Source organism: Monomorium pharaonis, chromosome 8, assembly GCF_013373865.1.
Source record: "Monomorium pharaonis isolate MP-MQ-018 chromosome 8, ASM1337386v2, whole genome shotgun sequence".
Classification (NCBI taxonomy): domain Eukaryota; kingdom Metazoa; phylum Arthropoda; class Insecta; order Hymenoptera; family Formicidae; genus Monomorium; species Monomorium pharaonis.
Window position 1 is genome coordinate 2,562,334 of NC_050474.1, and position 72,089 is coordinate 2,634,422.

General features: G+C 41.6%; 1 protein-coding gene and 1 non-coding gene across 3 annotated transcripts; both read right to left on the reverse strand.

Annotated features, from left to right (window-relative positions):
• Positions 1–577: 577 nt before the first annotated feature.
• Positions 578–51,036, reverse strand: LOC105833195 (E3 ubiquitin-protein ligase TRIM9). Of its 2 annotated transcripts, XM_036290823.1 has the most exons (8): positions 48,761–51,036; positions 21,500–21,595; positions 20,428–20,821; positions 18,734–18,766; positions 10,447–10,619; positions 5,726–5,864; positions 4,410–4,640; positions 578–3,642 (listed from the first exon to the last, which is right to left on the reverse strand). In XM_036290823.1, the coding sequence occupies exons 1-8, from the start codon at positions 48,776–48,778 to the stop codon at positions 3,314–3,316; spliced, it is 1,413 nt and encodes a 470-aa protein (XP_036146716.1). In that variant the 5' UTR covers positions 48,779–51,036; the 3' UTR covers positions 578–3,313. The 2 variants fall into 2 exon arrangements, with proteins under 2 accessions (XP_036146716.1, XP_036146717.1); XM_036290824.1 differs by lacking the exon at positions 18,734–18,766.
• Positions 29,917–30,057, reverse strand: LOC118647201. Its single transcript, XR_004964515.1, has one exon. It is a non-coding gene; the product is annotated as a U4 spliceosomal RNA (small nuclear RNA).
• Positions 51,037–72,089: the final 21,053 nt, after the last annotated feature.

A 72,089-nucleotide genomic window follows, 5' to 3' on the forward strand; every position in this document is an offset into this window, starting at 1 on the left:
AGGCCCACCCAGACCGCGTTAGGTGCTTTCTTCGCCGAGCAGGGCACTCTCTTCCTCTCGGACCACTCGTCGCCCTCATCCTGCTTCTTTTCTTCTTCCATCCTCAGACTGTAGCGCACTGCGCTGCTCTCCGCCGGTCTTTTCCTCCGCCGTTCGGCCACTCGTCGCAATTTGCGGGAGCCAGCGAAACGGCGAGAGAACTTCCTGAAGAGGTGTTGCGAAAGTTTCAGATCAAATGAATGAAAAACGGCGAAGAGAAGAAGGGAGGAAAAGAGGCAGGAGAACAGTGGTGGATTATCGCACAAGGGCATCAATTCGCGAGTCTCTCTTTTCAAAACTTAAAAAGTACGAACTTTTGTTTCAAAAAACTGAACAATCGCATATCAAATATATATAGACATTAATATTAGAGATATTAATATTTAAAACATTAAAAAAATACTTAACGTTTGTCACGAAATATTTTTGACTCTAATATTCCGAAAAAAAATCACCGAATATCTTAATCCATCGCCGGAAGGGAAGAGCGAATCGAAGGGGAGAATCGAGGGGTCACACGAGCATGGCACGTCGCACGGGCGTTTTCGTTGCGTTTTATTGATCCGATACAGTCGTAAATGGTACAATCGGCAAATTCATCGGCGGTACAGTCGATATATAATCGATATAGTATATATGTATATATACACTTATGTACATGGCACCGAAAGGCGCGCGCTCGCAGGAACGACGCCCGGCGCAGAATAATGCTCCCGGGCTATCGTTACATCGAAATATAACGGCGAGCACAAGGAGACCGAGTGTGTCCTGTGACTCCTGACTGTCAAGATATAAAGTCGTAAAAAAAGAATCAGAGGGATTGGATCAGCGGACGCGAAGAGGGAAGGGAAGAAACGGCGGAGTGAAGATTGGAGCAATGGAGAGATGTGGTCGATTGGGTCTCTATTGAAGACTAGAAAAACGTATACTCATTATTGTACACTAAAGCCGCGGCAGCATTGTTTTATACGCCTTACCTATCTATACGCTTTAATGGAGCTTAACGCCTACAACGCGATTACACTTATACGTGTGTCGATATGGATAATGGGTGGACGATCGAGCGATCTGTCGATCGCGCGAGCAGGACGAAGAATCCGTCCGGTCAGCGTGGTTTCGGTTCTCCGTCCTATAGGATAATTATCGGCCTTACCGTGGTTTCGATCCTTCGTCTCCTTTCTCATCGTCGATCGCGCCTCATCAGCATTCGATGCTGACGGAAGCTCGACGCTCGCGATTTCGCACGGTCATTAACCGTCTCAGCACCAAATCGAATTGAACTGCTAAACAATGATTTCAACAAGAAGGCTCACTCAATTGCTAGGCAATAGAAATAAATAAAAAGTAGTGTAGAGTCTAGGCAAATAAATTTTAAAAAAAGATAAACAAATATAATTTCTGAGGTAACTTGTCAAATGTTACAAATTTTTTTAATGCATTTTCCGAGAAAAAAACGTTTCTCGAAACAATACAGTATTTTTTTACTTACAAAAGTTTTATTTTTGCAATATAAAAAAAACATTGTCATTATGGAAAATGTAAAAAAAATTCTCAGAAATTGTCCTATATCTTACCTTCAAGGTGAATAAAAGCAAACTCACGCTATGTAGCTGGTGCTGAAAGAGTTAATTACACGATCGGCAAAAACTGCGGTAGATGCCGCCCGGTGGGACTGATCATCGACTTTCTTAACTGGCTACCCGGGACACGCTGCGGGAAAGGCTACTCGAGGTCCTCTCCGCGATACCGTATGTCCTTCTTCACGCGCACCCCGACTCAACCTCTACTCTCCCCGGAGTAAGAAGTTACCAAGAACCACTGCCCCGTCGAGGATATTGAGAAAGGTTGCCGTCAGACGAGATGCTATTTCTCGCTCGTGCATCTCTCTCTCTCTCTCTCTTTCTATCGAGTGATGTATTCCTAAGATGTAGGAGTGTCCTCTCTCTTATTCCTCGGCTCCCTCGATACGATCTTTCGAACGAAGCGATTGATCGTTTCTACTCCGACACGGTCTTCAACAAAGTTTGTTCGCCGACGATACTTGGCTATTTGCTAATGGACGTCTCCTTGCTTCCGAGGACCGGTCATTTCCACCTTCGGTTAAGTGTTCGGTAATTTCTCCCACGTCTTCTTCTGTGGATCACAGCAGCATCGGCGTGGAACTCGAGTTAATTGACCGAAGGTCTGGAAGTAACCGATCCTCGGAAGTGCGTTAAGTCTTCGTCGAGATACTTCTTCGAAAAGCGAATTTAGGAAACGTGTAGGAAAAAATATTCTCTTTTTCTCCGCTTTTAATATAGAGTGCGGTATTAATAGAAAATGGACTGATTTCCGACGGAGGGAGTTTTAGCTTGGCTTTCGTGACCCTCCTAACGGGAAATATTATTCATGGATTGCGTGACGTTGGCGTGAGTGTTATGTCAGTCTCATTAATTCCTGGATAAAGCAGCTTTTTCACTCTACGAGTGATTTCGAAACGTATGCGCTTCGATTGACATTATTGGTGATTTCGTTTAACACGATAATTGCTCGTGCGGACGCAATAGGAAAGTACAAATCTCGATTTCCTAACTAGAGTTTGGATTCTAAGTTCAGTTTCTCAAACAAGGCGGATCCAAAAGGGTTCACGGTTAGCGCCACCCTCGGAAACCTTCTTGCCAAAGTTTCTGAACCTGTTGAATCGTTATTCCTCGTAAAGCCCGCTTGTATTCAGACAAACAACGCGAGGCTGAATTAGCCTCTCCAGGGACCATCGGGTTTCTCAGTAATAAATAGAAAATCACACTTATTTATAATATTATTATTATTATTATTATTATTATTTATATCAAAGTTAGGGCACAAAATATGTGCCACAGTTACGTGAAAAATACTTCATAAAAATATGTACCTCTAAATAAATAAAACAAAATATTTTGAAAGAAAATATTGTGTCCCTGGAGAGATCGAACCGTTTTCGTTTCGCCGCACAATTTTGCGCGGGAGTGCCCTTAACATTATGATACCTCGGAGCGATTTCAGGCAGAGCGCTTTTACATATTATTTCATAACGCTTTGTATAAAGCGGAATCATAGAAAACGGACTACGATCGGTTGATCTAAACGTATTCGAAAGATCTACCCATCAGTTAACGTCGACCGGGCTCTCCTCGACAATTTTTTCCAGCAGCTGGCTCGACTCAAAGTCCCTACACCTGTCCGTGGCGCACATTGTCGGGCCTAAAGGCGAGCCGATCTCCTGCGGCAGACCTTTCTTGAGGACGTTAAGGTACCCCTAGCTCTGAACCATATCGCTGACATACTCCTCGTGAAGTGCGAGAAGATGACGCGGCACATCGAGAGCGGTGTGAAGGGTGACGGTTACGCCGCGGTTCAGACTGATCGCCGGATAAAAGACGCCGTAGAGATCGCGGAAGGCGATGCCGCCCTGTGGCTGATCGTTGACGAAGAAGCGTAGCGTGTGCGTGGTGTCCAGGTCGAGGAGGACCCCGACGGTCGAGCCCTGCTGTACCCCACCTTCTGTACGCTGTGCGTGACCACCCCCGTGCATGAACCACGACCGCTGTCGGTCTATGTACATGCTCCAGCCTTTGTCGTCTTTACCTGTGGACAAAATGATTCGCAAGATTGCACGTGGGCCTGGCCGCTTTCAAAGCGGACGATCTGACTGGAAAAAAATAGATTGGATGATTCAGCAAACCTACAGCTTGCTATTATGTTTTAAAAATTATATTAAACTTTATCAGTAGTAGCAGAAGTATTATAATAGCGGAGATGATCTTTTAGATACCCAGGTTAATGTATTTTTTCGTGCAAAATAATTAGGACAGGTGAAACAAGTAATTGTCACTAAAAGCATCATTAATATGATGAATAATGAATTCTAAAACGATTGCAAGAAGAAAAAGCACGTGACACTGTTATAGACTCTATTCCATAAATTCTCGCCGTGTTTATTAGACAGCATGCGATCGATTGTCGTATTTCATCAGTTCTAAGGACATTGACCCGGTTTCCAAAGGTTAAAAGTATCCTCCTCTTCCAGCATGTTGCACAACCGCGATCGCGCACCTTGCGATCTCTCGGAATCTCTTGATCGTCGTTTTCTCTCGCCCGAAGCGATGTATAAAAACAAAGGCAAAGAGACAGAGAAAAAAGGGACAGAAAGAAAGAAAGAAAAAAGAGAAAGAATATGCGGGGAAAACGGTACAGACGTCTCTCGCTTCCGAATTTCCGTACAAACCGGGGATCTCCGGGGGGGGTGTACCGGGTGGCACATGAATATTTCATCAGGGCAGGATAAACCGCACGATATTTTTCGCGGAGGACAAGTGGAGGCGGCAAGAGGCCCGATAGGTGGTGAAACTTACCCAGCATTTGATCGCGCGATACGTCGGCCCGAGCGATACCGAAGGCCGGATCGGTGTCACTGTGGTATCGATCTATGGTCAGCTCCCAGTAGTGCACGCCCCGCGAAAAGCCGACGCTCGAGAGGACGACGCGGTGCTCGTAGCCCTCGCAGGACGCGCTCATCGCGTCCTCGGATACGGACACCTCCTGCGGTATGCCGGCCGCGCCGGTGGCCCACGAAAACCACGCCACTGCGAGAGAGACCAGATAGGACATATATCGCTTCGCTGTACAGCTTCAATTAATATTCCGCGGACCTGGATCCGCAAGCATGCTTAACGAACTACACGTTCAGGCACGGGCGTTGGGTTATCGAGTGCCGGGTTATTGGGAATTCGACGTCGCCGCCGCACTCGATGTTAATAACGACGTGACGGGATTGTGGAATCTTAATATGGGAAGGAGAAATGGGAGGGGAGGATCTGATTTTCTGTGCGGGCTAAATAATTTAAGAATTTGATATGAAAAGTCGACGTGACGCGACTGCGAAGGCCGAGTGTAAAAAAAAAAAAAACGGGACGTTTTTATCTTTCGCCGCGTCCATTAAATAATTTAAAACTTTGATATGGAATTTCTTACATAACGCGATTTTCGAAGCTTTAGCACTGAGCTCGCACCCAACGAATATTAAGTTCCGATTCGACAATATAAAGAAGAAAGAAGTTTCTCTCTCAATCTTTATATATTAATATTACATTTAGAAAAGTATAAAAAGATATCGAAAAGAGATTAAAATTCAGCAATAAAAAATTAGTTTAAAAATATAAGCAACACTTTTTAGATTAAATTACACATTTCAAATAATTTGCTCTGTCGAAACTAGTTCGATTCAAGAATTATAAATAGATTTAATCTATACGATTTAATCTATACAAGAAGATTTAATTCTATACGGTGCTAAATAATTTAACCATTTCCGTTCGTCAAATTAGTGATAACGAAATTTGAGGAAAATACGTTTCCTCTCGAAACTGACGCGGAGGTAAAAATATCTCCTCGGAGTCATTTGTAATTGTCGCCCGTATTATTCCGCAAACGCCACACGGATGGGCATTCTATCGCGGCAATTTCTGTGCGACTATCGTCTATCTCATCGATCACGCGATCGTGCCGCGGAAAAAAAAAGAAATACGCATGGCTGGAAAATCGACATCGCTTACGATCGTTCGTCTTCCACGCGACACCGACGCCGATTTTCCAGCCGAGGCCTCCGCGCGCTTCTCGCCCAGAAAACCGAGAAGGAAAAAAAAAAGAAAGAAAAGGAGAAAGCTCTCACCCTCGGCGGTCTGAAGGCCGATCAGCTCCGAGTATTCGCCCTCACCGGCGCTATTAAAGGCCCGCACCCTGGCGTTGTAGAGTGAGTTGAAGTGTAGCCCGTCTACCGTGCAAATGGTCTCGCGGCCACAGTACACCTCCTGCGAATCAGATTTCAAACGAGACACCAATGAATTTGCGGGTTGCAATTGTAGCCGTATAACCTATCCTATTAGTCTAGAGAAAATAATTTTCGTGGAAGTAAAAAGATAACATTAAAAATATTTTAAAGAAATTTTTTTACCGCTAAATCGAATTAAAACTATTTTTAATTAATAATCTTATTACTGTCGAGCAGAATTTTGATATATAAATCATAAAAAGACTTCTCTATATAAGAAAAATAATATTGATTATATCCTACGAAGTTACATTAAATATGATTCAAATCTCTAAGAAATTCAAATCCATATTAAATTAAATTTCATCTGATCCGATCCGTTATTCAAATAGTTCGTACATCTTGAGAATATTAACTTTTCATAATCCCTACTTTTCAGGAAACTCAAAGTATACTTGATAGAATAAAATTCTGTAATAATATTTCATGTTTCTATATCATAATAGTTATAGTTAAATTCTTTCTATGCAATAAATTATCTAATAATAAATAAAAAATCCTTAAAAATAGAGCAAATAATTTATCGAAATATGAAAATCTCAAATATTCTTTTTATACATTGAACTTTCATACATTGACTGAAGTGACTGAAACAAGTTGAAACGTCGAATCCAACTTGGTTCGAGAATTCTCGTTTACTGTGTGGCAAGCGAATATTGACATTGTCCATACAACTGGTAGATAAACGAGAATTGTGGATAAAGAGCAAAGTTTACCTGTCATGTACGACTTTGCTGGAAGAAACGTCAAGATAGCATCAATTGGTCGGCCGACAGATAAACAAGCTTGAGACACGTTATTAGATTCGACATCAAAATAAAAAGTTCGTGAAAAAAGATCGATAAAATATATGATACAAATAATTTTTCAACGTTATCACTTTTGACACTATTTTTATTGTTCATTATGCATGTGAGTATCTTGACATAAAAAATACGATTACCAATTCACTTTAAATATATAAAAATCTATAATACTTACAAAACTAATAATAGAAAACTACTACAATAATATTTGCTAGAGTTTTCGAAGTTTGCAAAAGTTTTCGCCCTTCTTATTCGAATTAAATTTTTGCATATCTTGAGGCCATCTCTTCAAATAAAATCACACTGTGCAAAGAGAATTAATTCCGAACTAGCATGAATCTTCCGACAAATCTATTCCTTATTCGTCAAAGAAGCCCTCGCGAGCCCCCTGCTGCGAGTTCGAGGCGCGACAGCGCGGAAACGGAAACCAGAGGCATCGTGCCGCGCGAACGAGCTCGATTTAAATATTAAAAGGAGGAGGATGGACCGTGTTATCCCGATGGCCGCCAAGAGGACGATAGGTCGGACGAGGAGCGGCAGAAAGGACGAGGAGAGCGCCGGCAACGAGGACGATTTATATTCGCGGTATCGCTCCCTTCGTTAACGAGCGCCATATCGCAACACCGCCGCGCCGAGTGCATTATTAACAAAGCATGAAAATTTAGACGCGCGATTTACAAGCCCGAGCTAAAGCACGTTTGTGCGAACGGGAATTCATACGCTGCGCGCGATGTATGTACATGCTGTTCTCGATTTTGCTGCGAATTCAACATTGTATTCCTGCGTGCGAGGATTTAAAGGATAAAATCTTCATGAAAGACGAAAAAAATTAATAGAATCCGATAATAAAATTACTTTAATGATGCATCGCCATAAATATGAAATTTAATTCAATGAGATTTATATGAAATTGACATTCATATTGCGATATTAACGAGAAACGAAATCTTTCTCTTTACACATGTTTAATTCATATATTTTTTTAACTTATATTATATATACGTATTTTATTTTATGTCACATTCACGTAGCTCGCAAATATTTGAAAGAATTAAATCCACTAATATTGAAATAATTCATGTAAAAATGTTTAAAGCTTTATATAATACCATTCTCTCTTTTATTTTCCTTTGCGCTGGCGGAAGACAAAACCCTATGAAGCTCTACGACCACCGGTAAATTACCTGACATTAATATCGTGGATTATGTGGCAAACGACGGTTCGAACTGCCGTCATTTGATAAAAACTTCTAATGAACGGGACGATATCGCTGGGAGCAATTAATAATTGCCATCGCTCGAGAGGATCGCTCATTTCTCACGTGTAAGTCCGGAATCTTGGAGTTATGGACTTCAATTAACGCTCTCAATACCGAATCTTCATTTACCGGAAAAAGAATCCTAGTTCACAAATTGTTTCTTAATTCACATAAAAGAAGATGGTGTTCCTTTTATTCGTAGTTCATTTTCTTGTAAAATTTTCTACTGGATATTTGTAAAAAAGTAAAAAAATATACTTAGAAATTTGATTACCAAAATATTTCATAATCTACAATTTTAATAATAAAGAATATATATATATATAATTTATATATATAAGAAGTTATTTTTACTTATTTTATACGCATTTTTATATATTGATCAAAAGTACACCCTTTTCCCATAAACTTGAGAAAAAAGATTTGAATTTAAACCCTTATAAACTGCGTATAATTTCTTTATCAAACAATTAGAGATAATTATCGCCCACTTAGAACGGTGCAAATAGATTAATGTAGCGCATTAAGCCGCCTTTATTCGGCATGCTAATCTCCAAATTTTTCAAACTCGCGCGCCACGAATTCGCTCCGCGAGGCTGCCTTTTAATCCCGACTTTTATGTCGCGGCTCACGCGCGCTATTTAGGCTGAATTATTAGCCGTAATCGTTACCACCTTTCAGAGTGCCCCGCTGCCACTCGCGTTTACGATCAATAAAACGCGGAAGACGGCGTTTCGAGTTCGGCCGAGTAGAGAGACTCGAGGTCCGAGAATAAATGCGACGAACGACCTCGCCGGTTCGGAAACGCGCCCCGAATGGATATGTAGCCCCGACCCTTTACGAAGGGTAGTATATGCGCGCGAGTGATTCGTCCCGATACGACTGGTAACAAAAAACTCTATCTATGAGAAAAAAATAAACTTTACGGATGATCGGCATCAATATTCATTTCGCCGCGCGCGGGACAAATTCTCAACAAAGATGGGTTTTATGATCCTGACGTTTTTTCTGATCCCCTTTGCGCGTCGATGTCACGCCGATAGCCGGTATTATCCTTCGGTAAATTGAAAAGCGGGCTTTGTACGTCTCGTCCTCTCGCACGGTTTTATTAAACGCTCGTATCCGGAAATTGGCCCGCCTATAAGATTCATTTTGATGTTAGTGCATACAGTGCACGTAATATATATTATTCTATAGGATATGAAACAGTTAAACGATGGTATTAAAATTGGAATAAAATTACGTAATCATACGGTCATTCTTGTGTGTAAGTTGTAATTCAGAAATAGTAACAAACATCTGCTACGATAATATCAAAGGTTTCCAAGAGATTTTTCTCAAATCAACAAAATAACGACGGTTAAATCGGAAAGATCAAGAGGGTATTTTCAGTCTCTAAAGAATCCCGGCAAACAATTTTACACACGTACAATTTAACTAAAAATTTAAAAAAATGTGTCGAGAAGAAAGCTGCTGTAGAATTTTAACAAATACATTTCACAGACAAACTTACATCTCTTTTCCCTCGGGTTACATCGTCACGTTTAGTTCAACGTTCACAGCGAATCCTTTAGAGTTTCCTACCACGTTCGTACAACTCATTCCCTTTTTTTTACTATTTTTACGCCATGCGCAGTAACTTCCTTTTGCTCGAGCACGAGGAAACGCGCTCGTCTTAACTTTTCGAGACAAAATTGAAGGACGGTCCCGTTGGCATCACGTCCAATAAAATTACATATCATTACATTTTCAATTACGTTTAGTATTAAATTTATTAAATTATTAAAAATCATTATATAATTTTCATATAACAGTTAGTATTTTTTTTTTAATTGTAGATATCGTAATTTCTCCTTCTAATTCAATTTCCTTTAAAATAGAATTAAGAAGAGAAGTTATGAAATACTTGGAAAAAATTATTACTATGGTATGAGAGAAAACTGAGGAGTTTCCTTCACAAGATTTTCGAACAAAATTTTAACATTTAATTAAATTTCACTAAAAGTACAGTAAATTCTCCTTGAGTCTATGTTACCTCACTATAAAAGGAAAGTCTGAAAAAAAATACTCTTGAGAGAAAAATAACAGACAACAAATATTATTTAATGTCAGCGGGCCTCTCTCTCTCTCTCTCTCTCCCCTCTCGTTTTCTCTCTCAGTATCATCTTGTCCGCGCCGGATAGGAGAACAATTCTACGAAAGACATCGTGAGAACGTCGAAGTGTCCCATTGTTGTTGGACAAAGTCGTGTCGCCGTCGTCGCGAGATGATACGACTAAAGAAGAAGAGCGCGGTCGAAGAGACACCGGAACCGGACGTCACGTTAGCAAAGCGACGACGGAGGGTCCGACGAGTGAAGTGTCATCAAAGAATTCGCGGACGATCTCGAGAAAAGCCTCGAGAGCCGAGCCTAGTGTCCGGGATAGCGTTCTCTATCCCGCTGACACATACGGGGGAAAGTATTTTTTTCGGGATATACGCGAGGATGTTTACTCACCCTGAACTCCCCGCCGCAGCCGTCGTCCAGCTCCAAGAGGTATCCCTCGATGGCGGGGCCCCTCTGTCCGGCGCATCCCATAATTCCGTGTCCAGGTGGCGGCTGCCAGGCAACGGTGACACTGTTGTTCTCGGCGCTACACTCCTCAGGGATCAGTAAAGGCGCTCCGGGTGCTGGAAATGCGTATGTCGATTAATTTAACAGTGCTTCGCGTTATTGTAATCGTCAGCGTGCCAAGATGGTAAGATAGATTTAGGTCAAGGTGACGCTACAAATGTTTTCTTTTAATTGATTGATTTATAAAATATTTCATTATCAGTTAATTTAATGCTTCAAAAAATTTGTAGCATATCAATTGATCACATTTTCAATAATATTCTTCGGGTGCGCGCAATTAAAAGAGCCTATTCTACAGATAATTGCAATAACATTTGCAAGAATTCGGGATATTAATTGTTATGTTGAAAATAAATGAAATTTGGAATTTTTTGATTAAATTAAAGCAAATTCTTCTTGTGGTAGGCAAAGAACTCTGCTGCCGTGACGGAAAAGTAGATACGGTTACTTTGAAGTTGTCTCGTAAAAATAAAGTTATAAGCAGACTATAAATCAGTTGTTGTACTTGGTTAAGGACGAAAGCTTCCAATACTGAAATTTTCTACTTTGGTAAAACTTTGTACACACTTAAGAACTTCCCCGGCTAAGTAACTAAACATTTCGTATTTTCGTAACGAAAGGATTGAGGTGAAGGCATTTAACTTCAGAGATTTCAAGCCAACAAAGTTTGCTTGCAAATCATTTTACAAGCAAATAAGCTTATAAATAAGTAAAAAGCTAACACGCAAATAGATGAAGATGTAATAAATTGAAAAAATAAAAATTTCCGATAAAATCATGATGCATGTGTGATGATACCGTATAAATAACATAATGTGTAAATAACATATTTGTGTATGTAATAAAATTATGCATAAAATTAAGAACGTCGAAGAAATTAAAGTAAATTCACAAAACACACACAGACGATTTCATTTAGCGCAGGTTTTAATTACCGCCGGTTAATTTCGATATAATATAATTTGAAGGCCGCACTGGGTATTTGGCTCCAATCCGATTTGCCTAGAAGTTGGTTTGCTGGTGATGACCTTCGGCGGCAATAATTTCACGATTTAAACAGACTTCGGGCTGCCGAATTTGCCGCGAGTTTCCTTTAACGACGGACGGAACTTGGTCGTTGCCGCGCGACCGCACGATTCTATTCGATTCTGACTGCCTAAGGTACAAGTTGAAGCTGCGGAAATTACGGCGCGCTATCCAGATTTCTGTCCAGCAGAAATGTATTGAATTGCCGGTGCAGAGCACCATATCTCTATTTGCCAGGTCGATTGGAATACGTACAACTTTCTCAGACAAAACGTTGGAAAATCAAATCGATCTTATTGTAATCCTAAGTAAAATTAATAGCCGATATTAATTTCTGTTAGGGCGACAATGCGTTGCGTATTGAAAAAGTATTTACTTAAAAACAAAAAGAATTTCTTAATTGTGCAACGTCTAACAAAGTTTAAAACGAGACGCTGCATTAAAATGCAAACGCTCGTATGTTCCTTCAAGTCGGGAGGTGGCACTGATTAATTTCATAAATCTAGATCGCCCTCTTCGCGCTTCTCGTATTCCGCCGTAAAAGAGCGATCGCACGAAGCGATACTGATCACGTTGGACCGAGGCGTTCATTACGGACCACGCAAATGTTAGGGATGGTCCGCTTTCAGGAGCGTTAACGCGCCCTGTAGGCGGTCGTTGATGCTTCTACATGCAATTATCTGGCTTTCAGTGGAGGCGCCGGGACCGCTCGTCGCGACGCGGGTCGTCGGCTCGTCGGTTTAACTTGTTGGCATGCTAATAAACCAAAAGCATTTCCTCTCTCTCTCTCTCTCTCTCTCTCTCTCCGGTGCGCGCTGCCCGGCGGCCCCACGTGCGGTTTCGCGCAAACTTATCCCTCGAAAACGCTCCCGACACGGTGCCCGTCGACCTCCCCCGTCCGTTTCGGTCGTCGATTCCGCCGGATACGCCGGCAGCATAATCCGATCGGACGCCGCCACGACCGAGAAGTAAACACGCGCCAAAAAGGCGAAAGACGGGAAAGGCCGAGGCTTGGCAAACACGTCGCGATGTGCAGTCGGATGAAAAGAGACGGCGACGGCGTCCCGAAAGTTACCGCCGCGACGGTTTTTGCCACGTCGGTAGATACCGTTGAGCCGCAAAAACCGCGATCAAGCTTCTTGACAAAAATTGCGCTGTATGGGGGGGGGGGGGGGGTGTCCCGTCTCTGCCGCGTTACTTTTTTTTACCGATAATTCTTTCGATCAATTCGAGATCGATTTTTACTCTGCGATACACTTGGTCTGCGACAAATATCGCTCGCTGACAATTTCCGTTATAAGTCAAATGGAATCCGCTCTCCGTAATGAATAAAAGGGTTGACGAGTTGGTGATCGACAGTGATTCGAATCGTGATAAAAGCATATATATTTTTTTGCAGAGCGAACTTCAAAGCAGTGTCCCATGCATTCACGCAGATGAAAAAGTATATTCTCGTCTATAATTTTCTAGAATAAAAGCTGCGATTCCACACAAAACTAATCACCTTTCCGATTTCGAACGAAATTGACTTGTGAATTCAATGATGTTCGAAAGTTAATAATTTTTTGTTCAATATATACAATGTAGAAAAAATCGCATTTTTCTGTACAAAAGATGTAATCTTTTATACAGGGAAATATTATTTCACGCATGAAATTAAAAAAATACAATTTTTCTGTTGAATTATGGGGATTTGAACAAACGTGTATGAAGCGAAATAAAGAATCATCCACGATGGGTCAATAAAACATATTCACCACTATTTCAAAATATTGAACATTTTGTTATACCGCGACGCGAAAAGCCTATAATACTAAAAGGATTAAATAACACGTTGTATTGTAAAATTATGGTTTGTAATTCAGATTTGTGTGACAAAATACTTGCCGTTGACGTGTCGGAGACGACAAGAAGCGTATATTGTAAAGTTTATATATTATTAACTCTATTTTATACGTGTACACGGACGTGGAGAATACTAGGAGTAATGTTTCGCGTCAAGGAGGACTTAACACGCGTATGTATAATTAACTGGCTTCGTGCTCGACAGCGAATCGTCACGGAGAGTTCAGCGTATCCTTGGAGAGAACGGTTCCGCTCTGCAGCGCGAGAGTTCCTAAGGTCCCTGCGGTATTCGCATTATGAAATTAGGCTAATGGCACCAGCGTTACATAACTGCACCGTCGAACCGCCAGAACTTTAATGCAAATTAAGATCGTCTTGAGAAACATTTATCATTTCGTATTTTCATTTTCAGTTAAATGGCAAACAAAAGGATAACATTACTTTCCATTTGAACATGTCGAACAAGTAGAAAGTTACAATACTCGTTTATTTAAGTATCCTGTAGTGATAATTTAAGGAGATACAATCTCGATATAATGTCAACAAAAAATGGCTGTTATTGAAAACATAAGTCATTTATAGTTTGTAAGCATTTTCATTAGTTTCTTTACTTGTACATAAAAAAATTACATGAAGTTAATAAGGTTGCAATTTGCAAAACAAATTTTGCAAAAACATATCAGCCATTCGATGCATTTGTCACGAATAAAACTAACTTAAATTTTTATTTTCTTAGAAATTACTTCGATCAATATATATGTTTAAAATTTTAATAGTAATTTAATAGTAATTTTGCTTCAAATAATATTCTATATAATTTTTTAACAGATTAAAGTGTTTTGATTTCTCGATCTCAGTAGAGCTACTAATAGCTTTGTTAGTAAAAATGCAAAAAAACTATAAATCTGAAATTATATTATCTATGGAGTGAGGTAAGAGTTCGAGGTTTAATTCTGGAAACAACGTTAAGTGAGACCGCAGAATTTTCATGACGTGCGACGTAATGAAAATTGAAGAGAGAAAAGTCGTTTATGTCAAATAAAGAGGAAAAGAACGACGCGCGGCGTAGAATAAACTTACTCGCTGTTTCACCGCTTATCGCGATCCGAAAACTCGTGTAATCCGGCATGGAACCTCGATGGAGCCGTTCGCACGGTAAATTCCGTTGCACCACGCTGCGTTGCTCTATGTCGTCGACATTACTATCGATTATCCCGGATTTCGTCGGATTTTACATCGGCGTTATCAACGTACGAGTCCATAATCTTTCGGTATTACAGTGTGGACGATTATTTCTTATCGCGATGCACAGTCACTTCGCAATGGCAATACATATATTTCCTAATATATACGTCTTAATGGAGCAGCAAAGAGTAATCAAAACTGAACCGTTATTAGTAACGTTTAATTAAATTTGAACGCGTCGCGTAAAAATTCAGAACATCGATACTGCACCCGTAACGTTTACGATCCGACCCAATAACGACGAGAATCCGGACGAAGGCGTGCGAGGCGGTAACGCTGTTTCACCGCGACGTCAATTAAGGTCGGCTAAAAAAGTCGCGAGGGAACAAATACACGAAGTGAAATATCGATCATCCGCCTTTTACGAGGGTGCGCGCTCGTAAAAGCGGGAATTAATGGGCAGGACAGGTGCACGCGAATGACTCCGAAGATCTCCGCCTCCGAAAGACCGCGACGGCGCGGCGCGGCAGGGAGACGCGTGGAAACAACGTGCGCGAATAAAAAATTGTTACGGCCGTTCTTTTTACAGCTTTACAATGGGCTCCGACGTGAATCGACACACCGGCGAAACTTTATGCCTATATCGGAATGATTTATCGAACGCGGCGCGAGACGCGTCTCGCGCCACGCCGCGCCGATATCCGATACAGGCTTTTCCTTTTTCTCTCTTTTTTTCCATCTCCCTCTCTTTTCCTCCCGCTCGTTCTCTTTGTGAGGAAAACGTGGAAAAAGAGTGCACCGATAAGAGTTATACGATAGAGACGAAGAAAGAGAGAGAAAGGGAGAGAGAGGGAACGGCATGACGAAGCGAAGAATGCGCCGATAGCCCGTTAAAATGTATCGCGTGCGAAATATATCTCGCTGATAAAACTTAGCGACAGGCGAAAATAAACTTGGCGGGAGGATGGACGGCCCTCTCGACTCGGGCGAAAAATGGTCTTCTTCTCGCGAGAGACTCCAACAGTGATCTTTTGACAGTGGAGTTCGCCGAAGACAATCTTTCACGCTTCATTCCAGACGCGGAAGCATTCTTGAAACAATCACGTTCGCTTCGGCACTTTCGTTTCTAGAAACGCGGGACAACTGTTCCCGGGCGCGAGAAGCTTCCTCGCTTCTTCTTTCGAACTCCTCGAGAACCTTCGGCTAGACTTTTGATTTGAGTTCGATACGGTACGTTAATCCCTCTTTTCCTTATATTACATTCGCCTGGGTAGATATATATATTTCCTTATATATTTCTTTCTCAGTAACTATGATAAAAGTTATCATCAAAAAAAATTTTTTAAAAAAGAGAGAAACTGGCAAATTCAATTTGTAAAATTTATTAATTTAAAAAAATGTATGATGTAATTATATATATATTTCCATGAAATTCTGAAGAGTTAATAATTTAAAGAAAAAAGTAAAGAAATTTATTATAGTAAGAAATTAAATTCTCTTATTTGTATATACATATACAATTTCTAATTTGTTTTATATTAAATTTAAAAAACGGATTTTTCTCACTAAAAATATTTTTAAATTACATTTGAGTTTCAAGACACAATATGATAATTTTTCATACATTATCCTCTCCTATCTGTACGTAGAGAAATTCAATTAAACATATTTTGAATCAAATATTTTCTGCATTGAGAACTACATACTTCTTCATTATACATACATGGTTCTTGTGTAACTTGGACGATGAGCGAATCATCGTGAAGTTATTAAAAGAACGATCGTTAATGGAGCGCGATTGCAGCATCGCAGGCGCATAAATTAATGAGCGAATTAATCTGCCAGCGTCGAGGAGGTAGAATTCCTGTTTACCCATGTTATCTCGGCGCGACATACGTATGAGACATTAACATCGCGTTGTACAGTCGTCAGCCTCGTTTGCGTTTAATTTTTCCGGGTGTCTAGACTGAACTTCGTTCCTGTTTTCTATTCATAGCGACGTTGTGAAGAGAAATCTATCGGCCAAACAAAGTAGAATATTGAAGGTCGATTATCTTTCACCAGAAATATCAGGAAAAATTAACTCTAAACTTTTTAAACAAGAAATAATATTATCAGTATTCTGCTAAATATCTGCTAAATATCCCAGACGCGATAAATGAAAAAAATGCAATTTTCATTTTACATTCGTATTACATTAACGCCATTGGTGCCAACATAACATTTTATCAGGAAATAATAATTCGCGCTCATAATCGGATACATCACGCCATAAAACAAAAATCGCGATAAGATGTGCGAATTCCGCGGTGACAAACTTTTAACTTCGGAACGACCCGAACTCACTTTTAAAACCACGGAGGCAGATAATAACGAGATTTAGCGCCCCGAGAAATCCAGCAATTTTTCGTGTCGTAAAATTCGAGATATCGGTACGTCGCAATAAAGCAGAAATTTAAGAAAACGAAGCATTCGAGAATATCAACTCAATGTCGTTCATCGTTCGATGATCGCTTGTCTCTCTCTTTCTCTCTTCCTCGTCTCGGAGTGTGACGGAATTTTTATGTTCGATTAAGTTCGTTCCGCCGAGATCGAAATGGCGCCGGGCGCGCGCACGTAACGACCTCGTAAAATACGAAAATGAATTTCGCATTTTCGCTTTACCCGCTGTTCACCATCGCTGTAAATTGCTAAGCAGCTGTTGCAACTGCGATCGCAGATTTTCCAATTTTCGTGTCACTATGTGCGAAATAAATTTAAAAATTAATGAGTTGCACTAATCTCATTTCTCATTATTCGTTTTTTTGTTCATTGACATTTAAATTTCTTACAATTAAATTTTTGTTAACAAATTAAGAAAGAAGAGGATTATTGCACCGGCCGCGCCAAATATTATACGATGTCTAAGGAAAGAAAGAGACTCGTCGTCCAACAAGATATGCATACACTTTTCTAATGTATTACATTCGTTAGATTCCATAAAGCGCGCTCGAGTGATTCTGTTGGAAACTTTACTCGTGAAATTCTCGCGAACTTGAGAGTTTCCACGGGGCACATTCCTCGCTTTGCTATTTGCAAAGCCCGGTTTAAGTAAATGAAATTCCGTGTGACTGCCGATCGCAGATTTTAACGAACCGAGGCGTGCCACTCTTTGACGAGCAAACTGCGCGTAATGAAGAAACTTTCTGATATCACCGTACGATTTGTATCAAGACTTCGCGAAAGTGAAATGTCTTGATAGAGAAACGAGACGTTTATACACCTCCCTCGAAACGGGGTGGCCGTTTATCGGATTTTCGTTAAATAGATTAGTATTTCATTAACCTTCCTTTCCTAATTCCAATCAGAAACTCGCGGTGGTAAATTTGTTAAAATAATAAGCGGGTGCAGTGCACCGTGCACGCGATGCGCGCGTTCTCAATTTTAACGGCAGATGCTTTGACCAATTCCGAGTTGATTCTATCGTCAAATTGAGTCGGCGAAATCGATAATTTTATTTACCACTCGAGCGAATCGAATTTCAAGTTGCGTCTGCCTTAACGCGACTCCCGTGCCTGTATACGTTATTAAGTTAGCCATACATCCGTAAACACGTTAATCAGACGCGATTAACGTTTCCCGACTCGACATCGGCCCGTAACACCGGCCCGACATCGTGTAAGCAGAGAGAGAGAGAGAGAGAGTCCACACCGTGTACTCGGGGAGCGGTAAGGAGAGGATGTCTCCTTGTAACGAGTTAATACCTCCAGATCGTTACTAGCAGTTACTAGCAGAGCCGGTACCTAATTAATCCGCTTTTGAAACGTTTTAGCGTACGGCAAAGCTATACGCTACGGCGGCGGCGGTGGCGTAGCGAAGAGGTATCCTTAAAGGAGTCGCCTCCGGGGGCTACGTAAAATTATTAAGCAGACCTCCCCCTTTCCCCTCCGCTTTGCCGACCCCTCTCTCCCGTCTCGTCTCCCGACCGTCTAGACGACTTTGGAGGATGAGATTGACGCCTCCTCCATCTCTCTTAATTATTGTTTTTCTTTTTGAATCTTTCTTTCTCTTTCCCGCGTCGCTAATATATAATACATGCCTACGACCATATGGGCTTAGGACAGTGGGGATTTACCTGCTGTGGGATATCGTTCCTCTCCCTCCGATGCTGCGTCCAACAATACAGTGATTTATAATATCGGTGAAAATATATTTGCGTAACACTTACGTACATCGTAAATCGCATGCAAGCACAACGTCAACAAACGAAACTCGCTCGGAAGCCGTCTCTTTTACCAGATCCCGTTATCTCACTAATTTACACGGTAATTTGCACGAGCGCGGAACTTATTATTCCGCGTACGAGCTGTGTAAAAAGTCATTCCTTTCACGCGGCTACCGTCGAGCTTGATATCTCAAAATTAATTAATAATGCGATATGTATCGTGAGATTCAGAACGTAAAATTGCAACTAATTTAAATATCTACGTAACCACAACTCTAATTGTCATTGCCAGTCGTTTCAGGAGTTGCCTAATAACGAGAAAGTCGAAGCCTAGCGTTGTGTGCTGGCGTGTATAACCACCGTTTCGACCATTTGAGAGGTAAAACGACTATCACAGCGAGCAGGACTCGCACAAAGTTGCGCGATCAACAGCGCGGGCTTCGTAAAGATAAATCGCCCCACGAAATCCCGGTAGTCCCGCGGAACGAACGAGGAGCTACGAGTCAATTAAGCGTGCACGAAGGCGTCTTTCGAGCGAGTTTACGCCGCTTTTACGCCCGTTTGCTTCATCGGGCACGTACATACGCAACGCGAGCTAGAATTCGGCGATCCATCGTGAACAATTCAATTCGCGTAACGAACCAAACGGATGGGTTTCCAGCGAGGACGAGAGGAGCCAACGAGATATTTTTACGAGCGATTTTACAGACGTTATAACAGAGGAATATTTAATTTATTCGATCGCCTGTTGCGGCGGTTTTCCTCAAAAATACGATTAAAAAGATTTCCACATGTGAAATAATTAAATTTCGTTAATTTATTTTAAATTATATAAAATTATATTATATTAACTAGTAATTAATGGGAAATACGTATTTTAAATGTCAAAGATTAATAAGAAGAGATATATATTTTTAATCATCTAATTTCAAAGACGTAATGTTATTGTCATTACTGTTTTTCAGATTTTATTACGTTAAATTGCACGATGCGTGTAGACGTGGACATTTTAAATGAGCATATCTCAGAGAATAGAATGTGTCTTATCTACACAAATATCAAACTACACAAATACATGTTTGTGCAACGAAGTTATCTGTTGGTTGTAATCACGTTGGCTCCTAAGCAACTTCCTCGCGGTAGATACTTTGACTGAGTTCCGTAACAATTAATTAAGTGATACTTTGAAAGTGCAATGAAATCAATAACGTAAACAGCAAAGTTCTACTGCTTATCCCGGAGCATCTTATTTAGCTCGAGCTGTAAAAAATTAAAAGTTTCTCATTCCTCCAAGTGCGTATAAATTTATTAAAATTGATTTTTCGTAGAAACATAGGTTGCCGAGACGTTACACAAGAGCCTAATCTATCAAACGGGAATGCGTGCAAGAAGCTCGTTTACTTCAACGTGCATCGCGGATAAAAATTCCTGTCATTTCTCATTTCGTCTTAATGCGATGTAGTTGCACTACCGGGAAACCCAAACCCGTCCGTACGAGGAAATTTATTCACGATCATCGGCGGATGGATCGTCAGGCAAGTTCAATCTACGCTCGCACACGACCATCATGGGTAAACCGCATTCGCCCATCACGGCATACTCACGTTTGAGTTGGACGAAGGTGAGCTGATCGATGGCACGGCGCAGCGGCTTGTCGTCTAGGGTGAGATCGAGCAACGGCAAACGAGCGATCTCCTGCACCCCCTCGGCGCCGCCCCAGGAGCCGGCGGCCGTCGCCGCGCGGACCGATAGCATCCCACCGATTTGCAGGAAGGCTGCGCTGTCGGTCTCCTTCAGCGCCTCGATGCAGAACGTGAGCAACGCCGTGGTCGTCTGCAGATGCGTGGCGCATCTCGCGACTTGGTCTCGTAACGAGCGCACTCTGGCCTCCCTGGTCTGTCGAGCGGCTTCGATCAGCCGTGACTTCCTCGCCTGCAGAAGACTCACCAGGTTCGACACCCGATCCTCGACCTCTTCCTCGAGCGCCACGCATTCCTCCTGGAAATGGACAGCGAAATTAATCCGTATGATTATATAGTGTCGAGAAATATCTTACTCGATATTATTACTTTTCATGTATAAAATTTCGTGCGACAGAATTTTGCGACAAATTCTTTCTATGGGAAATTTAATAATGTAGATAAAATTATGATCCGTTCATATTCAATAATATCAGTCGTTGTAAAGATCGTTTTTCTAAAGAATAATGGTTCGTAAGAATTTTTATAAAAATATAATGGGAACTTTTATATCAGCAAATACCTTTCTGTAAATTACACATATACATATTTTTTATAATTGCACACACACACAACACACACACACACACACAAATCTAGAAGACCATGCTTTAGATAATGTACAAAATACATTATAAAATTGATTTTTTATTTTCACAAGTACATCCATGTATGAAGAAAAAGAAAATAAAAGACCATATAAAAAAAACTTGTCTGCCGACTCTTGCAGTTTCACTGATTGTAAGCTATCCGGGTATCCTTTGTACATCCAAATTATCCCTTCGGCCATCAGAGATAAATCCGCACCGGTATTCTACCCCATGGAGAGCTGATGTAATTAACGCCATATCTTTTCGCAATTTCACGGCACCGTACCGGCGTTGACGCGCCCGTCGACACGGAATTTAAAACGGGCGCCAAAGGCGCGTATACTCACATGTACTTTATCCGTCATTCCTTTGAGCCTTTGAATGAACTCCGTCGTCGAGCGGGCCCTCTCCGACAGCTGCTGCAGGTTCTGCGACAGCTCCGTCTGTAACAGCAGAAATTCACGACACGTGAGGAAACGTGCGGTACTTTCGAGGGGGATTCGGCGAATGTGAGATACGTGGACGTTTTTGTGCGACTAAAGATATGGAAGAAAAAGGACTGTTTCTTTTAAACCGTACATAATAATAAAAGTTATGTAATATAAACCATATTACATTTTTAATGAGGCAAAAAGACATAAAAACATTAGTGTAATAAATGATAAAAATAGAATGACTCAATAACTTCATAAACGTACTTTAAATATAGAACATATAGTGTGTACGTATAATGCATGTTTATTTCATATACTAGTTATTATATATGTACGCTTTTACGTATATATATGTAGTGTAAAATAGAAATTACATGCCGGTAAACTGTACATCGGCAGATAGAGGTACTGGTGACTAATCAAGACGAATTATGTACAGTACAAGCATTCGATGTTGGATCGATATGTCATGCTGGTTCCAATGGATAAACAGTCCCCGTATGTAGAGAGTTTATATATTGAGCGTACCGTACATAGTCACGCTTTCGTGAACGAGCTCGTATTAAGTACATATCGCTGTTTGTTCAATAACGACATAAAGTGCTCTTCTTTCGTTGTGGAAACAGGGAATGGCGTTATATTTCTTCTCGAGATTTTCTCAGGAACTAAACTCAAGATGTAGTGGAGACAAACATATTTGATTTTAACATTCGTGATGTATTGGACGATATGAACAAGGATTCAAGATATTGTGTTTTCAACTTTCTTTAAAGAAAATAAAGTACAAATGAAATTTGAACAATAGCACGAACTTCATAAAAATAGCTATTTTGCATTACTTGTTAAATTTTTTCATTAATTTCTTCTCTATCTTTGTTTGAATACTTAAAAACACATTGAAACTTGTTTCCACTGTCTCGACACAAAATCGAGCCCTTACACATTTATGTAAAATATTTCAAGCGCCCAATATTAATAATATTACGACAAACATCGAGAAACTTATGAACCGGCACGCACTTACGGATGCAATTTAATTTATCATTTTACATCGGGTGAGAATGCAATGTCGGCGGGGTCGTCTCGCAATATTGCGAATCGTTCCCACAGTTCTCGTTTATCATTTTCCTCATTTCTCGACTTTCCTCGCCGGACAATACCTTCAGATCGATCGAGCAGACGGACGGTGTTGCACTTCGTCGAATTCACCGGAGACCAACATGCGTCGTCGTCGCCGGGAGTTTCCATTTAACACGACAATGTGCGCCAATCGAAACGGGATCGCGTATGCAGTATGCACACGACACCGACAGTATCGGCATTCATCAGGGAAGACGCGAATTTACTCGTGCAAGTTCGCGATAAAGCCTCGACGGATTGCAGGAAAGCGTCGGGCGACGTTCGACGATGGCGCGAACGTCCGTCCATTTCCTCGCCTTACCGACTAAACGATTAGCGAAATCACACGCGGGAAACCTGCACGTCGCACAACTAACGCGTTCACTTCCGCCCAAGACTTTTAGATTTATACACATACTTATAATTCAACAATGATATAAATGTAACGTACATCACGTCGCTTTTATTAATTTACTGCTTTAGATACGTTTGTTTATGATGCCGAGCCACGGGATGGACTCGGAAATTAATTTTATCGGGCACACATGTTCCCGAATCCGTTTACGGGAAAACTCGTTATTTTTCTCACCTGCAGAGCACCGCTCGGCGCTCAAAATATCGAATTATAGCCCCGGCCCAAAAGTACCGCGCCGAGGGATTCCCCGTTCGGCTGTGCCGAGGCGCCGCGCATCCCTTTGTACGTTTCTCTTTCTCTCAGTGTCTCTTCCGCCGCCGAACGTGGCGGCAGCGGCGGCGGCGACGGCTGTGCCTTTCCCTCGCGCTTTGGCGCGTATCCATTGGGCGCGACCGACGAAATCTTATTAGCATGAAAAGAGCTCTCGGGGATTTCATCAGGGCGACGAGAGCTATCCGACCTCCCTTTCCCTCCCCCCCCCCCAACCCAGCAGCCGCGGGCGAAATGTTCCCTCGATCGATTATCCCCGCGAACATCTCCGGAACTTCTCCGCCGGTTGTCAGTTGATCATCAAAACCCGCGACCCTCCCGTAGTAAATTCAGAAATCGTAATTTTATCGCAAAGCGCAAAAGCAAAAAGAATTATATTTCCATCAAAATGTATACGAAGAACCAACTGTAAGTTGGACTCGCGGATTCTTCGACAGTTGTTCACAAAATGCGTCTGCAACAATAATATTAGAAACTTACCGAGATTTTAATGCGAATTTAACAAGATGGCTGAAAGAGCCCGTCGTTTAAATGACTCGTCTGGAATTTCTATAAATACGAAGACCGTGTACAAGAGCGTTTCTTTAATGTTGGATCTCGTTGTTCCCGTTGCAGGGGCGCGCATACTAATTCCGCGATTCGCGAGGTATTTCCCGTGCGCCGTAACTTTCAAGAATAATTTGTTTAAACTTCTCGTTCGACGAGTCTAATGCGAAATGCGCCCTAGGAATTGTCTCAGTTGTGGCAGGCGCTCTCGACTTTCCCGACGACGTTAATTGGCCAAGAGTCGATCTACAAAGACTTCGTTAACATCGGCCGGCGACGCTCGTTATAATAATCATAGAAGTTAGAAAGAACGCCCGGCGGAAGAACCTTAACTTCTTTAGAATATCCTAACGTATACAATACCGAGGTATTGCAGTTCATAATAAAAAAAGAAAAGCAGCCACGAGTTTATCCAACTCTCGCGGTGGAGATCACCTGGTGGCGGCGGCGCCTTTCATCGCGCCGGATGAAAGCTTCGTTAAAATCCTAACGAACAGCACGTGAAAGCTTATTAAATCTGGCCGATGCTTTTCAGCAAGCGCTTTTCAGAAAGCGTCGTATTTACCGGGCAAACGGTAACGAACGGGAAAAGGTGGAAAGACGTTTGCCGGAAGGGCTCGTGTCGATTAATCCCGACGGGCGAGGCGCGCGAATCGTGCAAACCGGCTCGAAAGAGCAGAAATTTAAAAAAAAAGAGAGAACAAAGGTGGGGGGGGAAAAGAAAAAAAATCAAACACACGGAGCTCCCGGTGATATTTCTATCGAGAGCGAACGAGGACCGATTAATCTCGCAATTATTCCCGCGGTCGCGCCGACCTGTGATCGTCACACCCCGACCGCTTTCAATTTACATCGAAACGAGCGGCGGCGTGTCTCGCGAACGGCGACGGCGTGTTCGAGAGATGATGACCCGAAAGCAGTCCGTCGCGATAATGGAATCGTGTCCTCCGCAAAGTTTCGAGCGCCGCGCGCGGCTCGGATTAATTTTCGATTAAGCTCGCCCTTACGCCCCCGCGTAATCGGCGTAATCCCGGTCTTGGACGCGCGAGCCTACAGCCCCGCTCCCTCGCGCGTTTCTCTTCGGATCCTCTTGTCCTTTAATCGTTAATCCATTAATCCATTATAGAAAAAAATTTATCCGATTGTAACTTTTAACGGGGAGATTATTTTATCGCGCTGATTCGCCAAAGTTATGCCGTGACGTCGCTGAAAGATAATCAGGATGTATAACGAAAATAATAACAACACCACGCTGGGGCTCTTAAATTCGTAGCAACAAAGCTACGAATTAAGGGCTTGTCGGGGCTCATTATCGCCATAATGGCGAGCCGAAATGAATTTTTGCCCATAAAGTTCGCCGAAGTATCTCCGTATAGCCCTGGGCATTCTCCGGCCGCGTGTACACACGCGCGGGCACGCCGACACACAAACGAAAAGTTTGCAACGGCGATTCGTGCTCGAGCGTAATTAAGTTACTCCTTTCGAGTTAACGTCCGCCGCCGCCGCCGCGCCCGGTAATTTCCGCAGTTTTCAGCCGCAACTTTCCGCCAAGTTCGAGTCGCGCGCGCGAGGCGACCGCGCCGCCCGCCCCGATAGAGAGAATGCCGCGAGATTGTCCCCGACATGCGGTCCCTTTAACACCCCCCTCCCCCGACCCTTTGTTATATTAATTACCGCAGTCACCGCGTTGTACACCTATAAAGGGAAGCCGCGACGAGGAATGAGAGAGGAGGGCGAAATCTCCCCGTCAGATTCGCGCGCCAAGAGCAGCGCGCGGATCTCGCTTTAATAATCGATCCTTAATACTTTCACGCGGCGTAATAATTTCATTAAGGTCCGTCAAGGTTCCTCCGGCGCTTACTTCAGATGAACCGCGAGTTGGCAAGAAGCGAGGGGAGAATACGCGAAAATTTGAACGTACCGTGTCTAACTCAGACAGTCTCGGTCTTGGTGGGGGGCACGTTTTGTTAATATCTATCTTTATTTATTCGACATTATAGCAAGTCGTTGTTTATTCCATGTACGACTAATGCTCCTCTATAAGAAATATTAATATTTATACCGCGAGGGTCGGCTGCAGGTGCCGCAGGTGAAGAATTTAATACTTATCCCGTTCATTCGCGTCACTGTGTCCTTTTGCCTGGTAAAAATTCACCTTTTGAAGTCGCGCGGCGGGAGAAGGCTAATAAACAAATATTACGCGATGATATATTCCATTTTCCATGGCTTAAATTATTCAGCCGTCGTGTAATCCTGCGCGAATACGGCCTCCCCACAGAGAATAACGTTTCGCGCAAAGTACTATGAATTTTCATGACTTTCCTTTGGCCGAGAGTTTAATACCTGGATTTTGCCAAATAGAGCCGGGCGCAAAAAAAAAAAGCAAAAAAGATCGGCCGATCGGGGCGATTTCTATACCGCGCGAAAAAGCGATTGCGGCCGGGAGGTCGATTCTCTCTCGTCTCGAAAAGATAATGCATAATCTAGCCGCTGCGGCGAATGCACTTGTTAATTAAGAACGCCAATCAAACCGTACGACGCCACGAGCATAATTATAAAAAGTCAAGGGCGCTCCGGAGCGACCCTCGAGGCTTTCACGCGGCGCAACGTACCAAAAGCACCCTTATACTTGTTAAGCTCGAGGATTCCTCCCCCATTGTTTTCCATGATCGATCGCGATCTGCCTAAAACACTTGGGATCTCTCTCTCTCTCTCTCTCTCTTTCTCTCTCTTCCTGACCCAACTATTGTTACGTAACACACCACCCACTATATTCGCTACAGAAGCGCTGCGTCGCGTCGGTTCTAGGTGAATGTTTCCATTTTAAGATATAGATTTATAACCGTAGCTCGACCAGTTGTAAGTACTTTTAGAAAAATATTCTCTTTTCCTTTGCCTAATAGCAAAGATTAAATTGAATCGGGCGAATTTACTCTACTCGGCGGTGTCGCATATTGAAGAATTATCCGTCAAAGTATGAGGTCAAAGTGTTAGTTAGTATCGGAAACGAAGTTACTATAGAACGGGAGTGCATTGGCCGGCAAGTGCGCGCGATATTAAGTTAAAAAGTGCCGGGCACATTTTATCCCGGATATAGCGTTAATAGAGGCACGCGGCGCGCGTGCACGGCGGGAATACATTTTCGCCATTCCTGACTCTGCAGCGTCGCTCCATCACGTGTCCCAAGTCATTCGCTGAAATGGAAGCGGACGCCTGGCTTTTATCACCGTTGTTCCTCATTGTCTACGCCAGGCGTGGCTCGACATCGTAGAGAATCGGTTTCGTGTGCCGGAATAATTGGTCACTCGAATGCACCCCTTTCCTCCTCTCCGTCAAGCCTTGATTTCTAGTCTTCCTTTCCTCCTACCTCCCCCCCCCTTCCTTCCTTCCTTCCTTCACGGTGAGATATTCATTCTCACGCGCATATACATTTCACCGTCCAACGTAAGATCGCGCACGAGCCTGTTATCATATAGTCGCAGCCCACGCGATTCGCCCCTCGACTCGAAGGAGTGGATGGCGCGGCAGGAAAGGCAAAGATAGTGCCACCCTCCTTGTACAGGGTCATCCGTCTGAAGTGATTTTCGCTGTTCACTCGAGGGCGAAAATAGCAAAGTACGTTGGAATAGATTATTTTCGAGAGAGTGCGAATGAAAATAGAGCGGAGAAAAATAGACGATCGGACAAGTCGACATACAAGATACCTCAAGCGGAAAATTGTTGTTGTTAACATTTATGTGACCGATATAAAAAGTGTCGAACAAAATAAAAGCCACGTGTGATATTTCAATGAAAGTTCTTCGCCCGAGAATCTTCTTGCGTTTAATCTATCAAGTATTGCCTAGCGATATCGATCCAGTTTTTATAACTCGTATAACGAGAATCGTGTTCTATCGATTTTCGAAATAACACACCGGTTCTTCCCCGTGGGGCACATCCATTTATCGTCACGGAGGCTCGTATTTATCCGCGCCCTTACCGGAACGTGCTCGAGCCCGCCGTAAGGGACGAGCGGACTCACGATGGATATCATCCTGCGTAAACACGATAGGCCTATCGCCGCGTCGGTGCACCGGTGAACGGTGAGCTCGCATGAATGCAACGGTTGGATGCACACGCGGCACCCAAACTGCACGCACGCCGAATGCGAACTGAGAGAAACCGATGCGATCGGATTAACGCACAAGGGTGGCGCACAAAGATGCTTTATTATTACGCGGTTTTCAAAGGTTCATTATACACCCCTCTTAATATTTGACAATTTGTGATATAGTGCTGTATAAAAATTCAGAGTAATTTTAATATATATAATATATAACATATATTTAATATATATAATAGATAAAGCAAACATGTAGTTTTGTTATAATTATTTATTCAATGATATAATCACTATTGTTTTCTATAGCCGTCTACCTATTTATTATTCATTTTTTAATTTCTCGAAAAAACCAGCCGGTTCTAACTTAAAAAAATGTGAAAAATTACACTATATTATTTATAAAATCGAAACGACATTACTTTTCAATCCCCCGATATTTGTTTTATTATATATTTTTTATTTTATTACCTTTCAAGTTTAATTCTTTTTTTCTTCTCTTACCGTTTGTACTTTTTCCTCAAACAGAATTTTTTTATATCGTTACGTTTGCGCCGTTTGCATTTTACGATGCCATTCCGTGATGAAGCGCGTTGTAAAACAAGAAATGGGTTGCGAGATTCACGGATAATTTCAAGTTCACCATGAGTCGACTGTTAAAGCGCCATTATATTCCCTACGAACCGCGCCAAAAACGTTGCTTGCTTTCATTGCACAGGGCGCATTGCACCCTCGGTATACAAGGAGAGCACCCTCTGAATTACTGCCTCACGATCACCATCGGGAGACCTCGGACCTGCCTCCTCCCCTCCCCCTCTTTCCGCTAGTCATGGTATCTACGTTTTTTAATCAACTGCGAAGCAAAAACCGCTTCGTCCCTTCTCGGAAATAACGCGTCGAAGCGCATAAATGATGATGAAGGTGTATAAGCTCTCTGCGCTTTTTTATCCCGACCAAAATACACATTGCGAATATTCCAAAAGCATAAAAGACATTTCTTCCACGTTAGTTTAATAATTTATCATCTCTGTGTATTATTGCTGTGAATTTTTGTATTATTGTTGAAATATCGGTATTCATTTTAGCGAGACATGGATATTCTCGCTAAAATAAACTTCGAAAGCAATGAATGATTTTACGAGACACACCGCGTATGTATTCACGAGCGACGCTATGAGGGAGAAAAAAGAAGACGGAGGGAGAGAGAGAGAGAGAGAGAGAGAAATAGTAACAATATGATGATGCAGAATCGGATGAATAAAAGAGAAATCCACGATAGAGCGCGACGACGAGACAATTTACGTCCATTAGGAAATGTCGTGTTCTTTTAGCAGAATGAGCGAAAAACGGAGGTGAAACGTCAGGGGAGATACAGCTAATACCCCCATGCAATCCACTATCTGCGATGTCTGGCCGACCGCAAATGTTACATGCGACGAAACCCCTTTTAAATTCACTGTTGCGTTTCCGCGACATACTCGACCGATTGCAAACCCGCATTTTGCATTGACCGTGACCTCGGCAACGGAAGCGCACGCTGTGTGCCTGCGAAAATGGATTAAACAGATCGAAACACGAGCGAGTGTTTCTAATTACGCGTACGATTCCCATTTTTAATTACAAATTAGCATTAATGGTCGTTAAAATAAATTAATCGCAAAATACAATTCGTTGAAAAACAGCAATTGCGAATAAACGCGAGCAATCAGTAGAGAACGAACATCATTATCGCCACGACATTGATCCGGCATATTTTGATCCTTTTATGCCGGATCAGATTAGAAGTGTTCACCGAACGCGATAGAACGCGTAAAGGATAACCGATTTCAGGATTATTCTATAGTGAAGATTTATTTCTTATGTTTGAATTCAAATTATCAGTTTCCGCAGAAACTTTCAAAAATTGCCGTAGCCGATGGTATTTCACATCGTCATGGCGGAGTATTGGTAAAAGTTTTCAACTAGCAATAATCGCACCTCAGTAGAACCTCACCGGTTACGATATTGCCACTGCGCAAAGCTGACGAAAGATCCTCACGAGCTTGTATTCATAGTATAAGAGTGGTGATTTTAATACAGAGAAAGTTACCTCGCAGCGGCCGTTTCTTGAACTAAGGGGACCAGCAGCCGAAATAATATGACCATAGACATAGTATATCTAGACCGAGGATTGTCCCAAATTTCAGGGGTGGGGGTAAGGCTTACGTACGATATAACAGGTATTTCCTTCTCTCTTACACACGCCTGCGTGTGAGAGAGAAGAAAATACCTGGTACATCGTCCGTCCCTTTTCAACGTCTACGTTTGTCCCTTTCTACGTATGCCTATTCAATGTAGAGAAGTCACAGTGCAAGAAATTTTTAATACTCTCATACTTCTATCAGCGCTTTCGGCTGCGATTTCATCGCCTCGTAATTTACGACGGAGATTTAAAGAGCAGGATATATAAAGAAACCCGAATGTACCCCGAGGAACATGACCGATAACATATTTCTTTCAAGAAGCGCCGCTTTGCATGCATGCGGACACGTACAACTTGCACACCGAGAAAAAAATTACGATCGTAACCGTACGTTCGAGACTTTATGGGCTTGTGTACCCGTACTTACGCCTTTACATTCTAAAGGTAAAATAACCGTATGTTTGAATACCCTATTCGTGTCACAATCAAATTTCCATAAGTCATAAGTTCATGAGTTATAAAGAGTTTAATAGTACCCACAAGTATTATACAATAAATATTTTCAAAAAATTTGATGATGCAATAAATGCAACTTTCTATTAATTATCCAAAAATACGTGAAAATTTAATACTATAATACCAAAAGAGCCGTTTAAATGCTAATATTACTTTTCTTGCCGTAAAATACATGATTGCACTAATCTGTGTTTTTATTGCTCCCAGGTATCTCGCTTCTCGCACATTTTTGCTAACTCAACTTTTATTAAACTATCATGGGGCTGCTGATGAAATCCCCCCTTTGTTGAAGAATCTATGAGGCATAAAATAATTCTCACTTAACTCGCAGATACATATTTACCGTCATGATACCAAGGGTGGGACGCTGCTCGGAAGCCGCATTCGAACAGACGAGGACATCGAATTTACATAATCCTGTATAAATGCGTCAAAGAGAGAGAGAGAGAAAGAGAGAGAGAGAAAGCCTTTAAATTCTGCTTTCGAATGCAAATTACCATTCACTTTCTACTGTTTCAGCAAGTTTTCAGGATAACGCCCAATCGAGCATTTTGTCCAAATGAATAGTACATCGTATTCTTAAAATTATTCAACAAAAACTCGCGATAATACACCGAACCCATCTAATTAGTGTATTAATTAGTCGTGTCTCTCGAGGCCGTCGCGATCCGGGGGACACAACGTTGAATTTCCTTTAACCACTCCTTTAAGGAAGGAAGGAAGGAAGGAAGACGTTGTTCAATTAACAGTCTGTAATAGGAGTCGCATATTCTCCTGGGAGATGGAAATTATCACGATCGACGCGTTCATCTCCAGGTGCAGCTAAGTGCAGCTGTGCGGAATTAATTGCGTTACGGCTCACGAAACTACCGTGTTTCTTGCTACAATTTCCTCTGGAAAAATTGTGGCGGTATTCACACAATGTAAATTAACACACTGTGTAATACTCAAAATAAATTTCCAAAAAACTTGGACAAAATTTGTTGCTTCTTAAAACAACATATTTTAAAGAATAAAAATACAATAACTTTTGAAAAAAAATCATAACAAATTATATTATAAATCGCAGAAACTTAAATTTATATTTTATAATATTTTTAAAAAGAAAAAAGTGTTTTAATTTTTCAAATATTGTATAATAAATTCAACTCTCTCTCTCTTTCTGTAGTTGTCACAGTACCACTCTCCCCGTCTCTCCCGGTCTCTACCCGTCTCTCTCCCGGTCTCTCCCTGTTTCTCCTGATCTCTCCCCATCTCTCCCGGTCTCTCCCTGCCTCTATCCGTCTCTCCCGGTCTCTCCCGGTCTCTCCCCGTCTCTCTCGTCTTTCCCGGTCTCTCCCGGTCTCTCCCGGTCTCTCCCGGTCTCTACCCGTCTCTCCCCATCTCTCCCGGTCTCTCCCCGTCTCTCCCCGTCTCTCCCTGCCTCTATCCGTCTCTCCCGGTCTCTCCCGTCTCTCCCCGTCTCTCCCTATCTCTCCCGGTCTCTCCCCATCTCTCCCGGTCTCTCCCTGCCTCTATCCGTCTCTCCCGGTCTCTCGCGGTCTCTCCCCGTCTCTCTCGGTCTCTCCCGGTCTCTCCTGGTCTCTACTGGTAGATATGGGAGAAATGCAATTGAATAAATTGCAAGTAGCACAGAATCGGGCTATGCGAGTAATATTACAATGTAATAGATACACCAAAATAGAACATATGTTACAAGCGTTGCAATTTATGTCTATAAAACAGAGACTACACTATAATCTATGTATATTTATATTTTTGATTTTACATAACTTGGCGCCAAATTACTTAAGGGATAGACTAGAAGTAATTAGTAATGAAAATAAAAGAAAAACAAGACAGGAAGAGACTATCGCAATAAAATTCGTTAGAACTAAAAGTACGAAAAAAAGCATGTGTTACAATTTATTGAATAATTTTTTAGTAATTTTTTTTTCTCATCCTTCGCTCTTTTAAAGATATCTCCGAATTTGTGAAACACTCTGTATATGGTATTTACGAAATAATCATGCAGAATTGATTCGCGTGAAAGCCGCGGGAGAACCTCGGCTTTCTCGATGCGGCCGCAGATAACATCGTGCTGAAGCAGTCGTAGAAACCAGTTGCGAAGGGATGGTATAGTGCGAAAGGGTGCAAGGAGCTCATTACGACGCGAGTCGGCGCGACGCGTGGCTTTTGTATCGCAGGGACGCATCTCGCTCTTGCCTTTCCATCCCTTTGTTTCCTCCCTCTTATCGCCGAGTACGACGAGGCGAGCTACACGGATCGAACGCGAGAAGCAGAAACGGAATACGCGTCTCATGTACGAGAAAACGTAACAAAAAACCCCGGCGACTATTGTGCCCTCGAATATGGAAAGAAAATAGGAAACACCATCCGCCAATATCACTTCGACGCCGTGGTATTCTTTTCCCTTCTCGAGTATTCTTGAAGAAAGAACGGACGAAACGTAATCATTGCAGTCGCGTCGTCTCGCACACGCTGTTTTATTTGCATTATATCTACTGGCGTCCGCGTCTTTTATGAAAATTGCAAGAAAATCGGTACCGCATTGCCATGTTATTTTATTATAATATCACATCGGGGAATACTCGGCAATAAATACAGAATTATTAAAACGTCTCACTGTAACATTTCTCTCGGAAACATTTTGCAAGCTTATTTATTACGAATATTATTACAAATTTAAAAATCACATTATATTCCTCTCAATAATAGACTTTTCGCAAATTATTGTCGCCTCGTACAGCAATATTTACATACGGAACATGTGAAACTGTAAAATAAATTGCATTAGCTAGTAGAAAAGATACCTGATCTCCGGCTACGCGAGGCGCGTCACGAAAAGTACGCTGAGCTCGCTTCTCAGACGTCATCAGGGGCTAGAGAACCCGAGGGATAATCATTTTTCTCCGAGATGACTGGTGGACGCGGTACATTATCTGAGATCGGCCTGCGGAATACCGTGAGTTAAGTACACGAGGAGAGCATGTTTTCCGGACGTTTACGGCCGCTACGTGCAGGAAATAAATTTCTTCGCTCCGTTTTCCGTCAGCTCCCCCAGTAGACTTTCGTCCGCTCGAGGTAAGCTACCCTCATTTAACTGTGAGTATCAAAATGTGCCAATAGCTCATTTCGACGAAATGCGCGAAATTTCAGAAATGTTACATCTCGCATCTGCAAAAATGTAACGTTTCAGAACAGGGGAAAGCTTTGTAAATGTGGCCGTATCGTGTGTACACTCTGAAAATAGTTTAATATGCCGTTATGCATACAGCATTTAACACGAAAGTATAAAACGTGAAAGTCCCCCTGCGCGGAAATACTTCGCCGGGCGGAATTATTAATAAATAACGAGAGATTCGTCGCTAAAGCGTCAACGAAGTATTGGAACGTACTGTTTTTATATGTAATGCAAATATTAATTACCGTCTCGTTGATTACGGTAGAATCAAAGGGCCCGTCGTATGTGATATCGCGCTCATAACACTACAGAGTACAAATCGTTCCAAACGAAATGTAAATAAAATACGCGTAGCGATGCGCGGTGCGTCCAAGTTCAATTTATTCTCTGTGTGACGTGGATTACGATAAACTGGAACATGTTTCGACAAAAATATGTTATTGTAGATGTATATGCGTGTGAATTTCACGATCTAAAATTGCGACGTGACTTGTTAAATAAGAAAGCGCGTAGACATGCATGAAATTTGAAATTGCCTCAAAATTGTAAGACGCATGGCGTCATATATTGCATCATACACTTTTACGTTTTACTTTTTCATCGTCTAAAAGAAATAAAGTCTCTTTGCGTAAATATTTTTGATTCTTGGAATTATTCTAGAAATTATTTTTAAAATATTAGCAATAAAATAAATTCTACGACATAAAAAATCAAATTAAATAAATAGTTTCATTATAGAAAACATGTACATAATTTTGTCATAATATGTAATTTCTTTAATAATATTCAGAATATTCTGTCTACCGTAAGTTCTCATATTTTTTCCCACTAATAAATTTTATTGAGAAAAGATTTTTTTTATTTTTTAAATATTCTGTCTAATAGATCTCTACAGCAAACCGTATATCCAGTGCACTCGTAATTACACATTATTACTCGCTGGAGAAGAATGCGCGATATTTCGCACTTACGCGCAGGATCGGAAATATTATTATTACATGTGCGAATGCACGGGAAATGTTGGAAAAATGGAACTCCACTGGTACTCGAACATCACCATCGCGCCCCGATCGTGTTCGAATTAATTCCCCGTGAGAGTTGTAATTTTCACAAGTGCCGGGAAAACGCGATCGCGTTATTGCGCATCTCGTACTGAAAAACAGACGGTACCTTAATCTAGAGCGGCATAATAAATCTCCGCGGAGTGCGTCTCCGCACGGCACAAAGAATCCTCGCTAATCCCGAGGAATTAATGGTAATTTGCGCGCGATTAATTAGCACCGTCGCGGAGAGGATTAGGACGATCCTCGGCGATAAGTCGAGTCATTCGGCATCGTGGCGTGTCGACGAAAAACAAACGATAATTGCCAAACGTGAGTCGATCAAACCGATAAGTTGAAATTATTCTTCTCAAAGATCTAAAATAAAATATTACTTTCGAGCAATTTGTTTGTAGTGGATTCAGTACGATAAAATCCCGTAGAATTAGAAAAAATTTAAATTTAAAATTTAAATATTATAAAAATTAATGTTAAAAAAAATTTTTTTACACAATTTACAGTTTTTATTTTAATAATGTTTCTTAAAAATGTTTTACATGTCCGGCTTCTGGAAGTCCTGGGATATTTATTACCTTATATTTATTTGATAAATAAGAAAGTGGCGGAAGGAAAATAGCAGCAACGGTTAAATGTCAGGAAGAGTCGCGAGTGAGATATTTTCCGCCGTGACATTCGTGAAAAATTAAAGGGAACATTAGTCATGATACGTAGCACGCGCGCGTTTGATGAAAAATTTAGTCATGCGCGAAAATCGCGCGACACATGCACGCGATTACGCGTAGCAAATTGTCGAAAAGTCCTGACTAATCCCACTAGACGACGCTACTCCGCGGTACTGACATAATTATTAATTATTAATGTCCGTTAGCGCGGAACAGTTGTCCTTTATCGCGGCTCATTTGCCAAATTGGCCCTTCCCGGCCGAGGGCCAGCCTCACGTTTTAAAGAGCGAAGAGGATTATACTCCGCGGCTGAAATTAAAACGCGAATACATAACAGCCACGCCGGCTCCGTCGCGTTATTAATTCCTTCCACGCAATGAATAATTTCGCGAAGCTTAAAAATATTTTCGCTGGTATTTTCATGCGCGTTTACTATTTCCGATGCATGATACACTCGTGCATTGAGCGTAAATATACCTGGCAATCGTTTGCATTAATAGAGAGCCGCTTTATCGTAATTATTAAAATGTATAATATACGTGACACATTATATGACACGTTATATCGACAGGATATTGTCATATTATAATCGTGTCATTACTTATTATAACGACATTTCGCGCAGTTTAAATGTTATTTAAATCGGTAAGTCTTTTTCAGTCAAAACCGATTAAAGACTCACACGATGAGTATGGAAATGGAAAATCTCATAAAAAAGTAACAACCTTTAATTCACTTATATCTTGTTCATAAATGAAACAACCATGCGTAATGATAACCATGCGTAAACAAAGCGTAATGATGTAACATCCAGACGGAATATCGCGTTTCGTGTAATGCGATTTAACTTTCTTTAATTGCAAAATTTTGCTGTATGCGTGAAATATCCGATTTTAGAGCTTTTGGCGAAAACAGCCTCAAATAATATTCATAAATGCGATTTAACCAATTAACCAATGGGGATCGTTATAATAAGCTTTTCAGATTTGGAATAGCCAAAGTTTTGGGAAACCGTCCAGACGAGGAGAGCGAGAGCTGTCTGACGGCTCCAGGTTTCCGGATCGTCCCTGCGCAAACGAGACTCCCTCGGCTCGTTACTTCCCAATCGCGATAATTATTCTAATACGTGTTAATAGGGCAGGTACATCAGGTGCCCTTTATCACGTGCCATTTTCTAAATTATCCGACGACCGTCTGAAAGTGCCTCTATCACCAGGGGAGCGTTTCATTTTAACCCCTTCGCCGGACGAGGCGTTTACGCGTCTTGCGGCACCGAGAGAAACCCGTCGGGGGGTCGCGTCGGAGAAGAGTTAATTATATATTTGTTCTCTACCTATCTTGGGCGAGCCAGACATGAGGCTATTACCCTCCTCCCCCCGATCCGCTCTCCCAAAGTCATCGGGCTCAAGAGTCGGAGCTAAGCAACGTGGTCACGCTCTCGCGGGCACGCTTCTCTGATGTGATTCGAATTGAAACACCGCCGCCGCCGCCGGCATCGCAAATCGATTCGCAACGCGATGCTACGATAATCTGCGGTGCCTTTAAACCGTTAAGCGACCATCCGCTCGGATAAACCACGAACGAGATAATGAGAGATAATTATGGGATAACAAGATACGAAAAATCGAACGAAGCGTGCCTTTTGTTTCTCCCTTAATTCCCCCAAATCCTTGCGACGAGAAAACGACGGTTTTCAGTCGTCGCGACAATTATCAGCGCGCTTAATTGCGAATACAGCGGCAGGTGTTTCTTATCCCAGCTCATTTTCCAAATTGTCCGAAGAACCGCGCGGGGATAAGTTCGAATAATGCCGGTTAAGGCCGGTGCATTAAGACCGCCGGATAAACTCGCGGCGAACAAGGGCGAACGAAAGTGCTTCGTTAACGGCGGGGGAGGCAACGCACTTTAATTTCCGCCACTTTCCATGGCCCACCTGCTATTTGATTGAAATATGAATCCCTAAAGGAGAATATCGATCGTTTCGCGCAGCAAAAAACGGCGAAATTTATTCGGGACGTGCAATTGGAAGAATAATATTCTCTTATATTATATACAATATTTTTAGGGGAGTCGTACACACAGGAGTGTTTTGGGCGGTAAAATAACCAGAACTCGGCGACAGAATTCCTTTTCCTAATAACGACGAATAAATTTCCTAGCGTCGAAAAAAAAGCTATGCGGAAAGCTAAAAAGAATCGCATTAGGGCGATATGACGTCGCTGTCAGGGCGAGAATGAACGATGGCGGGTCTCAATCACGCTAAAACGTTGCTGGAGACAGCTCGTGTCCATAACAGGTGCAAGCTATCGAATTTCGTGATTATACACAAGTTGGAATTTGTTTTCAAATACACAAAAGATCATCGCATTTCTCTTTCGCATATTTAAACGGAATTATTCTCAAACGTTATTATACATATATATTGAGTGAAAAAATATCAAACAGAAATGATAAATTTGAAGAGTTTCCTAAAACCAAACAGATTATAACGCCAAATTATTCTCAGTTTATATTTAAAAAAATTTTTTTTTAACTTTTATTATTCAATGTTATAAAAAAAATTGTAAAATTATTTTGTGGAATAAATAATAAAATAAATATAAAACAATACATTATCGCAAAAATTAAAGTTTATAACTTTTATTCTTGTATCTATTATATGTCTGGAGAAAAATTTACGACATATAATATTTATACAGTATACAATAAACGGTTTAAAAAGTTTTTTGTTTCCCAAAAATTTAATTTGTTGGGCTTGTTTAGTCTTTGCGGGGAACCCTTCAACCTTTTTCATCTCACAAACATTTTTTATCGCGATAGTGAAAATTAATTTCACCACGTAGGATGTTAGCAATATAAATGGAGACGTCGTGAAATCACTTCGATATCTCTCTACGTTATTACACGGTAATTCCGGCCAAAATCATTTTCGAAAATGCCATTCGATTATCTCGAGGAGACGGCATAAAGATGCCCGTTACAGGGTAGAATTGCTCGCGTTTTCCAGGGTTCCTTGGAGAAGTTCCCGGTGCACAAGGCGCAATTGGTTCCTCGACTTTGTGGAATGAGAGGATGGAATGGCTCTGCACGTCGTTACTTTATGACACGAACACGCGAGCACGGAGGGACACGGACGACCGGAATGATCTCTGGAAGCGGTCGTAGGAGCCTCGGAGAGGAACGGCTCGATGCATAAAGACGGCGGTACGAGGGCGCGTAATGAGCGCTTTATAAAAATAAATTGGCGATCGGGAAGTCTCGCGTGGGGTGGCGCCGGCTATAAAACACTGCACGTACAACTTCGCGAATTTCTTGCGGAGAAATCTTCCTCGCGAATCCGTGGAAACTTCGAGAATACAGTTTGGTTCTGTTAGGATCTTCAAAAACAGATGTTCAATAGTATGTATACTAAATATAAATTGATTCTCCCTTGCAAAAATTGACCGAAGATTTTTATCTAATAAAACTGCGCTAGCGAAAGTAACGTGAACATTCCGAACATCGATCGAGAGATGAATTGTAATCTACTCGTCTCGATTGTAATTTACACGTCGCCCTCGATTCTTGCACCAGTCGATTCTTCGGTACCGCGGGTCGAAGTTTATCTCGTTTGTTCGAGGTTGTTGCCACGGTTGCTATTTATTATTATGTCGTATGAAAAGCTGCACGGTAAACTTGCGAGGGAGGCGAAATACTCGGGGGTTGCCACGCGGAGTGGCATTAGGCGCTTGCAAGGCGGTAATTGGCTGTGTTACGACTGCGCTTCCGTCGTCGACATAACGCGGGAGAGATGTTGCGTCCGGAATGGAATGATTTACGAGCATCATGTCGGGGAGAAGTAAATTACGAACGTCGGATTGAAATCGCAATAATTCAAGAAATATCACGGCGTAGGTTGCGAGCAGCTAGTTGTCTCGCGCGCGGCGGGACTTGTATCAGGCACACGGCCAATGTTACACGACAACGTTGCTAATGACGCTTGAACGATTCGCTGACGCATTCACACCACGTTGCACGTTTCAGATTCAATAATCGGTCTTTTAATTTTTATAAAGAGTACTCCACACTATGGAATGAATATAATTTCAGATAAGAAAAATTATTTTAAGATATATAAAATAACACAAAAAGTCATTTATTAGATCAATTCGATCCAATTATTGAGATAAAAATAATTTTATTAATATTGTAACAGGTAAAAAATATAATTTATAAGTTTTATTCGTAAATATTATTTTATAATTTTATTGGATAAATATTGTTCTCTTAATTATGTTATATTATTTTGTTCAAAATGTTCATCTTATGCTTTTTAGCATAAAATCCTGCTGCTCCAACTAATTTGCTTGAGTTCAATCCAATTTTAAATAAATATAATATAACTAGGAGATTCGTGTTTTTCTCATCTGTTACAACATTATAAAAATTATCTTGATATCTAAATTACATGATTGATATCTAAAAAACACGCGCTTGACAAGAATTAATTTGTTAAGAAAATTAAGCAGGCAGATTGCAATGTTCTAAGATAATCTGAAATCATATTTTAATATATTCCTTTTTCCTGGCTAACGCTCAATTGCGCTTAAAGGCATCGATAAAGATGCACCCACAATCACGACGTAATCTTTCGTGGCAACGTTTTATCGATGTCTCAGATAAGTACACATACGTGCAGGCGGCGGCGTACACGGTGTGTTCCAGAATTGTCGCCGCATCGTCCATCTGCGGATTGCTCTATCGATTCGCAACCGTGCTTTTTTATCGAAAAATTTCAACTCTCAAATCGTAAGCCATTGAACTCCTGAATAGCCATTATTCGGTATTGACGATTGAAATCGGCGAAAGGAATGAGCGTTAGCTCCGGGACACCGTATATACGTGTATGTATATGTACAGAGTTAGATTAGCTATTCTTACATGGGGAAACCTGCTTTACCTATGTACCGGCTTTTCTTATTTTCGCGTTTAACATGCGCCCGCCGTTCCCGTCGAGTGTCCCGGGCTCCTTCTTTCTTCTCTCCTTCGCTTTTCCGACGGCTTGCTCGACCCTAAACGTTCGTCCGTCACGTATTCTTGCTATGTAAAGTCTTCTTAGCGGCGAAAGCTGCATGGACGTGCGCGAAAAAGATTCCCTGCTCCGAAAGAAAGAACTGTAGTCGGAAGAGAAGTCTACTGTATGAAACTGTCTGCAAAGGAATCGTCCATTGTGCTCAACGTAAATGCTTTTCAGTTAAAAAGATTCTTCTTTTATAATAATTATTCTGGCTACGGAATTAACGTCCGCATTTATATAGTTGTAAATATAATTTTAACGATGTAATAAAATGACAATTTCAATTTTGTCTTCTTTGATACGCACGAGAGTGCCATCTACGTAATAGAGAATATAATAAAAATGAAACGTTTCTCTTCTTTTCGCCGTTAATGCAACTCGTTAATTGCGACTAATTGAAAGTGTGCATTTAATTCGTTACTTCATTTCTCTCGGTCTCGTGTCTCGATCTTATTCGCGGTCGCGCCCGCGTTTGCGATTTGTCTTCGATTGTCGGGCCACGGCCGCAATTAGCGGTCCCTGTGGCGTGAGTTTTCGCCGTCCTGATCGTCGCGGTGTGTCATATAAATGTATGCCGTCACGCGAGCAAGCCGCGGGCTGCAAATCGCGCGTCCGCGCGTACAGCGCATTATCCAATTACCCGCGCAAACGAAGTTTGTGCCGGGTGATTTACGTCGTGCTATTACGTCGTCCTGGCGCGAGGCGCGTCCTTTGAACTCTTCGGAAAAAAGGGTCCGCGACGGAGATTAGATTTTTGCTTTGTCACCGTCCAGCACGATATGTCAGCGTGACGGGCGGCCGTTTTGCGTGCCGGACGATTGGATGGCCTTTGCATAACGGAAACAAAATGTTGATTCGTTTTCAGCCTTTGTTAAGCCGAAGGTTTCTCCCGGACGGACGGCGAGATTTAAAATAAAAAAGAAGCACTCCATTCAACAATTTTTCGAAAACCATGTATAAATAACTTTTGATTAAATCTTATTTAAATTAATTCGATTAAATTTGTCTAGAATTTAATGTAGTTTAGTCTTGAAAAAATAAAGAAACGTATTATTAATTTTGAAATATTGCAAGTTTTCTTATTTAAATTCTGAGATGACACCTGACAGCTACGTAACCAGGGAATATACATATATTCCAGCAGAACATTAATCCTTCACCGGGACACATTGTCTCCGAAGTCCCGAAAGCGTAGAAGACAGATCGCCGAAGAAAATCGTGGGCAAGTCACGCGGCGATACTCGCGAGGCAAACTGCAAACGGTGCAACGCACACGAACGACAACGGGACCCAAGTCGTTACTCAGCGCTTATCGAACACCGGCCATTACTCGCGAGCCGCCCGATTTTCCGCGCGAGAGTCGCGCCAACATCGTAAAACATTCCCGTAACTTACGTAGTTAAGGACAAACCGATAGCGGACCGAGGGGAGAATGGGCAAACTCCTCGGGGCTAGGAACAAATAAGCACGGAGGAACGCGACCCGTTTCGGCATTTACGCGATGCTAAGCTGGGCGCGTGATGCGAAATTAAATGGGGCGCGGCCGAGCTTTTCCACTGCCGCGCCGACGTGTCGCGAGACATCGAACGGTCGGAAGGGTACTTTACCGGAGAAACGTGTGGGATTCCCCGCACACAATTCCTTAAATTTCAAATTTACTCACGTAAGGGACATACAACGCGGTCGTTTACAAATTATGCAAACGTCAAATCAGACGATCGCCCAGCGATTGGCTGAGAAAAATTATTATCGAAAAAAAAAAACTGAGTAAATCGATTCGCGCTCGAGAGGAGATGACAGATATAACGTTGTTTTTTGCCGTTGCACACGGCACAAGATTATTTATATACAGCTGACGGGGGTACAAAGTGAACTAACCAACGATATAAAATTTTCACGACCACTCGGGTTTTTCCGGTCAGCCGTAGGGGCATAAAATAACCTTTTTGAAACGTGTCCCTTGGATTTTGATTACTTTCACGTGTAACGCAAACAAACGAAATGCATTCGGCTGGTACAATGAGCAGGGACTTCGCAATTTTGCTTGTTATACCGAGAACCCGCGCGAGAACGGTAATTAACGATAAATTGTTTTTTTTTTTTACCGCCTACGTATTTCACGATCTATCGATAGCCGCACTCTAACGAAAAAATAAAGTAACTCCTCTCGCGTTAAAAACAGTTTACGCGTTCGCCACATTATCGCGACAACAATCTGCAATTTCTTCGAACGAGCAATATTATCTTTTTTGACACACACATTTATCAACTATTAAAGAAGCATATATTTGTCGAATAAACATTTTAAAATATACATATGATTATTTGTTGGGTATACTTGAAAATTCCAAATAAAGTTTCAATAAAAATTTCGCGCATCATTAAAAAAAAAATATTTGGCTTTAAATACAGAATACCGCTCGAAGAGCGCTGGTGCGTGTACCTGAATGAACCCCATGTATCTGCTCATCGCGGCAATTTATCATAGCAAGATGTGTTTAAAACGTTTATAATTGTAACGGAAAAGAGGAGGGGCGATCAAATGCACTCGTGGCGTTTCGACCGTTTGACGGAGCGACGCAAATCTACCGGTATCGCCGCCGGTAAACGCAAAAATATTTCATTTTCGCTAGCATGCTCGCCTCGTCGGAAACTCGCGATCCCGACGGGCTGTAACGCAAATGGCCGCGATAACGCACAGTCGCATAAACAAACGCGTGCGGGCATGAAAAGCGTCATGCGCGCACCGAGAGTCCACCGATTGCATTTTTTTTTTTTTTTTTTTAAATGCATCCCCGTGCTTCGATATGACGTCTGAGGGACATTCCGCCGCCCGAGGTATATCCTAATAATTGCGCGAATGTACCTCTGCAGCTACGGCTGCATTTTTCGCGCCAATGCGAAAAGGATGCTCGCGGATGGTAGCGGAAGGGACGCACCCCGTTCGAGAGGGAAATGGAGAAAAAAAGAGAGAAGGTAGGAGAAGGAGAGAGCACCCCTCAGGCCCTTCGAGCTTCCGAGCTCGATATTGGCGCACCAGGCACGTTTTTCACGGTTAGGTACCCCTCGCACACCGATCGATGCGGAGGAAACTCGGATCGTTGCATTTATTTCCGCAATAATTACGGCGTTCGTCTGCGCAACTGCGTGAACGTGTGTTCGAGTGGGCGAGCTAGCCGACGATGAGCCAACAAACATGTTTCCAGTTTATTCTCTTAATCATGATTAAGAAAAAATTTGATTAATAGTTTCGGAATACTATCCTCAAATAAAAAAAAATATCTATATATTTAAACTAGAGATGTATGGATCAAAGCAATCTTTAATCGAATTAAATCGAATTGTTGAAACACAACTTTTAATTAACAACATTATTATTATTGGATTAAATTTTAAGAAATAAGTAATAAAAAGGGATTATTACGCAGGAAAAATAATATCGAATATGTACTTTTGCTAAAATATAGAATATAAAATTACGTTTTTATCAATAATTTCTGCGAACTTTTTATTCCGTGCAAATGAATAACTGCATTAGTCTGATTCAAGTTTGTCAGTATATTTCGATGTAAAACGCAAAGAGCGTAATTAAAAATTCATTTATATAAGACTTGTATGCGAACGTCATTTAAATTCAAATTAAATGAGTGATGGAAATGTAGAAAATCATATTTAAAACGTGTCTCGTTCAGCTTTGATAACATTATGTTTCTGATCTCAACTGACTATTTTAATTATCGCGAGAGCGAGAAAAATCATCTATCCAGGTTTACCTAAAACTTCAACTTCGAAACTTTCGAAACAAGAAGTGCATTTCAACGTAATAGCGTACATCGAAGTTTCGAGATGCGAAACTTGCTTGAACTTACTTAGCGAAAAATTTTTTTGAACAGTGCGGTTTCTCTCGAAAACCGAGACCGTGCACATAAGACAGTAAACGTTTCCATCGTGGCGTACAGTGAGACACTATTGCCTAGTGTTTCCACGATAATCGGTTTGATTTCCGCCCATTATGCAGTCCGTGCACCCAGTGTCACGGGCGAACGTGAGGTAAAAGTCGATTCCCCGCTCGTCGGCGGCGTCGCGACGCTCTGTTTCGGGAAGGAGCGCGATTCGCGAAACGTAGCCGTTCTATTTTTCGATCGGCAACTTGGAGAATGGGCGTCGTAAAAGGAAGCGCAAACGTCGTAAACGAGCGCGCACACGTCTTGGCACGTCCGTTAGATTTGTAAGCAGAGCGGGCATAAAACCGTCGGCGAGGAGAGACGTGACCTCGTTTAGCGACGAGCAATCTATCGGATCGTCGTCGATGACCGGATGACGACGCATCCCATTTGCACGCGCGCGCGCTGGATTCTTCTCTCTCGATCAACGACGTCAGTTATTTCCGCTCCCCTTCGCAACATCCTGCCCGCGATTATTAGACTTATCCCGATCTTGAAACAGTTCGGCGACTCTCGAGTTTTATAGATGAGACCGAGCGCGCGATATTTGGGGAATCATTGGGGTGATCGATCGATCGCGAAATTTCAGATCGACGCGAAACTTCCCGTTGCGAGACTTGACGGGAATTCCTTCCGCGAAATGCATTTCTGCGGGGTGTTTCGCAGGATTCCCGGTAAAGTACAGGGGGGAGGTTGTGCATCGCGACTTTTATGGATGAGATCGTAGAATGCGCGATCGTGCAATTCTTCGACGCGAAATGTTTGAAAACTTGCGAAGTTACGGGGCTTGCGATAGAATTTCCTTACAAAGAGTGCATTTTCAGAGAATAGAGATGATGAAATTATAATAAACAAGTATCAAGTATCCCCTAGCAATTTTACAAACAAACAAAAAAAAAACAAAAAAAACGTGATTAGAGAGCCACGATGCCAGGTTATAAATTATCCGTGAATTCCGGGATACATAATGTTTCATTAGTTACGACGGAATTAAAGAGGTGTCTCGCAATAACGTGGATTTACTTACGCTGGATTTACTTACCGACCTCGAGAGATCGCGGAGATCAGCAAGTCGTCTCTCGTGGAATGCACATCGTCTATGTGAAAGGGGTACGCACCGCGAGAAACATCAGGGTGAAACGAACGGGGAGAATGGTCGCGCAAATGAAATTCCGCGCTCGCGATTTTCGTCGGACTTTCTCTCTCTCTCTCTCTCTCTCTCTCTCTCCAATCTTTTCCTCCTTTTTTTGCCAGCTTCTTTTATTTCGGCCCCGTCGACAGAACACGTCCACGGCAGCGGAGAGCATTTCCGGTTCGGCGAGGCCCGACCGACATTGTGCCGGCGAATATTTAAGCGAGAGGAAAACTAACTCTCTCTGTATCCACAGCCCTTTCCCCTTTGCTCCCTCGCGCGCTGAGGGAGGAACACGCGCGGGGGTGGCAGTGCGGTTTGTTTGCGGAAAAAAGTCACTCCGTCGGGAGAGCCGCAGCTGCGCGCATCACATTATTTGCGCGGGGGAGGACCAGAGCAGAATGCTGCGAGGGGAGAAGAAAGAGATGGGATACGAAGGGGGTGAGCAAAAAGCGGCGAGCACACACGCGCCGAACTTCGGCAAACATCTAGCGGACAGCCGCCGATCTTTTTCTCCCTCCTCCCATTCCCTTCCCCCTTCGGTCTTGATAGCGTTGGAAAAAGTTTCCGTCGCGTTATGAAAATGTTTCCCCTCCCTCTCTTTCGTTCCCTCCGCGCTTATCGGTCGCGGCCGGGTTCAGGGTGTTTGCACGCGTTTGCATTAGTGCGCTAAGTGCACGACGGCAAACGCACGCATTTCGTAAGATAAAAAAAAAACCCTTTGTTCCGAGATTTTTCCCCGTGTATATATTCCACGGTATTAGTTCCACGGTAATGCACGGCCAGGAACGAAACCTACGTCGAGTCAGCTTTAAAAAGATCAGCGCAACTGCAAAATTACATGCCGCACAGACCCGCGCGTTTCCCCTGTTACTACTTACGTTAGACGTTCGGCTGATTTTTGCGCGTCGAGGAAATTCTCGATCTGGAGCAGCGCACTTCCAACCGTTATTATCCACCCCGGACTAGTTTATTCGTACAAAACCGTGCAAATATCCGTGCCGTTCTCTCCCGGCGGCGGCGGCGGCGGCGGCGGCGGCGGTGTTTGCAGAATTCCGTACGAGTAAAATAGTACAAAGCTGACTCGCAATTGCACACGCCGCGCGTATACATACAACGACGGAGCGCGCGTACTGAGTGGAATTCAGAAAGGGAAAACTAAATAGACGCGGCCGATGGAAAACACGCGCGGCATATTATATTGACCGTCCAGGTCGCGCGCGATACACGCGCAATGCAATGGTTACTACGCTTTCTCCCTTTGATTAATTTTGGTAATTAATGACATTTACTCGGTGGATCGAGTTAACTTTGTGCCCGTATATAAACGCGAATTTGCGGTGATAATAATTTGCGACAACATCTGACTCTCCACCCCTCATCGCCCCTCCCTTCCTCCGCAATAATTTATTACAGAAAATATATCCACGATATTAACAGCATAAATTGTAGTTTAATCAGAAAGTCCAGATGTATTATAAATTGATACGAAAAACAAAAGGAATATAATCATTAGAAGCGAGTCAATGCGTATTGTGTTTTCCCGGTCGTATTGACCCTTTTCAATTTTTCACTAAATTATTTTTATTAAAATGTAATTAATTATTAGCTCTTTTTCAAAGAAATATATTTAATAGTGATATTATTTCACCATCATCAAGTTTTCTATATTAATTCTGGGATAATATTAATTAATTTCTCTTACGCACTGCAAATTAATTAAAGTTTAAAGGCTGATCTTTTAATAAGATATATTCATAGATACGAGGGACGAGAAGACGACGAATTATTCGCATAAACTATTAAGTTAATTAAGATTTAATTGATTTTCTATCCTCTTTGTGTAAAGGAAACGATTTCTATCTTCGCTTTGCGAGGCAACCGAACCATTTCTATCTCTCTTTGCGAAGGAGTGCATTTTGAGAAGGAAAAGTGGCAGCGATGTTCATGGGAACGGTCCTATATAATTTTCCCTTTCCCGGCAACTCTTTTCTCGTGCACCATTCGACCTCGCGCACAATTCGCGATCGAAGTCGCAAAATTCGGTCGTAATATATTCGCATCTCGGGGTAAATCGCTGCTCGATTTCTCGCGGAGATACCGATAATGTCGGGACACTTCCCGCGATACCGTGATACCGTGGCCCGCTTTCTCCGTAAAGGCGGCGATGAACTCTACCCTGCTGCGACAGCCGAGTATAATCGTATAATTCGCCCGAATACAAATGCATCGTCACGGAGTGCGGCGCGACTGAAACTCTTCGAATTTGCCGGCGTGGCACGACAGCGGCGGCGGCGGCGGCGGCGGCCTCGTAAATACGCCGCTCGTAAAAGCAACGTTACACGATCGCGCGCGCTCCGAATTGGGACGCAGCTGCCGTTGCCGGCCTTAAAACTTCAACGTCAGAATGGCGCGGGCTGCCCTCCGGGTCGCCCCCTCGTCGCGGACACTCGAAATTACCGCAAGCTAATACTCATACGGACTAGAGGAGCCGGCGCATGAACGTGCTGCAAGCGACAACGCTAGGGGATCCTGAAGAGAAAACCCGACTGCAGAAAATCGCGACTGTCTCGTGTCGTTTGAATGTTAAGCGACATTTTATAAGATTTTATGGATATACAGTATATCACAACCGTAAAAGAAGATCTTTTCAAGAAGTGAAATAAATTATTAATATGTCTCACAGAGAATGAAATATGGTTAATGTAAAAATGAAATTTAAAAAATAATATTAGTTACTTAAATCACAAAAATAAACCGGAGAAAAAAAGGCATTCGCTAAAAAAAGAAAAACAGATATGCAGCAAAAGCAGTTTACATGTTGCACAAGTAATTTGTTATTTTTAAAAAATATTTCTAAGTATCTGCTCGCGTAAACGTCGCGCTACCGTTATCAACAATTTAGAAAAGCGTGTATAATTACATCCATATAACATCGTATAAAGGTTTTAATTCCAAGCGAAATCAGATGCTCTGTATCATCCTTACCCATGTTTTTTCAAGCATTTGCGATTCCCTGTTTCGCAATCGTTTCTCGAAAGTCTGAAAAAGGCATAGCGTCGTGAGTAATTTTGACGATATCTGGCTATTCGAAAAATCAGAGCTCGTGTAATGGGAGACAATTACGTTGCTGGAAGTAAATTGACAAATTGACTAGAGGCAATTATAGGGACCGTCAAAAATAGCCCGCGACTCGTACGGTTGTTATCCGTGATAAATCCATCAGCGCATCTCGCAGGCCAGGAGGCAAATCCGGATAGAGCGATGTGTCTCGACATTGATTTCATTAGGTATTGATTTTCCGAAGGGTGTGGATTCGGGGCCGAATATATGAATGCTGATGGCGAAATGTAGAGCTCGCTCCTATCATACTGTGCCACAGACTTCGTGCATAATGTACAGCTTATCTTGAAGCTGCTCGCACTCACTTATCGGTGCCTTATCGAGAGTGTATACCGGTATCGCGAGGTGAACTTCGTTTACGTTTTATTTGCTCGAAATTTTCACACGCTGAAGAAAGATACTTCACCTTCTTCGACTACTGGATGCTAACAAGGGAAGAATCGGATATGCATCTCGCATATTTTGCAAAGTTCGATATTAAGGTATAGAATGTCGTAAAAATAGTATGTAATTCTAGATCAATTTTTTTTCTTCTTTACTTGTTCACAACTAACTGAAAATGTCTCTTTTGTTTCAATATTTAGTTTTCCTCGAGCTCTCTCTCGTGCTTCTGTTTCGTGATTCCATAGAAAAACAAACATATATATTTTTACAAATTTATTTATATATTTAAGAAATAACAATAAAGTAATAAAAATTTTTTTAAAAGATCGAAACACAGATATTAAATTATTTCTCAAATATATACTGTTTTATAAAAAAAAACTGCGAGTTCAAGGGAGTTAGGCAGTTAGGCATTACTAGACCGATTTTGTAAAGCTTCGGCTATTCGCAGTGATATCTTTATGTGCGTGCAGTCAATCCAAACTTTAAAATTTTGTAATTTCAACTCCATTTACACTCGAATGTTACTTTTATAACATAGTCGGATTTTATACTTAATCGAAATTATTAAAATCAACGAAACACATACTTGAGGTTTCCTATAAGATAACATTACGATCAGTTGATTAGCTATCGCTATTATTTCAACTTCGTAAACACGGATATTAAATTCCTTATGTGCTAGCACCTTGGTAACTTACTTAAGACCTTAAAAGGGTGAAATTTTAATCTATTCAAATACGATAACAAAAGACGTATCATGAATATTCATCAAGCTTAATGGAGCGTCGTAGCAAAATAAGATAGCGCGTAGTGAAAGAACCAGGGGGGGAGGGCGGGAGTAACGCACGCGTCGAAACCGCGTCGACGTAAATTTCCTCCATCAGCGGCGGACAAACGGTTCGTTTCAATCGTCAAGCCCCGACATTTCGCAATATTTTTATGGCCACGTCCACGCGGGCGCGCGCCCGCTCGTCACTCCCACGTCGAACGGTTATATCTCGGAACAACACGGGCCATTAATTGAAAAAAATTCCGACCGGCCGACGCGGAGCGGCGCGCCGTGGATCGGAACGCTCGTTTATGCATTGTGCAGCCGCCGGCGAAAAGGAGAAATAAAGCTCTCCTCTTCCAGGAGCTGGATTCAAATTAAACTCACTTGGAGGTTAATGCGGTATGAAATGAAAATTGTAAATCGCGCGGCCGCGGCAATGAAAAAGTTTCGCGCGGCCGACCGCGCCGTCGATGGGGTTCGTTTTCGCGGGCGCGACCGGGCGATATTTCTTCCTCGTGATGTTCTCGCGTAAACACCCGCTGCCGGTGGCTCTGTGCACGCTGCCTTTTCTCCGTTCTATCTTTTTTTCCCCCTTCTCGCACCCCCCCCCCCCCCATGAAAGCGTCAAACGAGCGCAATTTCGTCGCGGGATATTTATCGGCGTTGACAGTTCCGCGCTATATCCCTTCGTTACTGTTCCCTCCACGTTTTGCCGTGAATTTTTCATTCAAACGATGCTGAAATACATTCTCCGTACGCGATATTATACCGCGAGGAGCGCCGTTGTACGAGAGAAAAATTGTCCACATATACGTCATCGCGCCTTAAATGCAGTCTTCGTTTCAATTAGGTACTAACTGTTCCAATTACTGCCGCTTTAACCCTTTGAAACATGTTCAAAGTGTCCAAAGTTTCTCTTTTCCGCTTAGTTTTTAATTATTTTATCAAATTTATTAATCTTAAGTACAACTTTTTAATTTTCTAAAGTCCTTAAAACATAATTAAGTGTAAAAAAAGGGGCAATCGTAAACTTTTAATTGTAAATAATTGTAAACAAACAAATAATAAAATTCTGTGCTTTTTAGAGAAACTGCTAATACTGCAATTGAAAAAAACAATAATTAGGACAGTTTATCTTAGTTATAACGACATTGTGAAATCATTTCGAAAGACTGAACTAATCGACCGCTCTTAACATTCGTTTGTGCATGGTAACTCGATTCATAACCACCGAGAGAAATTTAAAGAACATTATTCGTCGTGGTGCTAAGCAGCATCTCTCGGTGCACGGACTGCTCGACGATAAATGGCCGCGGTCGAAACGATCAACGTCGGATCTCGGGACGATCGGCGCACGTGCGTGACGAGCGGGCGAGAGAGAACGACGAAAGGGACGGTTCGTTCGCCTCGGCCCTTTCTCCTCTCTCTCTCTCTCTTTTTCTTTTTCTCGATCCCTCTTCTTCCCTCGTTCCACCCGTCGCGTCCCGCCGCCCTTTGTGCCGCCACGTTACGAAATCACGTCGAATCTGGAACGATGCGCGCCGTCATCCTCTCTACCTTCTCTTGCCACGCGCGCACTTTCACGAGAAGCTTTTGGCAGCTGCTGACGGCCCGCGGACTTGACGGCCGCGGCTAAATTTGGAGGGTCGAGAAGGTGATGTATAAGCTCTTCGCTGTCGCGCACGTGTTTTGCCTGCGAACGTCGTGCGTGTAAGAGATGCAGCCGCTTGGATACATATATATATATAAATACACATGAGGCTCGCGGTAAAAAGGACGGAGGGCTGGGAGTGAGTCATCCCCTTTGCGCACGTCGATACTCATTCATGATTTTTTTTCTTCCTTCCGCGTTCGGGGACCGATAAGCGTGGAGAGTACTCGTTCTGTTATCGTAACGGCACCCCGCGACATAATAAGATAGGTGTAACGACGAAGAAAACGAGCGTCGATCGAGTTTGTGGATACGATAGAAAGTGTATAACGTTGTAATCACGAATTTTGAACACAATACGTTCCACCTATGACAATTTAATGTAGGAATGAGTTCGAAACGTACTTAAAATTGAAAAAAAAATTGAAAATTTGCGATAAATAATTTTCCCGAATCTTTACAAGTATTTAGAAACGTACGTATTATGAGATAAAAAATTAACTGTTGAAAAGTAGATCGCAAGGAAAAATAAATGCGAAACAAAAGATAACTTCGTAATTGATTTACGCCACGTTCAAAGTTTTTGTAAAAGACCCGCGGCGCACGAGGATTGCTTTATTCGTATATGCAACTTGCAAATTGTAAAGGGAGATTATTCATAACACTGACAACGAACGGGTCTTGAATGTTCTTGCACATCCGTCGTCAGAGGCGGATCTGTCGAAGAGATTCGGAGCAAGCTAGGGGCAACAATGCGATCCGAATCAGACGAAACGTTCCAGGTTCTTTCGGGCTCTCAAAGAGAAATCTACTGTGTGCCTTGTATGCATGTCTGACAATGGCGGCACGTGGATTCAACTGTGTACAAGACAGCTCACTACATGGCGTCTGATCCGATACTCCAGAGATCGAAAGAAGCATGGCAAATGCATTGTATCTGTATGTATGACGTACACTTTAATATGCAGTAGAGTATCGTATTTTTGGCTCGAAAAATAGAAAAATATATTTACGAAACATCTAGCAGATGTAAAAGGAACATTTAACATGTATAAAAAGAACGCACAAAAGTATCTTTGTTATCTTGACTGACGTTGTTTATGAAAGGGGTTAAAAAATAGCTATTTGTAAAAAAAAAGATATTATATTTGCGGGCATATATGTGTATGTGTATGGGATAAGAGAGATATTTTTCTGGAGATAGAAAGACTAATGGAAAACGGAAAATGGAGCGTAAGATAATAGAAGAATCATGAGGGTTGCAATTTTTCGTGAAAGACCTGCAACGAGGAGAACTGCGAAAATTGTAACGGTAAGCAGTTGCATGCGGTGAATATACAGTGGGCCGCGTTGAAATAGTGATTCTCACACGACCGGTAAAGGTGGAAAAGATAAAAAAAAAGTGTCGTAAAGTGATATAAACGGCCACCCGATGAAACGCGCTAAATATACACGGCGCGCTCCTCCGTGCCGAGAGGTGGTTGATAACTCCCACTGTTTTTAATCTTAATGCCACGTGATTTACTTCTCGTGAACTCTTGCACTTTGGCGACCTTATAAACACAGCCCTGCTCTCCGCTCGCGCATAAAACACCGAGTGCACAAAGGATTTCGAAAGCCACTTCACCGGCCTGATAGCGCAACACAATTGCATTAAACAAAAAAAAAAAAGTCATTCCGCCGCTCTTCTTCGTCCACGCATTCACTTTGCTCCAGTGCCATACACGCGGCGTGCCCTTTATGCTTCGTTCTTCAACGCGAAGGAAAGATGGTCTCTTTTCCAAACAAAACCAAATATTCCGAATCAATGGATTTGATTAAAGCGCGCGTAACTGATTTATTTACCACGATATTTTTAAGAGCGGCGCAATAACGTTACAGCTGGTCTACTGTATTTTCGGCGCCTCGATTAAAGCCGTTGCCAAGCCGCGATCGCCCGCGGCTCTTCCTTGAAATCACTCCCGAATCGCACAGTCCATGATTGTCAGAAACGAATACGTGGAAACGAGGCTTGATTTTGGCACGGGGCTGGTCTAACGATATCCATCGCGCGCATGGAGCCGAGCAAATAAAACGAACGCGCGGTGCCACGGAGCTCCGGTATTTTCGAATTCACGAGCAAGGGATTCGCAAACACAACCCCGTTATTTTTAGAAGATGAAAGGGAAGGCAGCGTCTCCTCGCGTCCGAGCGACATGCGAGATGGCTCAGAAAGCTTATACGCAGATCGTAAACCGTACGTGAGCTTTCAAATTCGGTTTTATATCAAACATTTTCCCGGAGACGTCGAGGATAAAAGCCGCGAGGAGGACGAAGATTTCTCGAAGACATACTCTTGCTTATTGGAAGATAAATGCATTTTCTCTGGAAAATGCAGACTAAAAATTTCAGTTATACTGATCGTAAAATATACATAAACCTTTCTGTTATACAAACGTACTTGATTGTATTTGTATTGACAGTTGACATAAAATGTGTACAAATCTAACAACTTTCGTTTATATATCGACTGCGTTTATATATTTCATATATTTCACATGATATGGGATCTTACAACGAAGCACCCATTTATCATGTAAATTTTCGTGAAGGGTAATGTGAAGATAAAAATGACTCCCGACAAAGAAATTCTTGAATCCTTATAAATAAATAAGTACATCGTAAGGGAAATTGAGAGAGAACGCAAGACGACAAGCATCCAGTTTGCGACCTCGGTTCGCGCGACAGAAATTTTCTGGATCCTTTTCAAGAAGCGCCCCTTTGACAATAAGAGTACTAGACAACCTCCCCGATTTCTGGAGGAAATAGGAACTCGCGTGCCTCCACGAGAAACCGCGTCCTCTCTCGAGGCAATTCAAGGCGTAGCCAAGTGTGGGCCTATTCTTACTCTCAATATATTGCACAATATATATACGCCCGAAAGCGAAACGTAAAGCCTACATCGGGGATACAAATTGCTTTCGGCCTCCCCTCGCGCTCTTTGCGACGCGTCCGACGCACTGGCGTAGAAAAAGTTTCATTGCCAAAAACACGTCAGCATTCTGCTATCACCGCGACAAAACCATTCGATCTCCATCAAAAGTGCCATTCACAAGTCTCGTTCACAAAACTTGCAGTGGACAAGCAAATCTTTGCTTTCCGCGGCAGGGAGTTTACGACTGATGTACACGTGCTAGAATTACGGATTATTATATTACTTCCAACTGTACCTCGATCAATACGGTCTGTCTTCGAATCTTTAAATAATTGAGTGTTTTATGATTAAAACATAGATGGAAATAGAACGGTTAAAATCGTAGCTTTTTGCTATTCACTTCAGGCAACAGCGGACCCTTTCATCGCGCTCGTGTAATAACACTCAAGAAGATACAGAGACTGCACGTGGGGATTTAAATATAAATCACCTCCACACATATTATCTGGCTACGCTATTGCGTACGAGGACAAGCTACATACTAGAGGCAGGCAACGAGAATGGGGCCCCGCAGAATCGTGGGGGACAACTTATTGACTCTGGCTGGCTGAATTTTCCGCCATTAATTTCGGAAAGAGAGAAAGAGAGAGAGAATCGGAACAAGATAAGAGAGAAAAAGAGACGGCGATGCAACGGGGGAGTTTGGCTGCCAGCGGGGGTGGATCGGGCGAAGGGACACGAAACGTCACGGCATATGTCGTGTACCGCGGCACTATGTAACACGCTCTTCGTCCTTATGTACCCTGGCGACCCCGCGGGGACTTTCGGTCGCTCGTGCAGTGCACTCGCGCCATGACCGACCGTGCATCATAAATATCTAAGATACCGCGCAGATATCTTATCAACCCGCCCCGCGGTGTCGACCGGCACACACTCCAACGCAAATCAACTTGCAATCTCGCGCACGGATCGACGAAAACGCAAAAATGCTCTCTGACGGCGGTTAACCACCGAACCGATGCAATAAATCCTACCAATCGCGCAACTTTTCGCCAAACCGCACAACATTGATCACACGCGTCGTTTTTTAAATTAATCACAATATTCTATATTCTATGTCGCGAGTTAGGCGACCAATTGTCTGATCTTTCTGAATTTCTTAAATTTAACACATTATTTTTCGGTATCTTTTCTTTTTCGTTATTTTTACAAATAAAACATTCTTCAGTGACTCTTACATATGTATATTTTATATCTCTAAAAAGTATTTGCTTGTTTGCTTATTTATAATAAAAAAATGTATATACATGTTTACAACTAATTGCAATTAATGCTACAGGTCTCTCCCGGTCTCTCCCGGTCTCTCCCTGTCTCTCCCTGTTTCTCCCTGCCTTTTTCTGTCTCTTCCGGTCTCTCCCTGTCTCTCCCTGTCTCTCCCTGTCTCTCCCAGTCTCTCCCTGTCTCTCCCTGTCTCTCCCTGTCTCTCCCTGCCTCTCCCTGCCTCTCCCTGTCTCTCCCGGTCTCTCCCGGTCTCTCCCTGTCTCTCCTTGTCTCTCCCTGCCTCTCCCTGTCTCTCCCTGTCTCTTGAAAATCTACAGTTTTTCAAAGAAAAGAAATTCGCAGGGCAACATTGTCGAGTCGTGTGTACAGAGTGTTAAGATTAAATTTATTTAGGCAATCGTTTTCAACGAGTATTTTTTTAAATTCTTACGTGTTTTTTTCTTAAAAGCTATATTCGACGTATAATATTACTTGTAATAAGATCAAGATTTATTTAAGCATTAGCGTAATATGTTTTAGGAGCTATTTTAGGACATGTTACATCATGCATGGTGAACGTTTGCCCTGGCAAGGGAAGTAACTAGAATATGTATATGTTCGGCATAAGGGCCATGAAACTTGGTAGCGCAAGGGGTAGCAACTGCTCTCCGCGATAATATACACGTACTCGACGTAATCTCTAGAATTAAACATTGGAGCGGGCGAGGTGATAAAATGAACTAACGGAGTTTCTCATCGCGTGCGTTTACCGAAGAGCACACCCCCCCCCCTCCCGGAATTTTTAATGATATTGCACGAGCTTGTTCCAACGCATAACGAAACTAAAACTATACACGTCATACTAGGCGTAACTATAATTGCTTATACACGCGATAACAATTTTCTCGCTCCACGGTAAAATGTAGAGACGCGGGGAAGCGCCGAAGTACCTGCAGTTATCCACCGGCACACGATGCGTATATGTGTTTTTCAAATGAGACGTTCCACCAATCTGCAAGACTTATAAATATTTGAGGATACCGCAGGAATATACTGCGCTCCTCTGGCAAACAGAGCGGCATGCACCGACAAGAGTCTACCCATTTCTTTCTGCAAATAAAGCGCCCTACCTACCCGCCCCGTCTCCCACTTGCAACGTTCCAACGAGAGATTTACGTGCCTGCAAATTATAATTTGCCCCGGAAGATCTTCCCCGCCTCCCTCCGCCCCCCTACGCCGCGTTGTCTTCAATATTTATTCTCCTGCGCTGCTTCCGAACTCGGCTAATTATAATCAAATAACGCGTAAGATTGATATAATAAGGGCAGGCTAAATGAATTATTGTAGTCGCATTCTAGAGAATAAAAGAAAAATAATCTTGTAAAATCCTCTTTAATGGGAAAATGGAAGCTTGCGTATTACGTTATGTAAAAAGAAAACAATTTTTTCGACACATAAATAATGTTACATTCGATACGTGATTAAACACATGTCTGTCGAATCGCCACATTGCCTTGCGTGTTTTCTCAAACTTTTGTTAGTTCAGACAGCATTAGAATGGCCACGTTGACCAAGCAAATATTTGCCGAGTGAAAGTTAGCGACATGGTAACGGTATTACGATACTTCGGCGTGAAATCCTTTGTGACAGTAGCTCACCCTCGGACCCGATGCCTGAACCCGATTAATTAACCTACCTATACCTTAAATCATCAAGCCGTCTCACGATAAAACAATAACAGCGTGAACGCTACTCGTTCTTAAACGATAAATCGCACGTTCGTAAAATTTGCAATTCAGATATGTAATTCCAACAATACATTCGACAGCGCGTACACGAAAAAAAAAACAATATCAACAGTTATATCAACAGCAGTCTAATTGAAAATCTTGTTAATTCAATAACATTCAATAACAATATTAATGGAATAAATATGTTATCTATTTTTTTTCACAATAAAATTTTTTTTTTCCTGATTAATAATTTTATTTCACTTACATATGTGTTTCGTTATTGGATTGACGAGATTATTTCCAATTAGAATTAGCCATTAGCTTAGTCTGTTAACATCATTTTTTCCATATAAAAAAGTTTTGTGAAAGAGACTTAGAGATATAAATAGCTTGACAGTAAATAAAGTAGAAAAGTAGAAACGCAGGATCTACTTGGTCAAATTCGACTTTTAGTTGTCCCTTTAATAAAGAACAATCTTGTGTTTTATCCAACATCGTTTAAATACATAAATACACTTAAAAAAAGATTTACTAGATTGAAATAAATATTTTTTCAAATAGTACCAAGCAGAAGTTTTGTAAAAAATAAGTGATACTTATTTCAAATAAGATAATATTTTCTATAATTTAGAAAATGTACTATACATTTTCTAGATTGACAGAAAATGTTTTATACATTTTCTAGATTGATAGAAAATGTATAATAGAAAATTTACAACAAACTAAATTATAGAAAATTTAAAACGAGATTTTCTAAATTATTTGAAAAAATATTTATTTCAATCTAATAAATTTTTTTTCAGTGTTACTTGACATCCGAGAGCTCTCAGAGTATCAACAGAAAAAAAAACAGAAATTGCCCTCTCGCTGCCGGGATTAATAATTTATTCGATACTATTTGACTTCTCTAGGCGTTTACCCGCGATGGATAGGAACGCGTGTGCTTTTCGCACGCGCGGCGTTTATTTAGGAACGTGAGTACACGCGCGCGGTATCAAAGGCTGGCGATGTTTCAAGAACTATTTTCGTTTCCAGGGTGTTTTCCCCTCCCCCCTCGAGTTCGCGCCGCTCACTGTCCCCATGCTCCCTTTTACCGTAGTCGCATTACCCGCGCGAAGATAAGATGCGAAGATACACCACGTATCCCGTAACGCGTTTTCCGCGCGCGCAAGATGACCCACCAGTGCAAATTGTCGTCCGCGCGGAAAGAAAAACCTGGCGAATGTAGAAAGCGGTTAATCTACAAAGTTTTTTATCTGCTGTCTCCTGACTTTATAGTCTCGGGACCAACTAAATACGGCAGAATTCAAATAATCGTCTTTATCTTGATAATTAAAAATAATATTGACCAAGAACAGTTGATTCGCGAATCTAATAAGGGCTCAAGGTACAGACTCTCCCTATTTGTCACGCTTTCCAGAATGAAAACGGAAGTAATGTAAACTAATTATTTTTATTATTTACTGAGGACATTAATTTCATTACGAATAATTAATTAAATTGTGAATCTAGAAAACAATTTTTTCTCTTACTTAAATTTGTTACGCATTCATTGCGATAAAAATACGATTAAAATATAAAACTGCATATTCCTATTATCGTCGAAAATTTTATCTCTCATAATCTATAAAATATCCCTGGCGAACATCCATATATCTCAAACGCGTCATAAATTCGGTGAGCCTAGATAAATCTTCAGAACGTATAAAAATGACAAAGAGGGCGGTCCTTTGTCCTTGACAATCTGACCAGGAATCGGGTATTTCGGACGAGCTCGAGACCATCAGCGATTATTTCACCTCTTCGTCCCTTGCACACACGTCTTTTGCTTTGAGGGCGGTGCCGTCGCGATTTATCAACTACCCCCTACAACGCGTGCGACCGAAATTACCATTTCATACGCCGATTTGCCTCCGTCCGGGTGAATTTATCGGCGCCCCTTTGGCTCTTTTTTTTCCCGTGTTCGTCGACTTATCGCCGCCCCTTTCTCGCTTTTATCGTAATCGCCGGTACACTCCCCCACCTTTCCCTATCCCTGCCCCCGAGTACTCGGCGCGCACCGCAAGAATCGCACTCGAGGAAAAAAGAACCCCGAGGAAGAGACTCTCTATGCAGGACGGGAAACACGAATCACCCGCACGCACGAACTCTCGCAGAAACGGACTCGCCGCGTTCCTTTCTCTCTTCTCTCCCCGCGATGACATGGAAATATTCTCCTGACTCGTGGAACCGGCAAAACCCAGACACTCTCTCACTTCCAGCTCACTATAATCGATCTCCGCCGCGGTATTGTAATAGAGAAGTGCTCCGCGTTTGAAATTCCAAATAACGCGAATGCCACGGCTAGATATGCGATGCCAGCCGGTCGTATAAATTAGCAGAGCTTAAATATTGCAAATTGGTTGTTCCATTGTAAACTTCAGTCATCGGATAATGTTGCGTCGGTAATGGTTTTGCGGTTTACAAATACAATGCGGTGAACCTATAATTTCTATTTTATTGTAAATTTATCTTCTAAAATTGCTGCTACATTTAATGTATCGAAACGGAATAAACGAAACAAACTAAACAGGAATATTGAAACCCACAAATTGTAGCTTTAGACAATTAATTCAATTTTATACTTTATGTATCGTTTAAATTTGATTATATAATTCACATACATATGTAATTCACTACATCACGGTGTAATGTATCACGGTATAAAAACTGTTTTTAAAACTTTTTATTATCTCCGTGTATGCAAGAAATATAAACGTATAAAATAAAATTTCCGGATTTTTTATGTATTATTCGTATGATCGCGATCTTTCTTGTCGACTCTTGTGCCACGTTAACGCGGCTAAAACGCTCCACGTTACGTAGAAACCGAAGGAATATCCGCCCTACTGAAACGAGCCATAAACGTCAGACGGTTCACTTATTCGTCGTGCACCCTCGCGCTCGTTCGCCGATTTTCCACCACTTTAAGGCGCAATTTGCAAGAGCCTCGTCCGACGATCCTGTCCGTCGCCGCTTCAACGACGAATATTCGCCCTTTCTTTTTCTACCTTTTTCTATTGCCCACGCGCGCGCTCGCCCTCGTCGGTGCCGACTCTGACAACCCTCGACAACCGTAGTTTATCATTCCGTTTGCGTCTTCGTCTACCGACGACGACGACGAATCGTTATCGCTTAAGCACGATCAGAAATAACGAGAGACGCGGAAGACTCATCGAGATAATTTCTTATCGCGTGATTGGCGAAGCTGCGAAGTTTCATTGAGAGTCGTGAGCTTCGTGGAAGCGTAAATGCGCAAGTAGATCAGAAGAATCAAGCGTTATTGTCAGAAAGCACGAAGAACATAAATTAGTTTCTAATAGTTGACATATCTGTACGAGAAATTGATTTCAATTCTATTGCGTCCAGTAATGACGGGTTTCTTCAACTGATTTACGATCAATTTTTCTTCAAAAAAATTTAGAGATCAAAAAATAATCAAGATAGATTAAGAACATTTTCTATATCAAGTACATGCTGTTGGTTTTAACGTTTTGCAGTCATAATTTATAATCATAGAGTGACATAGTTCGAATACGCAAAATTAATAGAAGCTTATTAAGTGTTTCGTAATTATACATTATGTTAGTAATGTATTTAAATTATCTAAATAGTTAAATAAAGTTTTGTGTCTTAAATGAACAAAGAATTTTTTTCTACATAGCATAATATTGCAATACAATTTAAAAAAGTAAAATTATTTATTCACTATATTTTACTCTTTAAAGAGAGAGATCACGTATACTTTTTCCTTCTTTTATATCTACCATAAATCTAAAAAGAAGAGTTTGAGTTTGGTAAAAAGAAATTTGTTTAATACAGTGTCATCATTGCGTGAAAATGCATAATTTAAATATGATAAGATAGCGGTTAATATTTTTCTTTAAAAGAATTCGATAACCAGTGTGAGCCAAACATCATTAACAAAAAGGCACAATTAGTGGAGAATCCGCGAGCCAAGCATTCGACTCATCTCTTTGGCGTAATTATAAACGGGAATGGAATTCGCAGAATCAGCCGTTACGCCACTGTTACCCTATGCAACAACCCAGCAGTGCCGCCCCTCGCTTTCCCTTTCTACGATTTACTTTCATCTGACGAATTTACCTCGCGTACTTCGAATCAGCCTCGATTACTCGCTACCGATTAAAGCCCCCTTTTCCCTTCGCGGCCCTTGACGCACGGTAGGTCGATAAATATTTCCGGACTCACCCTCCTATACGAGGCGACGTCGGAAACGAGTACATGGCCGAAAGTAGGGGAAAACATATTTCCTAATAAAGCAAGTAAAAATACAAGCCGTACCACAAATGAGATTTCCTATACTAGAAATATAGAATTTTATTTTTACCTTTATTACAGAAGAACGACAATTACAAATCCAGAGAAAGTAACGATGAAATAGTGTGATAAAATATAGAATATAACAACGCTTTCGTAGTATTAAATTAATGCCTTACTATTAAGCTCTGTAGAATACTTTTTCTTGGAAAAAAAAAAAAAAACGTAACGTTTTTAATATATATTTTATATTTAGAAAAATTAAAATGTTAATTTTAAACACAAACAGAAAGATTCTGTCTTCTTTCTTTCAAAGTAAATTTTTTTACATTTGAAAACAAAATCGCTTATATTTCTGACTTTAATTTTTTGAAAACGATTATACTTCAGATAGTCCTGATACAAAAATAGACATGCGTCGTCGCACCATCGACGTTTAAATATTTAGAACGCGTCAAAGGAGTTTCGAGGGCGCGCTAAAGCGTCTGGCATAGAGAGAATCAAGAAATTTCTTCTCGTCTCCCCCCTCCCCTCTCCTTTCCAAGTAATTAAAAAATTCCGAGCCACAGCGGTTTTTATTGCGTTCTTGTCTCGTCAAGAGCTTGTTGTCGTGCACCCGGCCGGAAAGAATTGTTTAATTGCGACGTTACTTGTAACAAAACGCGCGCGGAGAACAATTTTAATACCCTGCGTAGGTCGTTTTCGTTGACGGAACAGAACAAGCGAATTATGAAGGGAGAAAATTCTTAGCGGAAGCCAAACGAAGATGGCTCTATTCAAGATGACGCTATTACACTGCGTGATATTCTCCTTTGATAATAGTACATGTTCTTTAATTGAAGACTTTTCGGGCGTCAAAAAAAAAAGTATTTCTAAAATAAACGAAAAATCTCTTCGATAAATTCAAACAGTTAGTCGATTATTATATTATAATTGTGAAGTATTTAATAAGAAACGCATTTAATAAAGCAGGTAATATTTCTCTTGAAATAAAATTAAACTTTATTATATCTATTCTATAGTAACTTTTAATTTTGCTACGTACTGAAAAATCCCTTCTATTTCAGTCGTTTATAGCTTCAAAGCTGTTTATATTTCGACATTTTTGTCACGAGAAAATATTATTTCCACCCTCCGACGCTGCACAAATATGAAAAGATTTTTCTCGCTCGCGGCGTTCAACGTATCTATGTGCGCGATATAAACTATTATACACGAGTAGCCGAAACAAATTGAAGCGCGATGGGAAAATATCCTCCAGACAAACAGTATCGATCGGCGTGCGCCAAGATTCCTGCTTCTGTCGAGGAATGCGCCATCCGGTTTCGCATGACCGCCACATGATTACTACTGCACGGAGACGGAGGTACGGTTTCGCCACCGGTATAGGTTTCGTTTCCGGGCGCGCTATTAATGGCGCAATTTAGTGAACCGACGCAGCATTAACGCGATCCCTTCCGCGTGTATTCCGTAATGTGATATCGGTCTTAAGGAGTATGTCAAGGGTACGGCCGAAACGGACACGGCGTACCACCGGTAAGACTATCTATTACTCGTAAGATAACCAATCACTATTTCCGGGCTTTTGATAATATTTGAGTTTGATAACATCAATTAAATATTCGGTTAATATAATCGAAAATAATTTTACTCTTTTAAAGATTTAATAGGCATTGCCAGATATAATAATGTAATCAGTCGTTTAGTAATATTTTTACTAAATATTTAAATTTCAAAAAGATACATAGAATTATTCTCAGTAATATCAAATGTTTCATTCAACATTTTTTTATAATTATTAAACTCTTTCTTCGGTGCGTCTCTATTTTTATTTTAAACTCTCAGTTACTTTACCTCGCAGTTAAAAATTAGAAGCACAAAAGCTTTATGGCATGGAGAGGATTACTTTGACGCGGCTAGCAATTAACACAAGCACGTTTCGACGTTTGTATGCGGCTTTATCACGTTTTTATTACGTCGCGAGCAGAATTAAACGCATAGCAAAACGAAAACATATTTCACATTAATATTTCAATCTCACGTCGATTCGCTTGTGAAACGTCCTGTAAAGCTAATTGGAGCCCGAAGGGTCGTAAACGCGTTGATTATCATCGACCAAACAGCTACCCTCACATGTCGTTTCACCGAGCACATATGCCCAAACAAACTCGAATATTTCCATACGTTTTTCGAATGCCCGGGCATTCTTCGGACGCTGATCGCACAGAGCCTGTTAATTAAAGCGCTGGCGTGCCGCGTATAAAGTTCATATGTCCCGATATTGTCCGCGAGTGTAGCCGTTTATGACATTGCACGATATGTGCAACGCGAAACGTATAATAAAGCGCGACGCGCCGTCCACGATAAAGAAGTGACGGCTGTCCGCCGATTAGGGATTAAATGCCAGGGGAAAACGACACTAATGCGCATGCAAACGTGGATCGCATAGCATGAATATTCGCACGACCGCATACGCCCCGGCCGTTCCAAATATTTTCGCGTGCGGGTGTGCAAGTCGGACGCGTACGGAATAAAAAAATTCAGCATTAAGGGATGTATATCGCGCGCGTGCGCACGGACGCGGAAGATTTTTCATTAAATCGAAATATGAATTCCATATGGGGGCGTAAAAAAGGGGGGGGAGGGAGGAGAGCTGACTCCACGAAGTTCCAACCCGACGAGTTTCGCATTTTCGCGTTATTCTTAACGGTCACTTTATTAAATCATGCTATAAAAAAAAAGCCGCGAGTTACTGGAATATTATCGCAATTAAAAAATTATCTTGTATTCAAATTGCACGCTGTAATTATGAGGGGGAGAAGGGACACGTTATTTTGTATTCACGTCGAATTTCGTATTCCGAGGTAAATTTTAATGTGCAAGCTGCAGCCGAAAGCGGAACGCAGTTAATCTAAATATTATGGTGTATTTGAATACATATTTTTGTAATTCGAGTTGACGCCCGCGTATAAAAGTTACTCGCGAGCTAGCCCCGGTTAATTAGCGAGCGCAATTACGAGAAATTTATGAAAAGTGAGTAACAATGAGCTAACTGATACGCGAATTAAGTCTGTCGCCCTTTTAAAAAACTCGGGAGCGTGCAAAATGTTCATAATTGTATTTCGATGCGACTATATACACGCATAATGCGCCGTTTCCGGAAAACGAAAAAGGAAGATGTTAATAATCGATGAATGTCGCATTACAAGTTCGGTGTATGAAAATCGAGGTAATTTTATAAGTCTAATGGGCGAGTGTCGTGCGCGCGCCGCCGCCGCGCCGTAACCATAAATTATTACGTATGTTTCATAAGCATTACTTTTGGCTCGGGATTCCATTATCGGGCCATTATGTTCGCACGGATTGCGAATCGCAATGTGCTCTTTAATGCACAATCAATGTTGGATCTCGCGCGCGTACTATGAAACAAAGGGATCAACAATGTTGCCGGGTGTAACAAGCGAAAATTGATCGCCAGGCTCGTTCTAGCGCGAATATCCGATAGGCCATACACGCCAGAATAGTCATATTTGCTATTACGTATGCGATCGCTGGGATAAATATTTGCCGTGGTTTTCCCCTCCGGGGATGCCGCCTCCCTCCTATTTCCCGAGATCTCGTTTTGCTTCCATATTCCTTGAGCAGAGCCAATCCGTAGGACAAACTAATTTTATTAAAGCGATGTTGCCCGGCGAACTGATTCCTCTCTCTGTTTTTTCCCTTTGAAGATTCCGCGTCCGATCTTCGTTTGGCTATTTGCGAACAAGTGCAATTTTGTCGAAGGGCTTGAGGCAGAAAAATCACAGCACGGGAAAACGGGAAAGCGGAGCGTACGATGTTAAAATTTGCACAATTTTTTGTTGGATAAAAACACATTCCATTTTAGTATACAGAAATATTCTCTGTAATCTTTAAGTATTATTTAAGTATGTTAATTTAGAGATCAAATTTATGTAAAAAGTATGAGATAATCACATACTCAAATAAGAAAAAAATCTCCAGCATAGAAAAATCATGATAAAAATGAGAGGAATAAATAACAAATGCTGACTACCGTGAAAATAAAATCTTACATTTCCGAATGTTTTTTACAAAACGTTTTTGAAGACCGGTGTAATTAAACGCAGATAAATTTGTGCTGAGAAACAAGCGTCAGCAGAAACACACAGTAACATTTGTTCCGCACTAGTGAAGAGAAGTTTCTTCGGTCTATCTATAAATTATTTCCGAGCTGAGATTCGGAAGATTCGTTCAGTACCAGTGATTCATAAAACTTTCATTCGAATCTTGGCTCTTTCCTACCTTTCTATTATCCTTTACATTGTATAACAAATAGGGTTAACAGGAGGGCTTTCTGTCTGCACATCTTATCCGAGATTTTCAGGTATTAATATTTGAAGCGTGAAATTCTGCGGAAGTAACATTAAATCTGATTAAACCGTGTCCTCAAATGCCCGATATTTTTGCAGCGCCCTTAATTCAACCGAGGCGAGAAAAGTGTCTGAAAATGTTGGAACTGCAGTTGGTGAGCCATTTCTGGTACATGTTATGGAAGAGATGAGTGAGAGCGTTTTCTTGGCACCAAACTTCATCCTTCGATGAATTTTTAAACGTAATACCGCGTCGAGACGGCGCAGAGAGATGCTTTCGAGAGGCGCGGGTGAGTAAGGATTTTCGTGCGTCGAGCATCGAGCATCCTCTTTGCGGCGTTCGGGCTGCGGGGCCGGCCAAACATGGCATTATTATTCCATGTTAAGCACGGTTAATGCTCTCGCGGCGGTGTTGCCGACCACGCTCGTTCGGAGAAAGAGAGAAAGAGAGGGGGAGAGAGAAAGAAGAAAGTGTGAATAATCGCCGGACAAGGCCGTTCGCGCGCGAGGCGAACGAGGCTCCATTTTTTAACGAGAATAACGAGAGGCTAACAACCGCTTACTGTGCGCGTGATTGATGAAGTCGTCTAATTGTAAGAAACTCATATACACAATCTAAAACAAATATTGTATATAAAATATATACACATTTACTGTTCGTTTGCAGTAATAGAATGCGGTCTCTTGTGTCGGAAGTAGAAATAACTTTTTCCGCGATAAACCTACCGAGTCGCCGCGGGTAATTTCCAAGCTATTACAGGAGAAATCGCATTAATCCTCCTCAATCGCAACGACAGCAATTTGCATAATGTGCAACCGGTGATCTGCCGCATTCGACGGCGCGATCGGTCACGCGGAGGGTGGAGGCGCCATTGAATTCATTTGCAAAACAAAACGGGAAAAGGTTAATGAAGAGCAAAGTTGACTTGCATCTTTCCACGCCTAGCTTACCTTACCCTACGGCCTCTATCTCACCGCATGATGACCATGCACATGAAAGGTGCTTTATGCCGCGCCACGTCCGGGGCCATTTGCCGGCAAGTTTCCATTTACGGAATCTAATAGTACAAGCCCTGTAGAAAGTCTCGCGTTTCGCTTAACCTCCAGGTTACTCTGATAAGGCGCGGTAATATTGCCCTCAATGATAATTAATTTCTACCTCTCGCAGAAATATTTCAAGGAAACGTTTACTCGCGAGAAATATATTTTTTATCATATACATACAGTAGTTTTCATCAAATTTTTTAAATATCTTTAAATTTTTGAAAAAAATTATCAACATACTTTTAAGTTTCTTTAACAAATATCTATATTTCATTTTAGCAAAAGATAAAAATATCTATATTTCATTTTAGCAAAAGATTAGCCATCGAAAATATTAATTTCTTTTCACTTAAAAAATTCGTCGACTATTTTGGGCATTGTCTAATAATGTACGCAAATCGAACGGAATCTAGGGTCAACGAACGGCGTTATCTCAAGAGATGAACGTCATTCTCAATTAGCTCGCCAGATAATTTAACCGAGTTTTTTGGAGAGCAACTATAGTCCTTATTAAAGTCCGATAATTAATTACGCGGTACACGCAGACAAGTAAGAATAGCGGAGCCAGCATCCGCAAACGGAGATTTCTGGTAACGGGTGTGAATTAATATTTGATCAACGATCTAATCGCGGAATTTTCCATCTGTGTGTCGAGCGGATTCATTATTAAAATGCAGAAATTGTTTATGCATGCCGAATAACAACATTAGCCCGCGTTTGTGCTTGCTCAAGAGCTAGTGCACCAAGTATGCAAAATTGTCCGTTATTCGCTTGTGAATTTGGAGCAAGATATAAAATGCTATATTTGTGCAAAACTAATTTTCAGTATAAAACATTTTGATAATCAAACTGTTAATCACTTTTTACTATTTTTAAAAAATAACTATAAAATATACAAGGCACATAATCACTACAAAAAAAGTCACAATATTCAATCAGCCATAATATTTAAAGAAAATCTTGGATAATGTTATCACAAAACGATCGATTGCAAATACGGCAAAGAATTTATCAGAAAGAGGAATAACGACGTTTGTCGGATAAATATATTCGTTCCGTTTTAATTAACGTATACTTCGGGATTATATTTCAGGCATCCTATCATGATTATTACAGTCTGATGGAGCGTATCTTTCTGAATCCGGAGTAAAATAAGCCTTGCTGGCACAGGACAGCTTTTCCCACGCGAGTCACTCGCACGCAAACGATCGATACGCTTTGCGCCCGGCGCCAAAACATGCGTGTTTAGTGTGCCTCTCTAAGAGCACCTGCCAAATCGTGGTCGTTCCACTCTCGTTCGTTTCTCGGCTCCGTTTGCCAGCTAGGGTCGGGCTGGGTCAAGTGATCCGGCCACTTGAGACCGCGTCCGAGATGCCACGGCGCCGACAGCTAAACTAGCTGGCGGGAATTGGACCAAAAATATTTCCCGAGCCCCGAGACACTCGGTAAAAAGTAGCTCGTACGCTCGTCCCAATGCGACCAATTTAATCCACCAAAGTAATCCAGTTCGATACAAGTGGAAAACAATTACGCGTCTACAAATTCGTTTTTCAAGTCGGAGACACTCTGCCATCGAATTCGATTAACCCTTAAAATACTATGTAAAAAAATACCTTCTTGGTACCATTGTGAGTCTTTCAATTCCAATCATTTGTCTTTTTCACTTATTTAAAGTGATTCAAAAAATCGATAAAAATTCTAAACATATTTTCTAGAATAAATATCTATACTTTATTTTATAAAAAAAAAAACAATATAATTTAATTTATACCCTTGAGGTTTCGAGAAATTTTCATAGATAGAAATTAGTAAGACACGGATAGTACTTTATACCCATTGTATCCAAGTACGGATAGTACTTTAAGAATTAATGTAAAAAGGGAGAAATTAAACTGACGTGTAAAATGTATAATGAGTAATGTAGCTGTAACATTTTATAAAAAGTGTATACAATGTTTAGAAGGATATATAAAATAGGACGTATAAATGAGAGAATTGAAATCGAAAGTATAAATCAATGGTAATAGTGTATTATAATAAATAATATAAGAGATCAGATTAGTTCATGATTTCATTCGTTTTATTGCCTCCCCACAATAACCAATGGCTTTTAACAGTCTCGAAAGGAGCAGCGCTAATACTGAAGCTATATACAAGGCATCAACCCGATATTCGAATGATCAGATCGACAAACGATAACGCTCCGTTAGTGGACGCTAAGCCGGGGAGCAAATGCTCGGCTTTGATGAGAAAAAGACGACGAAAGGGGCTCATCCCCACGGTGATGGCGGGATTCGTCGTTTTTGCGAACTCCGGAGGAAACCGATTTCCCGAACATTGCGCAAGCAGTCGCCTCCTTAGGCGCGATTTCCTGGAAAAGTAATTTCCCGTAGGAAATCCTCCCGACTCACCTCGAGTCGAATAACAGTGGCTGAAAGAATCTCCGTCAGTCTGGAAGGACCTCTTGGCCATCCTGTCTAAAGGAACCCAGCAGCACTCTTGAGTAATACCACTGAAAGGAAATTATCCACTTCGTGTATTTACCCCGAGATCCTCCATCCTCTTTGTATTTACTGGAAAATTATCAACAATACGGCGAGAATTTTCGAACGTTACCAGAATAGCGGGATCAACGTCTCTCTCCGTCGAGGAAATTAAAAATTGCGATGAGAATGCCTCAAAGTTTTGAACGAGAAATATTCTTTCCCTTTATTTGCCGTAATAGTTCCGCGATTTCGTAATTCAATAATCTCACATTTATGGCAATAAATATAAATATAAAATAAAATTAATTTTAATAGTACACGATTAAAAGATTTGATTTTGAATTAAAGATACATTTAAAAAAAAAAACGTTTTATTCAGATGTTATAGTTCAAACGAAAAGTCTCAGCTTGGAGCACTACAATCTCGTCAAATAAAGGGCAAGAAAGAGCCCATTGAATCACGCCGTGCGCTCGAAAGAAAAACACGCCCTGTGATTTTAGGAAAATAAATGCTCGATCATATTTCGAAAAAGGAGAACTACTTCTGACAACGCTATCGTCGCCATTATGAAGGTACTTCTACAAATTGGAAGTACTCCCGATATCAGGCCCTGCGACCATCGTCGATCGATACCACCTCATTAATTAAAAGTCGCGAGGAGAAAAGGGAGAGAGGGAAGGAAAGAAGAGGTTGGGAAAAGGGGCGGGAAGGAGGAGAGGAGTTAGGGAAGGTACCGCGTTGCCTACTTGAACGTTTAATAAGCTTCGGGAATTCCGGGGGAGGGAGATGCTAAAAAGGCGGCTACGAGGACGACAGAAGAAAGAGCCGGTAGCCCTAAAATTGAGAGCTGCGCGAGAACTTCAGGCACGCCGCTCCCCTAAACGGCATCCGGAGGATAAAATATTTGTACTACGAGCGATCAGACGGTTCTGTCCTGTGCCCGAAGCAGAAAGAGAGAGGTAAACTTTACATCTCAATCTCGTTCCCTCGCCTCGAACGCTCTCTCATCTCTTCATCATACTGATATGCAATATCGTAAGTGTAGAAAAATTTATCAACGAATATTATACTGCTCCTTTTTAACTAATTTTCAAATTGCAATTTTATTGTAAATCTAAGAATAAGGAATGTGTTATATAATTTTGCGACCCATACTTATGAAAATTCGCGATTGGACCAATACTTTTCACGAGTACAAATCTTTAATTAATAAAATTACGGTTGTGCGTTGCATGCTGCTAATGTAAGAGATATATAACTTTCAGAAGACACTCTCTGTGTAGCCTCCTTCATGAGAATCTTATAGCTTTTCCGCAAAAGCGTGCCGTTTCCGCAATTCTAAACCGCGGCGTCGCTCGATCAAACGGAACTTCGAATGAAGCAAAACCTAACATTTCGCTCTCGCGTGTCGCCGCGGCGCACGCAACAAGTAACTCAATCGAACGACACGTCGGGAAAGTGTCAAAAGCTCGCGTGAGCTGAAAAATTTCAGAGCGGTGGCTTTTCCCGGCCCCGGTAAAAGAGATCGCGTATGCGACGCGGCGCGACGCGACAACCGGAAATCGAGCGGTCGCCCCATGGTTATTCCATTTTGGCGTTCGCGCTTTAATTTCCCACGAGGAATCGCCTTTTAAAACTGCCCTCCCCTCGCGCGGGTAACACGTGCCGCATACATTACACGCGTGCGGCGTATTCGATGTAGCCGACTAGATAAGCAATCGATGCCGCGGCACGATAAAACCGCTCGCGAATCGCTGGCGCTCGTATATTACCGTTGATTGCCGATAGAAAAAGACGATAATAATGCACGCTGAAAGCGCAATAATTTATGTCAACGTATCCTGTACATAATTTTGATCCTTAACTGATCCAACGAAATGGAGTTTCGTTCATTATTGATGGAGTCTCGGCAGACAGTCTGATAAATTATGAAAAGAGAGGGTTCGGAAGATAAGACATAATTTTCACAAACCAACACACACAGACGCTTTGCAAATATATTTCGCTAATTGAGCTTGTGCACAGGTTAACAAATTATTAAGACTCGTTTATATGCCGTATAAAATTGTCAGATTAGATTACAGAAAAAATTGAAAGTTAATTGAAAAATTAAAGTTTAAAACTTTATATAGTAATTTTCCATCTTTTAAAAAATAAAATCGACAGCTTATACATCTTTTCGAATTTACGGCTCTTTTATCTCGCCATGTTACTTATATAGTACAGACGACGTATCTCATAACTGATGTTAAGACC

Coding starts and splice junctions, on each gene's coding strand:
- LOC105833195 (XM_036290823.1), bottom strand. Junction 10,620..18,733: donor GGAACGATATCCCACAGCAG/GTAAATCCCCAC, acceptor ACGCATTTCCAG/CACCCGGAGCGCCTTTACTG. Junction 4,641..5,725: donor CGGCCTTCAGACCGCCGAGG/GTGAGAGCTTTC, acceptor TCTCTCTCGCAG/TGGCGTGGTTTTCGTGGGCC.